This window comes from Macaca nemestrina, chromosome 7 (assembly GCF_043159975.1).
Source record: "Macaca nemestrina isolate mMacNem1 chromosome 7, mMacNem.hap1, whole genome shotgun sequence".
Classification (NCBI taxonomy): domain Eukaryota; kingdom Metazoa; phylum Chordata; class Mammalia; order Primates; family Cercopithecidae; genus Macaca; species Macaca nemestrina.
In genome coordinates, this window is record NC_092131.1 from 23,296,372 (window position 1) to 23,368,460 (window position 72,089).

The following is a 72,089-nucleotide window of genomic DNA, read 5'->3' on the forward strand; positions in this document are numbered from 1 at the left end:
ATATTCTATTTTCAACTTGTTGTGGTGCTTTATAGACTTTAGACTTGAAGAACAAGTAAAAAGATTTTTAAGCGTTGATAACTCACTGTAATTTTGCAGAATTCATCAGAAGACTTCTTAAAGTTAGAATAAAGATTAGGTTTTGCTTTTTTAATTGTGTTTAATAATAATGATGATGATGATGATAATATCTTCTATTTATTGGGTATCTACTATTTGTGTTGTTCTATATAATTTATTTAGATTTGAAGAATTTGAGTGTAGTAAGTGGAAACAAATGGGAATAAAGAATTGTATAGACAATAAGTTTTTTGTAAAAAATAAAAATCTTTTAATAAAATAATTTAACAAGCATTAGGCCAAGTCTACAAATCCTCAATTTCCACCCAAAACAACTTCAGTAGAAAGAGAAGGAGGAAGAAGAGCAAAGAAGGGCAAGCAAACATTAGAACTGTACTAGCTTTGATCTCTTTGTGAGTAGTCAGAGTAGGAAGGCAAGACATCCTCAGAATGTTAGGTGGGGACCTACAGCACAAGCTGGAGATACGAGTAGGGACTTCTTGCAGCAGGAGAGAGAGTTGGAAGGGGGCAGATAATTGTTTGGTTAATGTTAGAGTCATGTCTTCAAAAGGATAAACACAAGGACGCCGTGGTGGTGGTGCCACCAGGAGTTGAGAAAACAATCAGATAAAACACAGTGTCTAAGACAGATGAAATTTGAGAGTGTTCTACAGGTAGTACTATTGGTAGGAGGTCTGTAGTCAGCAATCTGAGAAATATTCAAGTATTGGAGAATAAACCGGACACAAAGAAATGATATAAGTGGACCCCAATGTAAATAGAATTGGGAGACATGCAAAAATGAGCAGATGGTACTTCCTGAAATACAGAGGTCCTCCTTTTCTGTGCAACTGTTTTCACAGTTCTGTTGTGAACTGAGGAAGAGAAATGCTATATTAATAACTTATTGTGTGTCCCTGTTATAAGGCAGGCTGGTGACCTGGGAACACATTTTACATTAGAATTTGACGATCATTTATTGATTGGGTGCTGTTGATTGATTAGCTGATTTATTTTTGCATTTCATTCTTTCAACAGCTGTTTATTGAGAAACCATTATGTAGCAAACACTGAATTAGACCCTGGAGATAGAGATAAATAAGACAGATAGGGTCTTTTCGCTCTCATGAAACCTATATATTAGTGAGATGCAATAAAAAAATACACAAACAAATGTGCAGATTATTGCATAAGGAATTATAATTGGCTATAGTAGGGACTGAGTAACTTACGGTTCAAATTTAAATGACAATAATAAGTTACCAAATTTACCTGAGGAAATGACACTTCATTCAGAGACTTCAACATCTGTAAAGGCTTATAGGTAAAAGTGAGTTTGACTAATTAAAATCTAAAATAAATCCACAATACTGGAGCATAATCAACACAACAGAAAGTGGTAGGGAATGAAATCTGAGATATAGGCTTCATGAGATGAAATAAGAATTTGGGGTTTTATTTGAAATGCAGTAGTAAGGCACATATTTTTAGGTAGAAAGTCTACTGGATTCCTTTAAAAAAAAAAAAAATATATATATATATATATACACACGCACACACACACATATATATTTTTTAATGTAAGAGCCACACTCTCTGTGTTGCTCAGGTTTGAGTTTAGTGGCATGATTATAGCTCACTGTAACCTTAAACTCCTGGGTTAAAGCAATCTTCTCACCTCAGCCTCCTGAGTAACTGGGTCTACAGGTGCATGCTATCATTCCTGGCTCTAGTTTACGGTTTTAAAAGAACACTCTAGAAAATAAATAAAGAAAAATTTATAGATAGTAGAGATAAGAGTGGGATCAAGGAAATTGGTTAAGAGACCATTATAGTTCTTAAGAATGTGAAAATAAGTAATAGCAGTGATGATGGAGAGAAGTGAATGAATATGAGATGTGATTCTGAGACAGGAACAGGAGGATTTGTTGAGGTCTGTTGCATATGCAGGGAGAGGAAAGAAAGAGTTTTGGCTTGTACATTTGGTTAATAACAGAGTAACCTAGAGAGGAGCAAAACTGTGGTTTACAGAGAATACAACTGCAGATAATGTATCAAGAGTAATGTTTTCATTTAAGTTTGAGGCACTGTTTGAAAATACAAGTAGAGAAGTCAAATAGGCAGTTGGATATTCAAATTTGAACTCTCAGGAAAAGCTTAAGTTCATATATATATATATGCAATAAAAAATCATCATACCAGAAGTAGTCTTTAAAATACTTATTACGATAAAATCGCCAAGCAACTAGCATAACAGCTTGCACATAGTAGGGGTTCAGAAAGCATTTCCTAACATGTATTGCTATATGGAAGGTATAATGCTAATGGCAGGACATACAGCAAACAATACGAAATAGATTGAGCCAAGCGTGGTGGTGCACACCTGTAGTTCTAGCTACTTGGGAGGCTGTGGCAGGAGGATCACTTGAACTGAGGATTTTCAGGCTGCTGTGAGCCGTGATTGCACCACTACACTCCATCCTGGGCAACACAATAAGACTCTGTCTCAGATAAATGAATGAATAAATAAATAAATTGATTAAATTGAGACATGGTGAGTTCATTTTCTATGGCCACTGTAACACAGTACCACAAATTATGGGACTTTCAACAACAGAAATTTATTCTTTCCTAGTTCTGGAGACCAGAAGTCTGAAGTTAGTATCACTGGGCTGAAATGTTCTCTCTGGACACTTTGAAAAGAATCCTTTCTTTCCTCTTTCAGTTTCTGGTGGCTGCTGCATTCCATGGCTTGTAGCTTCATCACTCCAATCTTCAAAGGTGACAGTATTTTCAAATCTTTGCTCTATCCATACATCACCTTTTTCTCTGTGTCTGTATCAAATCTCCCTCTGCCTCCCTTTTATAACAATACATGTGATTGCATTTAGAGCTCACCTGGATAATACTCTAATCTCAAGATCTATAATCAAATCTTCAATGACCTATTTCCTTTCCCAGTTAGCTTAGGAGATGGCTATGTTTTGGGGACCATTTTTCAGTGTACCACAGATGGTATTGAGTTTGACAATCTTATAAACCTTAAAATAAGGAAATGTAATTACCATTAAAATAGAGTACTATGTAAAGTATCATAGAAGCATGAAAGCAAAACAAATCGATCTGGAAATGACCAAGAAGAAATAGTTCTGTGCTCTGGGTCTTAAAGGAAGGCTAAGAGTTTCCAAGTTTAAGAGTGGGAAAATTGAGCTCCAGGCATAGAGAAATGAGTAAAGACGGACAAGGAGCGGTGAGTGTTTTGTATAAGCAAAAGAAAAATAAATGAGTGAATACTTTAACCCCAACTCTGAAGCAAGGGATTTTTATTGAATCCCTATTACTGTTCAGTCTTTGGAGAACACAAATTAATTTATGATATGGTATTTGTAAAAGTCAAAACATAGGTCATCCCTGGGGAAACAAGATGGACATACCTGGAACAAATAGAGTACAATATAATCAATATGTAATTATGTGCTAACTTTTATAATATTTACTAAACCTTCAGGAATAGAACAGAATAACCAGGAAACAGATTTATATTACGGAGAGGTAAATATGTATCTTAAACATGGGTGGAACTTGAGTATATTAGAGAAGGTAGAAAGTGCAGGTAGTTTAAGTAGGAGAAAGAACACGAGTTAATACGGAAATGAAAACTGTGAGAGAAAATGAGGCCAGCAGCGTAATTGGAGTTCCTTGGAGGGTAGCATGAAATTAGGTTGGATAAACTAAGATGCAGTCCTGCTATTGAAGGGTTTAAGAACATGGAGAAAGTGCTTCCTTCAATAGTATAGATCTTCTTGACACTTGTATTTTCCTTGTGCATTTTAGACTGTGTATTTATTGTCGTGCATAAAGGAACGATGACTGAAACGAAACAAGTTTTGCCAGCCTGTCAAATGAATTCTCTGAGAGCACAGTGCATGCCTTATACTTTTTAGTTTTTCCCCAATCTGGAGGCAGGAAGTACTGTAGAAAGCCATTATTGAAAAAGAGAGAGACTGACATAAAGATTTAAAGGAAGACAGAAGTTTCGCTGTTGACTAGTCTCTAGCATTGCACAGAATGAGCACAGTGTGTGAAAAGCTAGTAGGAGAGTAATTTAAATAATTGATCCATATTATAGCCTGATCGTCTTGTCTGTGGTGATCTTTATTGACTAGCAATGACCTGAGAGAGACAGACTGAGCAGACTCTAGCATAGTGAGGCTGATTTTTACCCAACACACACACACACACATTTACACACACACATGCTCACATATGCTCTTCTCCTGGCCTCTGTCATCTGGAGCATAAGCGTAATATTTTCAGCCTGTCTGCCCTAGTATATTTGATGAGATAATATTTACAAATTGCTTCGAGAAACATGAAAGTTGTTCTACTAATAAAAAAAAATATTTTCTTGACCTGACATTTGATTGGAAATGCTTGAAAATTGTCTATGTACACTTGGGGGGGTTATTGTAAGCAAATGGTACAATTTCAGTACTCAGGAAAGAAGAAGTAGAGCTGGCCTTACGTATCCCTCTGCATATTCTCTTTGTTGATTTTACAGATATTTCAGCATTGATTTCAAAACAAGCAATGTGCAAGGATATGCCTTTTAATTTTGTTCTGCTTTCAATTATGGGTGGAAATAGCCTATGACCCCTGTGCATGCATTCATTTATTTATGAAAGCGTACACAATTTTTTCTGCTTGATTTTGTTATAAATACATTTACCCCGAGGGTACACTGTGCTTCAGATACTGTATTAGACTCTGGGAATACAAAGCAACAGTCTCTTCTCTTGACATCACAATATGATATGAAAATGGATGCAGAATCCCAAATATCTGTGTAGTAAAAACACGATGCAGCAAAATAGATAATGAAAGTGATTTTGGGGGAATTTTGAATTGCTCCGTTCCACACAGGAAGTCAGGACAGGCCTCATCAAGGAAATATGAGTAGCTACAGAATGAAAAAGGAGACTCTTCCAGGAGAATGGAATAATAATAAGATTTCCAATCAAATAACGAAAACGACAAGAAGCTCAGATGCCTGAGAGAGTAAGGCATGTTTGAAAATCTTTGTCTTTGAAATGGTAGGGGAGTAGAGTACCAGTTGAAAAGGCCATAGGAAATGAAGGGACGTGTAGGAAATTGAACTTCGTGAAAGTGACTTTCTGGGGAATCGTCAACACACTTTAAGGAGGGGAGAGTCAGACAGTCAGATTTATATTTAAAAGTAACTTTGCTGAACAAGATGAATAAGCATCAGTGAAACAGGATTTTTGATAAATATGAGTTAATTATAATAAAATATTTCTAGAAGGCATATTCTATGGTATGGCAATTAGAATTCGTAAGTGCTTGTCCTTGTTCTGATACTGACTACTTCTGCACCCAACTATCGCAGCTAATGGATAGAATTGGGTTTGGGACTTCTTTTCTGTTTTTGATTCTGGATGTCCGGTTACTCCAGGTCTCGATATGTTACATTTAGTGTGGCGGTTCTATTACTCTTAATATGGTAACTCAGGAACCAGCAGGCTTGGGTGGGCAGGTCAGGAATCAGTGGAGCCTGAGAATAGTACTTACAGGGAGAGAAACCAAGGGAAAGTAATTACTATAATGTAACGTGTCCAGAGAGGGAGCTTGACCTTTCAAGATCCCATGAGTAGCAGCCGACGCTCCAGTTGTTGTCTGAACTAGTAACAAGATACATGTCCCCTACCGGGCTAAATACCCTTTTGGAGAGAACCCCCACCGAGGAAGAAAAGTGAGGGATTTATGTCTGCTGAATTAATGCAGACACATAGTTGTTTGGAAGTCCAAGATTGGATGTCAAAGAAGAGAAAAAGAACGTATAATCCTAAGAAAAACTAACATATATTCAGAAGTATAAGATTGGTTAACACTTAAGTTGTTAAAACTGAAATGTTCTGAGTAAGGAGAAATGACAAATGTCTTCCTGAACACAGTTCTGGACACATTTTAGTAACACATTTTCTTTAACACCCCCGTCCAGGTCAATTTTCTTGTAATCATAAGGCCTCTTTCAAGATCTTCAGGGCACTCTTGTCAATCTTCAAATAGACTTTCATTTGTGAGTTTCAAGTCTGTTTCACCTATCATGAGAACAAAGGTCAATGTTAGTTTCCATTTTTTATTATGTCCACTGGGAATCCTGGAAGTAGTAGACACTCAATAAATGAATGAAATTACCACTTACAGAAGACCTATTGTATTGCATACCAGTGATTGTCAAATTTTAACAGTCATACAAATTGCCTGAGGACCTTGCTAAAAGGTAAGTTTTGATTCAGTGGTTCGGCGGTGGGCTGGTGTAAGATTCTACAATTCTCTAACAAGCTCCTGAGTGATGTCGATGTTGCTGGATCACAGACCACACTTTGAGAAGGAAGGGGTTGACATTCATGAGACAACATTGGAAAGCTGGGAAGCTTAGTAACTTGTCCAGTTCACCCAACAGGTGAGGAGGAAACCCTGGACTCTAACCCTGACCCTGAGACTCAGGTTTGCCCTGAGTTCTCAAGTGTGCTATTTGCTTTTGTTAACTACAGTCATTCTCAAATTTGACCACACAGTTCCCCTGTCATCTTTTCCAAATTGTGCCTGCTCTTCTTGACTCCTGAAAATACTGCAAAAGGAACATGCATTTTCTGCCCCTGACTCAGGAGAAATGCAGGGTATCACGAACAGAGATGGTTGATGCCTTTTTAGAGACAGTACATTATGGAATGGCTTTAATATTTCTAGACTTTAAATAAATGAAATAGCTCCAGCAGTCATAAATTCAAATTGGAATTTTCTGAGCACAACGTAGATCCTTGTACTGTGATGAAAGGATTCCTTTACCCATCTTAGCAAAAGATACCTCGGCAACTTCCTTTACCCATCTTAGCAAAAGATACCTCAGCAACTTCCTTTACCCATCTTAGCAAAAGATAGCTCAGCAATAGCACCCGGAAGTAAGATCAAACAGGAATGGTGAGACCAGAGATAAGAGCTTAGAAATGAGGGCAAATTGCTCAGGGCTGATATTTTCTAATATGATGATTTTAATGGATGCTAATTGTATTTTGGTCTCTGAAATATCAGTAATAAACACTGGAAGAAAATATAACAATTTAACCTCATCAGAAATCTCTCTTGCCTTCTTGAAGCAGTTTGTGTGAGTGTACATATGTGTGTGTGTGCGTGTGTGTGTGTGACTCATACTAGAACATGGCTGTGATAATGTACCATATGTCTTTTGGTTTCTACCGGTGGGTTTTACAAGAAAGAATAGGCAGGGTTTCATTTTTCTCAGCTGTAAAGATGCAAAAACTTTAAATTAAAAATAACCTTTCAGCTGATTCCTTGCATAATTGCTATCTTGGTTTGCTAATACTGTGGCTGAATTGTAACTTGCTGAAGCCTTGGGGATTTGCATGCTGGTTTATCCTCTGAATTTGCATTGACATGGTTTTCAGTCAAGTGCGTAACTAAATCCTGTGGCCATGAGCAAAGCTGGCAGTATTTGCATTGAAAATCAGTAGGAGATTAGACGAAGAATGGCTCTGTGCAGCCTCCCTAAATAGATTCAATGATGAAAATTTTGGGTCTCTCAAAATGCCATTCACTTCCATTAAGTGACTGGGACTGCTGAGCCTCTACTCCTATCAAAAGACCAAAACAAGAGACAGCAAGGGGAAAACAGACAGACAGCTACCACAATAAAACACATATATTTGAAATGACCATTTGCTAGCATTTAAAAAAAATGTATATTTAGGGGGAAGTTTGAAGGCGTTCTTGCTGAAAATAAATTTTCTGATGCAAAAACAATAGCATTATTTTGTTTTCTTGTTAGGAGTAAAATGTGCAAAGGCCAGGAAGACCTTAGCATCTTTCACAATGTCCTCAAACTGGCTTAGGAAATATTTTTAAAGCAACCAGTGAGATATTGTATAAAGTAAAAGTAAGTGGACTTCTTTACAGGCTGATACACTTTTTCTTTCTATGCATTGCTTCTATATTGTGGTTTGCATCTAATGTGCTTGTGTTCAGTGCTAAAGGAGGACAAAAAAAACGACCTTAAACTAAAAGAGTTGTTAAACTCTAACTGTGATTGTAACAACTGCTTTTACTTGGCACCACAGACTCTCCCTATTTGAGAGCTCCTCCAATTGAAAGCTGAAAACCTTTGAGAGTGTATTTAGATTCATCCATTGAAGGAAACTAAGTCCCTAAGAAGTTGAGAGACATTTCCAAGGCTACACATTAGCCACTGGCTAGCATTTGTAAATCAACTTGCTGCCAACAAGAACATGGAAAACACGATTTTTTAAATGAAAGGATTATATAAAAATGATGCCATGACATTGATGAGGATTCCCATTTTCTTGTGTTTACTTTCCTCATGATTGTTAATAGTATTGTGAGAACTGGATTAGGAGTGCAGGGTTCCAGAAAATTACTCTATTGTTTTGAGGTAGCCTGAGTTCAGGTGCAGTTAGAGAGCAAACACAAACAGGCAGTTCTTGCTCTCATTAAGGAAACACATTTAAATTGGTTTGTGGACCAGGTGTGAAAGCATGTTCTTGTTACCCACGCATGATGCCTACTGTTGGTGTTCTAGGTCATAAAGCTGCAAGAATGGCTAAGCCCACAGAGTCAAAGCAATTGTGGGCAATTCCTTGAGATTCCAGACATGATTGAATGGGAAAGCCACAACCCTTAAGGTCTATATAAATTTGTAATATAAATAGCTTAGAGAGCTGGGGATATCTCAATAACTGTAGACAAGTCATGTTTCCGTAAAGAAAGAAAGGGCCTTTGCAAAATGGTACATCACTACAATAATGCTTATTGTGATGATAAAGCTTATTCTGTTACAGAGTAATAGTACAAAAATACACAAAATTATAAAGAATAAAACAACAATATAAAATACCATGAAGTAGCACCTCAGGAAGCTACAGAAAAGGAATAAAAGGATGCCTCAAGACTTCAGAAGGCTGAGAAATATTTAGAACATTCTTTTGCGGTCAAGTTCAAACTGCTATAATAGAGTTAAATTGCCTATTCATGTTTCCTCCTTCAATTATCTGGTTCCTCTTTGGTTTTCCAGACAATCTGAAGAAGAAGAAGGATTAAAAAAAAAAAAAAAAAAAAAAAAAAAAAAAAAAACACACACACATCACCACTTTTTCAAAAGAAGAAAGCACATTCTCCTTTTTCTAATGATTGACTTACCTCATCATTTCACATTTTTGTTTTCACCAGCAGCCATGGATTTTCACTGGAAGACTAAGTTGATAGTATAAACCTGTGGTTCTCATAGGTATCCCCAGACCGCAGTTACCAGCATCACATGGAAACTTCTTAAAAAGTCATATCAGAAACTCCGGGGACAGAACCCAGCAGTCTGCTTTACAAAGCCCTTCAGGTACATTCTAAAGTTTGAGAGCTACGGTTCTAAACTAAGGCTCCTAAATTTTTTATAATCATGGGAGTTCTGTTTTGTTTTTTTTTTAAACAAGCTATATCATATTCATTAAAGTCCATGACAGTTGATATTAAAAAACTGAAGCTAGGAGGTGTTTCTTTATGAAGAAGAGAAGCATCCTGTGTAAACAGTTTAAAATAATTATTTCTTTATAAATTATATAACTACTAGGCTAGGCTAATAGTTATTCTTCATAAATATTTAAAAATGTTTGGTCTGATTTTTGTAGAATTGGATATTTTTCATAACATGCTTTTATTACATACATAATATATTCAATAAAATTAATTTAATAAAATGAAAATTGTTTTAGAAGCTAGTCCCTCAAATTTCAATTTATTTACAATATACCAGCCCTTCCTCACCCTCTTTATAAGTTTTGGTTGTCTGGAAGCAATGTGCCCTGTTGTTAACTATTTAGCGAATATCACCAAGTGCTGAGCACTCTAAAGTTCCAGTATGAAAGTATTCAACAAAATTAATGTTTTCACTTAATTTTACCAGTGTTTCTCTGCATGTTTCATTCTTTCCTGAGCAGATATATACATACATACATCGATGATATATACATATTTACCTAGGTTTTTAATATACAAAATGCTCAACACATATGAAAATATTTTTAACTTAATTTTGATATAACCATCCTTCAAACAAAAAAATACAGCAGATGCAGTAAACATCTCCAAGCAAGTATCTATAAAATAAAATCTTTTTCAAATATCATCCATAAGTTTTGAAGTGAATAGGTTGCAGAAATGACTTCTCTCTTTTTTGGTTTCGATTTTCAGCTGCCTCAGTGAGATCTTCCACGAGAGCTGGTACTGGAGGCATTGTGAGAAAGGAAGCAGTCATTAGGATTTTGGTACCTTACACATCCAGTACATCAGGTATTTTCAGTAAATTACCTTTTGTTATAAAATTCCTCTTGCTGTTTAGCAACTTAAAGTGGTTTGGTACTGCATTGTTTCAGCTTCCTCTATGTTTAATCAACACAACTATCTATTAATGTCATAACTGTGTAGTCAGGAGCGCATGTTGGATGTAGGAAAAACTCTATATCCATTCAACTGGGACTGCAGGCAAAAAGGCAATGAAAGTTTTATCCTTGGAAAACATAAATATATATTTTGCTATGTGTGTGTATGTATGTGTCATATACATGATACATATATGTCATATGTAGCATGTATATATGATTTTTTACAATTAAATTGCTTTACTTTTCAAGAGCTTCTAAAAGCCTTTTCTATTAAAAGCTAAAGCAGATGGGTTTTATTAAACTACCCAGACTCTACTTTCTCTAATCATCTGCCTCGCCCAATCTGAGGGGAAAAGGGCAGACATATGAGGAATCTACTTCTCTCTAACCCTCTCTGCAAGGCATCTGCTAAGACCTCATTCATCACTGTGAAAGCTGTGAATGGATAGCTACGCAATACCCCAAGGTCTCATTGGGAGTGGTGCTGTAACGCCTAACCTCTCCTCTGGTAAAGCAAAAGCAACGTGTCCTTTTGTCAAACTGTCAGCAAACACTTCTCTCTTGATACAGTTTGCTCAACCTAACCTTCTGCAATGTCAACTGGCCGCAAATGTTTCATTTTCAAGAAAACCCCCAATGGTTGCCTTGATGTGGTTCTCACTAATGAGTACTTTTGCCTCTGTGGTAGCTACGAGCATGTAGGATTTGTTTGCCTCCAGAGAGGTCCACACTTTTTAGGAAACAAAATGACTTTCAAATTTGGTTGTCAAATTATACTGTTAGGCCATGTAGGGTACATGGCTGCTTAATAAAGTCAGCCGCAAATATCTCCTTTATGAATCTTTCTAAGAATGATAGACGATTATTCAATCATTCACCGTATCCTAGAACTGCTACTCTCTTGGCAGTCTTGAGGAGTAATGGATGATTGTAATATAAGCAGCCAGACACTAGTCCCTCCCTCCCGCTTCACTCCTCAAGTGGCATGCAATGCTAATCTAGTGTTAACTATATGGCCCACGCTTACTTTCAATCACGAGCACCATAACTGTTCAATCAAATGAAATTAAAGCTGGAATCATCATCCACTTGTTAATTACAGTGTGAAATATCTCAATCACTTTGTTTTTAGAGGTGGCATGAGAATTGTGAAAAACAGACAAGGGCGTTTTTTATGCAGTGTGTGAAGTGGTCCATTAAGCCATGGAAACTTCTTCCAAGCAACTGTATTCATCCTGACTCCCCTCATAATTCCAGCTCTTAGTTGTTCAAAGAAGAAGATACTTGAAAAATTGCCATGCATAGAGACACATGAAATCTGCAAATACTCAACCTTTACTTAGTTTTCATGGAGTCTTAAATCACAGAATAGCTTTATATTTTTAAATATTCTTATTTATATTTAATATTTTATTACTGTTAGAGACCGGGTCTTTTTCACACAGGCTGGAGTACAGTAGCAGGATTATAGTTCTCTGTAACCTTGAACCCCTGGGGTCAAGTGATTCTGTGTCTCAGTCTCCTGAGTAGTTAGGACTACAGGTGCCCAACACCATGCCCAGCTGTTATTTTTATATTTTCAGTATAGCCATCTCTGCATCTCCTGAAGTTGTTCCGTAAGTACTAAGTACTGTAGAAGGCACTTATATTTTTAGAGAAGGTATTTCATTTCCCTAATGTCAGTGTGAGTTTTGATTACCTCAATGGTGGTTTTCTGTTCATAAACACTTTAATTATTTAATATAAAATTTGTTAAAATTGAACATCCTAAATCCAATCATTTTTTAAAAGTTTTATTATTAAGTCTTGCAAATGTTAATAACTTTTAAGAGTCCTTGATAAGTGTTTGTTTTATTTATAAACATATGTAAATATAAATGTCAGCATTTTAAACTGGCTTACTAGAATGTTTTCCTTCTTTTTTCTTATTAAATATTTACATTATCTAATTGAAAGTAGATTATCTCAAGTACTTAAGCGAATTTTATGAATTTATATGATATGAATAATTTGATGTTCTCTTAAGTCATGTTTGTATATATGCACACATTATTAGACTTCAACATAAAACTGATATCAGATTGTTCATTATTAAAAACAGAATTATAAGATTTATCCTGAAATCACCAAATATATACAGAATATTCTAAAATCCAAATATAAATATCCCAGATTAAATTATTTTAAACATTTTCCTACTTAATTTTAATATTTTTAATGTTAAGAAATATAACTCAATAAAAAATAATTATACTGTCCTAAAAACCTTGATGTTATCTACTCTGGTAGCTATGATTGGATAATAACCAGAGACATAAATTGGGATTTGGGTGATACATGCTGAACTCATTTAGAGTCTTCAATGGGGACTTTGTTACTTAAATAAAGTGGTTATTTTACAAGTGTCTGTGTCACATTATTACTTGCTGCTGACAACTCATAGAAGTCTGCAGACATCATCAAGATGCCCTGTCACTTAACAAGATCTTGTATTATTTTGTCTTTTTATACATTTATGTGAATTCTCATGTAGTCATACCAAGTGCTTTGAATGAACCACACAATTTTTTAAGATAATAAAATCAAATGTTTCAATTCTCTTTTTTTCTTATAGTTCAAAGGTCTATGTCAAGTATCTAGGAGTTGATCAAGACAAGTATCTATGTCAAGTGTCTTAGAGTTGAGCAGACTTGAAATGTGATCATCATTTACATCTCTTTGCAAACCAACTTTCACGTGTGTTGTGCCTATTTCGAGAACTAACCAAGCGTTCTCCCTCTGGTTTACTGTTTATAGTGAATATTCTTTGGCAAGAAATCCATAAAGCATGATGTCACCTGCCAGTTGTCTATAATCTCCCACCCTTTTATCTCTGTCATGATTATTCAATGCATATGTACTGATTCTGTTCAATGGCTTTGATTGCTGGCCATCCACACACAATAAAATGACTGTCCTATATGGAATTAATGAAAGACTGCTATGCTTTAATCCCTAAATCAAATCCTGTCAGATCTGTGAGCTCTTTCTTCATTATTTCACTGAGATGGGACCCCAGATGTTATGTCTCTAGAATTTATAGGGATGGTTCCTAAGCCATGCTGGTCAGAACTCTAGGTCTTTCTACCTTCCGGCTAATAAAAAGAAACAGGGACGTCATTGGAAGCCTAAATCTTGCCCACCTGCTTCAACTGGCATGACAACCCTTTATTTATTTATTTTGCTTTGTTTAGATGAAACTTATTTCTATACACCACAGCTTTCAAAAAAATTTAAATCTAAAATAAAATGAATCAAAACAAACCCTTCCTCCCCCCTGCCACATTATCAGTGTCAAGAAAGTGATATTTTCCAAAAGTCCTTTTTTATTCCCCAATGCTACTTTGTCCATAATCTAGTGAATGGATAAATAACATGCTGTTATGTGGCTTAATATTACACTTGGTGTAAGAAAAAGCAAACCTTTTTTTTAAAGAAATACTGTGGGATAACAGAAAGATAATCAGGCTAAAAGTTAGTAAAGTTAGCTCCCTCCTGTAACTAGTTTGCTGTGCTAGTTCTAGATATAGGGATGAGATAACCCTATTGTTGATGAGGTTCTAATTCAATTGGGGAATAATTACTGTAATGTCAAAGTCGAGCACTGCCTCAGGAAGGCAGGAATATTATGGTTAAGAACTTAGGCTTTAAAGCTAGACTGCTCAAGTTAAAATCCTGGCTGTGATTTCCATGTTTGACCTTGGACAAATTACGTAATTTTCCTAAGCCTCAGCATTCCTATATGTAAAATGGAAATAAAAAATTGGACCTGTCTTGTGGTTTTGTTGTTGAATGAATTAATTCATGTATAACCTGCAGAATCACTAAAGAATTAAATAAGGAAATGCTCTAAACAACATAAAGCACTAGGCAGTAAAGACGTAACTCAAGTTTTCTTAATGTTTATAATTTTCTGCACCAAGAAATTACAGAGAAGGAAAACGCAGTGCAACTTTTTCAGCTACTGAGCATTTCAGAATTCTCAGAAGAGTATCATCATTATCATATTTTTATATGGTTTGGCATTAAAACATAAAGTCAAAATATGATTATTGTTATCAATATTGACAAAACGGCTGTAGCAGTATCTACCTGACTACTTACTCAGAAGTAATGTATACCTGGGCCATTCAGTAAAAATTGATGTTACGATATACATTCTATATTCCTGTATTTTTTTTTTCTCCTTGAGGCAAGTGTCCCAAGAATAGGCTTCCAGGGTAAAAAATTAATCCTGGTTTGCCTGGAATTTTCTGTTTTAGCACGAACAGTTCTGTATCCATGTATGCATGAGGTCTGAGCAAACCAGAAAAGTTGACTGGTTCCTTTCAGGTCTCTTTCTCTATCCCCAAAATGTTTAGCATAGTTTCTTACATGTAAACAACGTTCAATTAACATCTATTGAATTAAAATAAATTTAATTGAACCCCATCAAAATCCACCGATCAGTTCACTATTCACCAGGTGTTTTCCTTGACTGCATAGCCAAGGAAAATATCCTGTGCTTATGTGATTGAAAAATTACCAAGTAAATTGATATAGGTTTAGGAAAGTCAAAGAAGATTAAAAGAGAAAGTAAGTCCTATAGCGCAATAAAAGTAAACTGTCCAGAAAATTTTAATGTACAGTAATTAAATTTCTTATTCATCTATTGGAACGCATGGGAGAGGCTGATATTAACTAGCCAAAGTAGTAATACATTAAATTAACTATCTCCAATTATCATTAACTTTTATTTTAATAAGGCAGTAATTGTATGTTTAATAAATACTAACAGCTTATTAACAGGTAGTGACAGGCCATATGGTAAGGATTTATAAAATATCTTTCTTATTTAAGGATTTAAAATATTTTAATAAATGATACTTGTTGAAAATCATACATGATTAAGGGAAGACATTAAATTTTTCTGCCTTAAGAAAAGCATGGGTAAAGACCCCTACTAATTATTAGTGCTAATGCATACTAAAGGAGTCTTCTTGGTTATTCATCTTTTGAAATCCCGTCAATGACCGCTTGGTCTTGGCAATCCCTTGAGAGCTAATGTAAGCTTGAGACATTCACACTTTGCACTCCCAGCTTTCGTGATAGCGCATCAAAGGGGCAGAGGTTCATAAGTCATACTTTTTGCTCCAGTCCCTGTTAGAAATATCAACAGAACATACTTTCTGAAGAGTTTTCAGTACTTCTAATCACTGTTGGAAACAGGAAGGGCAAAGGTAAAAACACAAAATGTAAAAAAAAGTAAAGGAAACAACATTGAACTTCAAAAAAAAAAAAAGAAGAAAAATGCTTGTTTTGCATTTGGCTAAGGTTAGGATTTTTTTTTTTTTTCCTCCTGCTTACTAATTTGACCAGTCCATGATCCTTGTGAGGACACAAAGTCAAACAGACTTGTCCTTGTGCACTTCTGTACTCTGGTTGACTTTTCTAGGCTCAGAGCTCCCACTGACTTCAAAGACGGGAATGGCTGTAGAAGAGATCCACAGGGTGCTGAGGGAAAAAGGCTAAGCACAAAGCATGCAGTTAAATCATCTGAAATGTTGCATTGTTTCTTCATCATCATCAGATAGACTCAATTAAGTTCTATCTTTAGTATTATATAGCAGACACATTTTTTCCTTTAGATAAAATGGAAATATCTCTATGTTCTTGAACATCTCAACCTCTACTAAAAAAATAGTTCTGAATATTTTGTTTATATTAATGACAAACCAGAAAGACATTAGAGATGTGGCTTCCTTTTTGCTTTATGGGTCCAAATAATACAGAAGATGCCTGGGTAGTATTCATAACTTTGAGGGAAACTAATTAAGTCTAATGAGAAACCTGTAAAACATTCACAATCATTGGACCAAAGATCTGATTGGGTGAAAAAGAGGAGGCGGCCACGAAAATGGGTAAAGTCAGGATCAGATTTGGTGAAGCAACAAGAGACTGCTGTTGTGTAATAGTTTTATCCCATTATAATTCTTGCATGTGTAAATTTTATGCAATAGTTATCCCATCTCTCCTACCCTCCCATCGCCAAATACTTTATTCTTGACCTACATTTGGAGGTGGAAAAGACTAAACATATGCATTTTTTCTTAAGATGCTTCATTCAAAGTGAATTATGCAAAATGTCTATTTTATATAACAACATTTTTACATTAAAAAGAATGGTCATCTTCACTTGCCATTTTCGGCTCTCACATCTTTTTCAACTTTTTGTTTGTTTGTTTCTCTACTGGCTGCATGTTGACCATTTTAAAACCCTACTGTCAAACACCATTTCACAGTATAATTTCTAATATTTCCACTAACGTTTCTACATCTCCTTGTGGAATTCTTTACTTGAACATTTATGTTATCCTTCCTTCCAAAAATCTAATAATGAGCCTTGCAACTGTGTGACTAATTTCTTCCAGAACTTGTCACTACCCAGCACTCACACTAAATATTATACTGTTAGTATCCGAGAAGCTCTACATTTACCATCTAGTAACTGATACTTATCTTCCTCACCAGAGTAGACTTAGTTGTCGTAGTATGATCTCTGATGATGGCAACACAGCTCCCTTAAGAAGCCCTTATTCTTGATACAATATATTAATATATAATGACTGAGAGACTGTAACAGAGAGTAGAGTAAGCAGTCAGTCTATAACAATGACTTTCGTCCTGCACCTGCTCCTGTATTCTGATTACAAAACCCGGGGTCCTATAAAATACAGTATGTTGTATGCTCTACTCAAACATAGCTAGTGGGAACCACTGCAGGTTAAATCTGGTCACACTCATTCTTTTCCTCTTGTTTATGTCTGCTTTCACCTAAAACAGCACAACTGAGTACTTCCAACAGAGACTACATCTTGATCCACAGACATTAAAATATTTACTATACGGCTTAAGAAAAAGTTACCAACATCTTCTCTAGCTAAAAAAACAAATGATAATTTCTAAGACTAAGTTTCTGTCCCAGTTTCCTATTTCCTGTCCTTTCCTTTTCCTGTAAAATATGGTGGCGAACCCAGAAGAAATCTCAAGGTTTCCTTTAACTTTCTCTTTAATTTAGAGCAGGGTTTCTGAATTTAGGGTTCATGACTGAGATTTTCTTGAGAGGTCATCTTTCTTTTTGACTCTTGTATGTGTGTCTATTTTCTGGAGCAGGGCATAGTGAGTGGTTAAAAATATCGTTTAGATTCAGATGGTTCTGGTATTTGAATCCAAGCTTTGGTACTTTGGCTGTGTGAGATGTGATGCAGGTTACTAATACTTTCTAAATTTCAATTTTTGCATCTGAAAAGAAATGAAGTTGTTGACATCAACTTAAAAAGACTGTGAGGATAAAAATAAATATGATATTGTATATAAAGTTCATAATGCCATATCAAGTGCCTGCTAGCAGCTCCATGTGGTTGGTTGAGAAATCTGTTAAATACTTAATAACAGAATAAGCTTACATGCCACTCTTGTCCCTGAATCAAACTCAAGCTAAGAAAATGTAGCCATTGTAATGATACCAAATAAAGTCTTACTAACTCATTTAAGAATGAAATGAACACCATCCGTGTTTCACATACAGTAGAATAATGAGGTACAGTAGAATGAGTTGAATAAAATGTAGCTTCAAAGAATATGTATTAACTCAAATGTCTGGCTTATTTCTAAGAGTAGCCACAAGTAAATCCTGAGAACTTCTGTAATCATAAAAACCAGTACTGGAGCATTAACATTTTAAAAACATTTTACTTGTATATGGCTATTACGATTTCGCTTTGACAGAAAGTGGATAAAGCGGAATAGTCTGTTAGTTCAACGATGATTCAAAGAAAATAAATCAATCAAGTAAATGTTCTAAAAATCTGCCGAATTCTCTTACGCATTATAAAGCATATATATGTATATATATATAAAGATTGCAAACACATGAATTTAATTGATTTTTTTTTTTTTGCCCAGAGAATAAAACTGAAATGATAAGTTTAGTTTTAGAAAACGTATCTGCTTATTTTACATCTTTTCCAATCTGAAGTGGTACCAGCAGTGTTGAGAATGACAGTACATATGTTATGACTGTTTGAATTTCAGAAAGCCTTTGGTTAAAGTCTGCATAATTGGTTCCTGCTTAAGACAGAGCTCGAAAGAATCCAGGAGGAGACATGGGAGTAGATAAAGAATGAGTGGAAGAAACAAAAAACAGACACTCCTGGTAAGAGAAACCATGTCCATTCTAGGGGGAAGTATTAAGAGGGTCCCACATGGAGCAGGGCTTAGATCTTGACTGCCTTTTATCTGAATAACTGATTCAGACAGGGGGATCAGATTTAAGTGGTTACATTTGCAGATGCTGATTGGAAGACAGTGAATGCGGAGACAGTTGCCAGAGAAATTCGGAAGGCACGGATGTACTTTATTATAGCACAGGAGACCAGCACATGGCATTTAATACTCATAAACACATTACACTCAGAATTTATTTACATAAAAATGCAAAGGGAAAGGGACATGAGGTAGATTCTTAAAATATAGACACATATGACACAGCATAAAATAAATATCTATAGAAGCCTGGATTTGAGGTTTTTCACACTTAACACTTCAGAGTCTTAAATACAAGAATCAATTACGTTAAGCTATTTATGTTAACATGATACTACTTTGAGGATAATCTATATTGCATGGGGAATTAAGATAGATTTAAGAATCTCTTACATCTTGGATGTAAGTTCAAAGTGCTATAAACAAAGCAGCAATGCAATTCAGTGACTATCCAGGCACAAGTCAATTTGAAAACCAAAATAAGAGAGAAAGGGCGCAGTGAGCACGGTGACATAATCACAAGTCTGTAAATATAAATATTGTGGCATAATATGGGCCTGAAAATTTTGAAAAGATGACTGACAACTGAATGAATGAATGTTGAGCTGGTGCTAGAATGTTCTTTGTCTTCACTTTGTCAATTCAGAAGTAAGCTAACAAAAATTACCCATTCTTCCAAACTAGTCGCATATACAAGTGTCATCATTCTAATTTCAGTTTAAAGAAAGCAAGTTCATCGTTTCCATTACCAGCTTTCAAAATCAATGGGAAAATGCAAGTGACAGCAAGTAAATGATTTTCTTCAAATACACAATCATAGTATGTGAACAATCAGATGATTCACAATGATTATAAAAGGAAAACGCACATATTGTAGCACACAATGCTATTTATGCTCTTGTTTAAGTGATTGTTCAAAATACTCCAGAGTGATGACAAAAATCTTGCTTGTCACTGAGATCTATCATCTAAGAGTAAAAACAGAATGAGGAAAGTCATTAGGCAAACATGTTCAAATCAAAACCTAGAGACAGTGACTTGAATTTTTAAACTGGTCAACTGACGCTCATAAAAAATAACCAGAAACGATAAGAGAACAGAAAACTTGAGATCAGATTAAAGGTCTGGAATTATTTTCATGAACATTGATTCACTTCAGGAATGATCCTATATATTCCCGCTTAGAGTTAAAGATATTTTCTGCTTAATTTAGAGCAAACAAAATTACAGACAACAATCAAATTCCCTACATTCTCAACTTGGAGAAATAAGACCAGACCTAGATAGCAAATAGGTTTTATCTTTTCTGCTGGTTCTCAGGAATGTGTTAGAAACATTTCAAGGTTATTTCTAGGGTCCTTAGTAAAATAATGCCTTGGGTAATTATCATTGTTTCTTGCAGGGAATGTTGGTAGGCTCGTTGTTATCTTGGAGTTAAGCGTACAACTTTTAAATGTGCAAATTCTCCTTTTATTACTACTTGTTAAAGAATAATTGGAGTGTTATTTCTCTGTAGGACCCAACTCTTCCTAGTTTAATGTATTTTCAGAAATACCACTTTTCACTGGAAAACAAGAGTTCTATGAATTTTTCATGTTAAAAAGTGATATTTATCTTTTGTCTTTTTCTCTTATTTCAAAGGTCTCTGATATTAACTATAACATATATGTGATGGGAGATATAAAAATAAAAACATACAGTAATAGTAGTTAACACTTACTGATGAATCAGTTACTCAGGTACTATGGAAATGTCTTATGTCCTTTAACTTATTTATATACAACAAGTCTTGGAAGATGGCATTTATGAGGAAATAGAATCTCAGGGAAGTTAAGTCACTTGTCCAATATATATCTGGTCTAGGACTTTAACCCAACTGGTCATGATTTTCAGAGTCCACATGAAGAAAGATTATAAAAATCAAGTATACGTGAATTTAAAAATATTTGCTAAGTGCTTATTGTGTGATAGGCATTATTCTGAGTGTTGGAAAAAATGTAGTGAACATAAGAATATAATGTGCAAGATATTTTTCAACTTAAAATAATAGAGTGTGTGTGCAAGTCTGAGCAGATAGACTACAGTGGATGGTCAAAATCATTTACCAAGGAAAATGAGAATGACTATCAGATGATTTCTTTTGTTATATATAATTTTCTGAAATGAAGCCAAAGTATACCAAAGCGTAATGTATTGTGAATGAGCACCCTGACACTTATATTTTTTATGAGGCTTCAGCAAATTAAACAGATAGATCATATAGAATAAGTACTATGCTACCAGATATGTGTTTGACATACAATGTCCTAGAGAAGGTTGCTTTATCTCCAACTTGAAGTTTAAGAAATCTAAAGGATGGGGATGCTATACTTGTTAGAGCAGATTATAGAGGCTCTGAGGTCAGATTTGATTTTCTCTAGCTTTAAATGATGCCTCCATTACATCATGAAGAAACTAAAGTACAAATACTTGGATCAACACCACATCCCATAAATCTGATAGATTCTCGAATAGACTGAAATGGATTAGAGATCTCACAACCCTAGTGTTTAAAGTTGCTTACATGAGTGCTCCTGTCTCCCAAACTCTGAAAGGAAGATTCTACAACATAAAGTCTAAATAAGGGAAAAATCCAGATGTTAAGAATTATTTCATACACCTTTCAGTAAAAGAGGGATAAGCCCTTAATAAGACAACTTTGCATTTATTTCAGCTTTTAAAAGTTTATTTAGCTTAATACAGCTCCATATGAAATCCCTGCATCCGTATACAATCTATAAATGGTAGGACAGGATATTTTATCCTATATTGTCTTGAAAGTCCTGCTAGCTTCTATTTATTCTTCTTTCACATGGCTATTTTGCATTTAGAATTCTTCTTCTCATGTGGCTATAGGTCCGATCTATTAAAATAGCACTTGATGTATTATGGTGAGATCTAAGAGTGTTTGCATGTCTACCCTGTCCTTGCTTCCTTCCTTGGAATTTCTCTTGTGGTTTTTATATTGATAAAATTTGTAAAAAACTTTCACAGAGACCATCAATTTGCAAAAAGATCCATGTATTTGCTTTAGACATCAATACATACAACCTTTGTAGATTTTTTTTTAATGAAAAATAATTGAGTCATTTATATTGACTGAGTCTATAGCAGAAATTACCCTAATAGTGTTCTCTTTTTCTAGCTCTTCTCCTTTGTAAGCTCCAATTGCCTTAATTTGGCATCAGACCTTTCCAATTTGCCCAATAAAATTTACACATTGCTGACAAATGCAAGCAGGGATTGTTTTTTGTTTGTTTGTTTGTTTGTTTGGCTTCCAATTTAGTTCAATAAATTTTAGCCTTGTTCTGCTCTCCACACAGACCATGCAAGTAAATAAATCACACACCTAGATTATTTAATGGAATCCTAATAACAATGCTATGGGCAATCTGCTCAAGCCCCACAACCAATGAGTGGCAGAGCAAATTTCAAGCCAAGATCTCTCTGATTTCAAAAATTCCTACCCTGACTATACCACCTCTCAAATTCTACCAGCTGATAAAATTTCATCCACGCACAGCTCGCTTTTTCTACTCAGCTAAGTACAAACATGGGAATAGAGGGAGGTTTGTAAAGACATGAATATTAAAAAAGCATAGTTTATATTCTCACTGATATACAAATAATACATCAGTATTGTTTACAAATGACTGTAAGGTAGGACATAGAGAGCAGTGAATGACAAGTAATATATTTCTAGCAAGCGTAGTTACTCAAGTCCCACAGTCTGAATCATGTAGACACTTAGGATTGACATGTTACAGGAAAATACAGTTGATCCTTGAACAACGCAGGAGTTAGAGGTAGTAACCCCTATCAGTTGAAAATACTTGTATAACTTTTGACCCTCCCAAAAACTTACTACTGATAGCCTGCTCTTCACCGGAAGCCTTACCAGTAACATAAACAGTTGAAAAACCGTGTTTTGTATGTTATATATTATATACTGTATTCTTACAGTAAAGTAAGCTAGATCAAAGAAAATGTTATTAAAAATATAATCAGAGTTATACCTGATGTAAATGGCGAGTTGATGGGTGCTGACGAGTTGATGGGTGCAGCACACCAACATGGCACAAGTATACATATGTAACAAACCTGCACGTTATGCACATGTACCCTAGAACTTAAAGTATAATAATAATAAATAAATTTAAAAAAAAAAGAAAAAAAATATATAATCAGAAATAAAAAATATGTTTCCTAGTCATTAAGTGGAAGTGGATCATCATTAATGTCTTCATTTTCATGGTATTCATATTGAGCAGGCTAAGGAGGAGGAAGAAGAAGAAAGATTGGTCTTGTTGCTTTAGGTGAGCAGAGGTAGAAGAAAATCTGTGTAAATGTGGACCCATGCAGTTCAACTCTATGTTATTGAAGGGTAAGCTTACTAGAATGTCAGCTGTGAAAAATTCTTAGTTTCTAATGTAACTACGCTTGCTAGTCAAATAGTTTCTAATAGGGTTTACTCTGTATCTACGTGTTAGGATTATAGAACTTGAGAATTGAAATCCATAATAGATTTACTCTGTTCCAGTTACTTCATTGTAATGTTGGAGGTCCTGTGACTAGAAGAGACCCAAAGCTGATAAATCGTAAATTATCCTTACCAGCAACCACAAGACAGGCTTGTTCACTCCTAATAAAGTGTGCTTTTTATTGACCAGACTCTCCTACTCCATCCCTGACACACACACACACACAAAGGCACAAACATCCACATCCCATCACACTTTTCTTTATACTCACATATCATGAAAACACTTCCTGACATGACAGGTTTAAAGATTTAAATAAGCAATATTTTCTATATGGTTTAGAAAGATCAAGGAAATTTTATGAGATCAGAGCAGAGAAGAAACCACAGCAAAGAGCTAAAAGCTCTGCCAGAGAAAAAGAAACATACTCCTGTGAGTGTTTCACTAGAACTCCCTCTGCCTTTTTTAGATTTTTCTTTTGGCCCAACTACCATAAAAAGATGGGTCTATGAACATCTCTGTTAGTCTAGAGGTTTGCATATTAGGAATTCAACTGTGGATTTCTAGCATCTACTCCAAGCAATGTAGTGACCTTGTTCTCATTTTGGATATTGTTAATCAATTGGAAAGAGAGGATGGCACTCAGCTAGTGTGGGTGGGAACAATATGGTTGTAAAAAAAAGGAATAAGGAGCTGCCATAGTCTACTTGATGTTACTATAAACAAATACCTGAGGTTGGGTAATTTACACAGAAGTTTATTTGACTCATGGATCTGCAGACTGTGCAAGCAGCATGACATTGACATCTGCATCTGCTAAGGGCTTCAGGTTGCCTCTACTCATGGCAGAAGGTAAAGAGGGGTCAGCATGTTCAGAGATACATGGCTAGAGAGGAAGTAGGGACAGAGGTTGTGCCAGGCTGTTTTCAAGCACCAGTTTTCATGGGAACATAGCAGAGCAAAAATCCAGTCACCATTAATGGATGATATTAATCTATTCATGAGAAATTCTCCCCCACGAACGAAACTCTTCCTGTTTGATCCCATGTCCAAGACTGAGGTCGAATTCCAACATGAGGCTTGGAGAGGACGAAGAAGCCATAGCAGGAACATTTGGTAAACACCAGAAATCAGAAAATGCATTTGTATCAACTCACTGACAAAATCTCCTTCCCTTCTCCATATCCTAGGTCGATGTTTGTGTCTGGCACTCCGTGGTGTCACATAGCAGATGCCCTCTTCTGTTTTAATTCAAAATAAATGCAATCTTTGGTTCGTAGATTTCTAATTTTTACACATAAAAATAGGACAATGATAAATGAATGATAGCAATAGAAGCAAAGATGCTTTCATTCCTTTGGAAGTTAATCAAAAGAGAAAGATATTTCTGATATTGTTTATTGCTCTGTATGATGTGATACGTATGCCAAGATCTCTGCCCATTATAATTAAATTATTGTTTTCTTGTAAAAAGAATTAATATCATGCTCAATCTGGGATCTATTTAATACTTAGTAGCTATGCAAAGTCTGGTTAAGGCAATAGGATAACTTCATCCTTAAGAAGTCAAAAATGTGAACATACAGTTCAGAGAGGCTCTCATGCCAGGCTGACTTCAAAGAGGTCAGAATAAAAAATTTTATCTTAATCGGATGTCTTTTTCTTAAAATATGCATATGTAAATAGGCTGTTACTGAGAAGGATTTAGGATTAAGAAATATTTCCTACATGATATGTTGGTATTCATTGCTTTAATAATTTATTTAACAGATATTTCATATGTATACCAAGCATGGAGATAATAAATAATTTCATAAGAAATAAGACATTCTGCTACCTGCTCTTAGGGCAATGACAATCAAAACAAAAGCCATATTAATAAACAAATAGTCCATTGTGATATTGCATTAGGAATGTGCACAAAATGACACAGAAGGACAGAAATCATTTTTATCAAAATATCAAAAGCTCTCTTGTTTTCTTTCTTCCCACTACACAAGATGTATATGTGAAAATATATCTATCTACATATTTTATATCTCAAATAAACTGTATAAAGAGGATAAATATAGTGGTTACATTATCATATATACTTCAGCAAGTCATTTTCGTATCTTTTCAGATTTTGCTTCTTTCTCCAAATAATTATTTTATTTTTTCTTTCTCTTCTTTTCCATTCAGTATCCTTTTTCAGCAGAGCTAGAGTGTTAAGTCTGCTTTTCCTTTAGGAGGGAGGTAAGCAAAATTTAAAATGTTTTGCATACTCATGATATTCTGTATTTTTACTTTATAATGGTTTTGAAATAGTGAAGTACTAATGAATTTGTATTTTTCTTATGTATTTTTCTTAGATTTTAGTTACTCACCATTTTTTACTTTCTAGAGAAATAGTTATATTCCAGAAAAGCAAACATACTTTTCAAAAATGTCGGCAGATATGAGAAGATTACAGGATTTTAGGAGATTGTCATATCCTGAATTTATACATCAGTATCTTCAGAAGGAAGTGAGACTTGTTAGAATGAAGATATTCTGTCACTACTGAAATCTGAGTTTGTTAACCTTTGTTTTAGAAACTATTGGGTTAAAGCAGAAATACATGTACATATGTACATATATATGTACACACATATACATATATGTACATATGAAAAGTAATATATGTACATATGCATACATGCCATATATTCATTTCAGTGTATATAAAATTTTCAGCAACAAAGTCTGAAACAAAATGAGATTTAGAGAAGATATTACTTGCCCTACAGATCTGGAAATTTCTACATAAGAAATTTAATTTCAAAATTTACCTACCTACCTATCTAATCTACCTACGTATCTACCTATCTAGTCTACCTATCGGCCTATCTACCTACCTATCTACCTATCTGCCTATCTACCTACCCATCTAACTACCTATGTACCTAACTACCTATCTACCTATCTAGTCTGCCTACCTATCTACCTATCTACCTACCTACCTATTTTCCTACCTATCTATCTACGTATTTGCCTATCTACCTACCTATCTACCTATCTAATCTACCTGCCTCTCCACCTGTCTATCTACCTATCTACCTACTTATCCACCTGTCTATATACCTACCTACCTATCTATCTACATACCTGTCTACCTACTTATTTACCTATCTGCCTACCCATTTATTTACCTACCTATCTGTCTACCCATCTACCTACATACCTGCCTATCTACTTATCTAATCCACCTACCTACCTACCGACCTATCATCCTATCTATCTCCCTACCTATCTACCTACCTATCTGCCTACCTACCTACCAACTTACCTACCTATCTACCTATCTACTTATGTAATCTACCTACCTATCTATCTACCTAGTTCTCTACCCACATACTTATCTACCTATCTATCTACTTATGTAATCTACCTATCTGCCTACCTATCTATCTACCTATCTAATCTGCCTACCTACCTACATACATACCTATCTACCTATTTACCTACCTAATCTACTTACCTATCTAAACATCTATCTACCTGTCTACCTACCTACCTATTTATCTACCTAACTACCTACCTATTGACCAATCTATCTACCTATCTATCTACACATCTATCTACCTACCTATCTACATACCTATCTACCAACTTTACTTTGCCTCTATTATTCCTTGATCTCTAATTGTGATTTGAGGGTGTGTCTTCAAATCTTTACCTCTGGAATAGAAAAAAAAATTGCTCCTTTTTGTGTTTTGAATTAAGAATAGACTCTCTGATTGGATTTGATTGTCTTGTTTGCATTGAAAGTATCATCTTTACCTCAAAAGTTCTACAAAATTTGAAGATATGCCTTGCATATTATTTAGAAAATCAAAATTTTAATAAGGCCCCTAAGCAGAAGAGCAAGTATCAGACTGCAGCTCCCAATTGAGTTAGTTCTCCAAATGGTAGTGACTTCTCATGGCACTGAAAGTCAGAAAAGAAACTTTGTCTAGAATAAAAAGGGGCATCTGGGCTCGCCTGCATGTATATGGGCACGAGCGTGTGTGTGTGTGCATGTGTGTGCTTTTGTGTGTGTTTATTTGATGAAACCAATATTGATTATTATCTCTACCAGGCATATGGGTAAACACTTAGCAGAAAATAGTCAATGCCTTCTTATTGTAAGATAATATGAGCATGTTTATTTCAAACATTAGTTTACTTAGCTTCTCCTAAGTCATCCAGTTGGCATATAGAAGAGCCAGAATTTGAATCTATGCTTGTTTTTATCATTGTATCCATTTGATTTACAGTATTTGTTGTAAAACTACATTAATCACTCCATGAACCTAAAAAAAATCACCAAATGCATAGAAAACACATAATATTTTAAATATGGAAAAGAAAAAAGTACAGTTATTTTTCAAATACTTTATATATAAATATGTGCCAGTGCTTAGATTGGTGTTTAATTTGCTTTTCTATTATGCCGTGTTCTTTTTCCTTTGATTTTTGTCTCCTCAATTTTCCTACGGAGACAGTCGAACTTCTTCCCCTTGTAGGTTTTACATTTCCCTTCACTCTTTAACATGTTTACGTACATTTATTTCTCATCCATGTTCATTTAATTGAGATGAAAAAGAGGAGATTATTCAAACAGGTACCAGCAAATTAAGATAAAAACGGTTTACATTATTCACTCATTTGCGCACAAGTGTCTCCCTCTGGATTTAAATTAGCTAAGAAGGAACGCAAATGGAAATGTTTATCAGACATTGTCACTGAGAGCTGAAAAATTGAGGATGTACATTTCAGTAAAGAGACTTGGCTTATGTTTAGTTCATAGCAGAAATGCATTCCTTCCTACTGCATTAAGTACTGTGACATGGATTTTATACAGAATCTTTCTTTGTGTCACAGATCAGGAGTATGATAACTCCCTATAAATTTTTTTTAATCAAGAGTTTAAAAAACTCAGTTACATCGCACCTTAGAGATGATGCAATCATTTAAACATAATGAACATATGTACTACTCTCTGAATAATTAAAGAATATAGTATGGAAGTGGCCAGCCATAGAGACAACTCACTATTGTCCCTGCTGATATCACATTGTTACTGTATCTTCCTCACTCTATTCTCCAATCACTCTCTGTTCCTATTGCCAATTTACCTTTTAGAAGATGATGATATAGCTAGTTTCATCATCTCCCACAAGGAAACTATGAACTCATCGAGAATTGCAACAAAGTGCTGGTTGTTATTTTTTTTTTAACTTTTTCTATATATTTGTATGCCTGAGAATCAGTTGAGTATCGTATATGATAGAATGTTGATGCACGAGTTACCTGAATGAATGGGTGAATGGCAAACTGAGTAAATAAATCCAGGTGTCTTGTTTTGTATAATGTCACGGTCGTATGGAATATGGTGTGATATGTTGAGAACACCACTAAAATTTCAGGTTACATTCTGGAAATAAAGTGATTGTAACCGAAAAGTGCCCTTGCATTATGTATTGGGGTCTTGAGTTTGGTAAGTCAGACATATGGACACTGTGTTTAAAAAGTGTGATAAAAACTGAACAGAGCCATCTTAAAAAATTGAGATAAATTACAGATGCCTCTCAATTCCTATTCAATTAGACATATCCAATTCATCATTAGCAGTGTATCTTTTTCTTATTAGCTTTCTCTCTAACTTTTTAATAGCTGTGTGCTCCAAGTTTCTCTCCAGAGATAAGTATTCCAATTTTCAAAAATGTTTTAGTTCTGATGTGGTGTTAATAAACCTAACATTATGATACCAAAATTTAAAACTTTATGGAAAGTTTTAAAGAGCAAAACTGACTCCAAAAAACCTAAAACCACTATATATCTATATATACCACTATAATCTGACCATGAATTGTCATGAGTTGCCTAGAATGCAGATAAAAGTAACTTAAAACAACAGGTATGAATGACATAAAGAAAATGCATTTCCAGTTTAGCATTTATATATGCACAAAAGTGAGAAATTAGAACATATGACATAGAAATAGTAATCAACCACGTGGCTAAGGGTAATTTATAAAAATTAAGTAACAGAGAAGCTAATTTACGGACTTCACTGTAATTTCAGACTATTACAGTGACAAGAGATACTCAACTATGACTCATTTTGAAAAACATATGTAATTTAATGAGCCAATGAAAAATCTGCATGAGAATTCAGATAGATAAAAATTGTAATAATGTATGTAAGAGGGCCAGGCTGATTACAATCTTCTCTCTGCAGTAGTGGATGCCAGAGAACAATAGGAAAGGCCTATGGTGTTTAAATGGGGAAAATGACCCCTTGTGTAGTAAAAACAAATCCATTGTTATATACCTTTTTGAATGCAAAGATTCAACAGAAAAATCTCATGGAAACCTAAGGAAGCTGCACATTTCCAAATTGGATATATGTCCAGAACTAAGAAAATGGTATACTTATTTCTCCTGGATGTATATCAGCTTTTTTCTTCCGCTTCTGTACCAGGCAGTTTTTATTTCATAGTCATAGCTTTTGTTTTTCAAAAACACTGGAGAGGCTGTCAGTCAGTGCTGCTCTCTTTCAGGAAACTTTGTGTTAGCAGATTGAGTCTTTCTTGGAGGATAGCTTACAACAAATAATTGGGAAGAATTCAATCCTACATTTCTTACGTAGCAATATCTGGTAAATGTGGAATTTGCTGCAGTCTGCCCAAGGGAAAAGCCTGCCAACAATATATAATAAAAACAGGCCTGGTGTGGTGGCTCACACCTGTAATCCCATAGGTGGGGATTTGGGAGGTTGAGGTGGGCGGATCACCTGAGGTCAGGAGTTCAAGATCAGCTTGGACAATACGGTGAAACCTCATCTCTACTAAAAATACAAAAGTTAGCCTGGCATGGTGGATGTGCCTGTTGATCCAGCTACTTAGGAGGCTGAAGCAGGAGAATCGCTTGAACCCAGGGGGCAGAGGTTGCAGCGAGCCAAGATGGTGCCACTCCACTCCAGCCTGGGTGACAGAGTAAGACTCTGTCTCAAAAAATACAAATGTAAAATAAATAAAAAATAATACCACATAATACAATAAAATAAAGTTTCAGCAGATATTGCAAAGCCTGAGAAACACATGAAATTGTCCTTATTCTACACCTGTAAACCTATGCTGATGAATGGGCTAAAAACAGGGAGATAGAAGGAAAAATTAGGGTTAGTAATTTGCTTTCAATAATTATTTTCTTATTCTTATTTATAAAGTTGATCTGGGATTGGATTCTTTCAGTGTCAACTAAGATATTAACAACAAAGAGAACATATTACATAAATCAGCCTGTAGAAACAAATAAAGCAAAACTATAAATGACAATTCATAAAGTGAGATGATAGAAGAGCAAGCACCTGGTATGTCAAAAAAAGGTAAGGACTGGCATCCCTATTAACATACAGCTGCTTTCTTCATTGAAAACCAAAAGTCAACTATATGTGTCTAACAAAAAATATGCCTAACAAAATATCACAAAAAATACAAAGGAAGAAATGTAGGGGAGGGGATAGAACAGGATTGCTGAATGGATGCCTCCAGCAATTGTCCTTCCCTGCAGGAAAATCATATTGAACAACTATCTACACAAAAAAGTACTTTCATGAGAACCAGAACTCGGGGGAGTAATCCCAATACCTGATTGTTACATCATATTAAGGAAAGAGGCACTGAAGAGGATAGAAAAGACAGTCTTGAATTATTGATGCCCCCTCTTCCTTATTCCTGTGCAGTCACCATGTGGCATCAATAGAGAGACTATGTGCTTGAAGGAGGGACAGCTCAGTGATTGTGGGACTTTGCATTGGAATTCACTGCTACTCTGTCACAGAGGAAAGCAATGCAGGGCAGAGCTCAGCTAGTGCCCACAGAGGGAGCATTTAGACCACTATTAGCCAGCGGCAAATCCTCCATTCTAGTGGTTGGAACCTGAGTTCCAGCAGGCCCCAATACTGCAGGCTGAAGGTTCTCTGGGGTTCTAAAAACACTTGAAAGGCTATCTAGGCCACAAAGAGAGTGCAATTCCTGGTCAAATCCTGTTGCTATGCTGGGCTTAGAGCCAGTGGACTTGGGGGTACATGCAATCTAGTGAGACACTAGCCAAGGTAGCCAAGGGAATGCCGTATGGCTTGAAGGTTCAGGAGAGACTCTTTCCCTCTGCTTGTGGAGAAAAGAGTAAATAGAATTTCATCTTGCAACTTGTATACCAGCTCAGTCATAGCAAAATAGGGCACCCAGCAGAGTCCTGAGGTCCCCATTCTAGGCTCTAGCTCACAGACAAGCTTTCTAAACACACCATGGACCAGAAAGGAACCCACTGCCTTGAAGGGAAGGACCCAGACCTGGCACGATCCATCACCTTCTGGCTAAAGAGTCTTTCTGCCTGAAGGTCTAGTAGTAGCACAAAGGTAGCTAGGCAATATTCACCATGTACCTTGGGTGGGATCCAGAGACATGCCAGATTCAAGTGCAACCCAACACATGCTTAGCTATGCTGGCTATGGGGGAAGAACATTTATGCTTGAGAAAAGGAAAGGGAAGAGTAAAGGGGACTTTGTCTTGCTGCTTAGGTACCAGTTCAGCCACAGAGGGCAGAGCACCAAGCAGGCTCCTGGGGTACTCAGTTCTAGGCCTTTGCTCCTGATGGCATTTCTAGACCTATCCTAGGCCAGATTAGAGCCCACTGCCATGAAAGGAGAGAATCAACATTCACCATAAGCTGACTGAAGAGCTCTTGGGTCTTGAGTGAATAACAGTGATAGTCAGGCAGTACTTGCCGCAGGACTGGAACAGTGGTGGCAACAGGGACAGACTCCTCTGACAAAGCGAAGTGGAGAGACGGGTGGGAAGGACTTTGTCTTGCAGCTTGGTTACTAGCTCAGCCACAGCAGAATAGAGAACCAGATAGACTACTAAGGTTCCCATCTCCAGGCCCCAGATCTCAGATAGCATTTCCAGACCTCACCAACCTCAAGGGAAAGACACATGCCTGGCTAGAGTTGCCACCTGCTAACTGTAGACCTTTGCGACTTGGTAAAGATAGGGGGTAGCCAGGCAGTGGTCACTGTGGGCCTTGAGCAATTTGCAGAGCTGTGCTAGCTTCGGGTCTGATCCAGTGCTGTCCCAGTGGTGGCAGCCACAGGGGTGCTTGTGTCACTTTTCTCCCAGCTTGAGGCAGCTCAGAGAGAGAGAGAGAGAGAGAGAGAGAGAGAGAGAGAGATTGATTGATTCTATTTCTCTAGGGGAAAGTAAGGAAAGAGAACAAGAACCTCAATCTGGTAATCCAGGGAATTCTCCCAGATTTTACCCAAGAACACCAAGGCAGAACCTCCACAAATATGCACTAGGGTACCCCCTAAAGCAGATACAGCTGCAGTCACCAAAGACTTAAATCACAACACCGAAGTCCCTTCAAATACCTGGAAAACCTTCCCAAGAAGGACTGGTACAAACAAGCTGAGACTGCAAAGACTACAAGAAATACCTAAGTCGTCAATGCCCAGACACTGACACACATCCATAAACATCAAGACCATCCTGGAAAACATGACCTCAACCAAATGAACTAAATGATGTACCAGTGACCAATCCCAGAGAGACAGAGATATTTGAACTTTCAGAGTATTCAAAATTACTGTATTAAGGAAGCTCAACTAAATCCAATATACCACAGAAAAGGAGTTAAGAATCCTGTCAGGTAAATTTAACAAAGAAATTGAAATAATTAAAGAGCATCAGGAAAAAAATTATAGAGCTGAAAATGCAATTAACATACTGAAGAATGCAACAGAGTCTCTTAGCAGAACTTATCCACAGAAGAATGTATTGCTGAGTTTGGAGACAGGCTACAAAAATACATAGTCAGAGAAGATGAAAGAAAAAAAAGTAGAGAATGGGGTATGCCTACAAGATATGGAAAATGCCTCGAAAAGACAAATCTAACAGTTTTCTTAAAATAGAGAAAAAGAGATTGGGGTAGAAACTTTATTCAAAGGGATAATAACAGAGCTTCCCAGACCTGGAGAAAGACATCAATATTCATGTACAAGAAGGTAATAGAACACCAAGCAGATTTAATCCAATGAAGACTACGTCAGGGCATTTGATAATCAAACTCCCAAAAGTCAAGGACAAAAAAACCATAAAAAATAAAAAAGGATTCTAAAAGTAGCAAGGGAAAATAACAAAAACAAACTATGTTATGTTACAAAACATGTTTTGTTACAGAGTATGGCAGCTGACTTCTCAGTGGCAACTTTACAGGCAAGTAGAGAATGGCATAACATATTCAAAGTACTTCAAGAAGACAACGTTTATCCTAGACTAGTACATCCAAGCAAAATATCCTTTAAACATGAAGGGAAAATAAAAACTTTCCCAGATAAACAAAAGCTGAGCTACTTCAACACCACACCTGTCCTACAAGAAATGTTACAAGGAGTTCTTGAATCTGAAAGAAATGATATTAATGAGCAGTAAGAAATCATCTGATAGTACAAAACTTATTGGTAATAGTAAGTAAACAGAGGATTACAGAATATTATAACACTGTACTTATAGTGTGTAACCACTAACATTTTAAGTAAAAACCTAAAAGATGAACCTGTCAAAAATAATAACTGTAACATCTTTTCAAGAAATAGTATAATAATACATAAATAAAAACAACAAAAATTTAAAAACGGGAGAAATGAAGCTAAAGTGTAGAATTTTTATTAGTTTTCTTTTTCCTTGTTTGTTTTTGCAATCAGTAGTCATCAGTTAAAAATAATGGGTTATATTATTTGCAAGCCTCATGGTAACATTAAATGAAGAAAACATACAACAGATACACAAAAAATAAAATGCAAGAAATAAAATAATGCCATCTAAATCTTCACTAAAAGGAAGACAAGAAGGAAAGAAAGAAAGAAAGAAGAAACAAACAAACAAACAAAAAAACAGAAAACAAATAACAACATGGTGGGAGTAAGTTCTTTTCAATAATAGCATTGAATGTAAATGAACTAAACTCTCCAAACAAAAGACAAAGTGGACAAAAAATAAGACCTCATACTCTGTTGCTACCGGAAACACAAGTCATCTATAAAGATACAAATAGACTGAAAATAAAATAAAGGAAAAACATGTTTCATGCAAATGGAAACCAAAAAAGAGCAGGAGTAGCTTTACTTGTATCAGACAAAGTAGACTTCAAGACAAAAACTATATAAAAGATAAAGAAAGTCATTAAATAATGATAAAGCAGTCAGCTCAGCAAGATGATATAATACTCATAAATATATATGCACACCACACTGGTGTATCTGGATATATAATGCAAATATTATTAGAAAACAAGAGAGAGACCCCAATACAATATTAGCTGGAACCTTCAACACCTCACTTTCAGCATTGGCTAAATCATGCAGACAGAAAGTCAACAAAGAAACATCTAACTTAATCAGTACTATAGACCAAATGGACCTAATTGATATTTACAGAACATTTCATCCAGTGGTTGCAAATACACATTCTTCTCCTCAGCATATGGATCATTCCCTAGGACAGACCATATCATAGATGACAAAATCAGTCTTAAAAATTCTAAAGAATTGAAATCATATCAAGTATCTTCTCTGAACACAATGAAATAAAACTAGAAATCAATAAGAAGAGGAACTTTGAAAACTGTACAAATACATGGAAATTCAGCAATATGCTCCTGAATGACCACAGGGTCAATGAAGAAATTAAGAAAAAAAAATAAAAAAAATTTTGAAACATACAAAAATTGTAACCCAACATAGCAAAAAATGTGAGATACAGCAGAAGCAGTACTAAGAGGAAAGTTTATAGAAATAAGCACCTACAACAAAAAAGTAGAAAAACTTCAAATATTCAACCTAATAATGCGTCTTAAAAAACCAGAAAAGCAAGAGCAAACCAAACCCAAAATTAGTAGAAGAAAAGAAATAATAAAGATCAGAGAAGAAATAAATGAAATTAAAAAAAAAAAAGAGCAATAGAAAAGACCAACAAAGTGAAAAGCTGGTTTTTCAAAATAAGATAAATAAAATGTACAGATCATTAACAGGATGAAGAAAAAAAGAGAGAAGACCCAAGTAAATAAAATCTGAGATGGAAAAGCAGACATTACATCCAATATCATAGAAATTTAGCACATTGTTAGAAGCTAGTATGAGCAATTCTATGCAAATAAATTTCAAAACTTACAAGAAATGGATACATGTCTAGATACATATAACCTACCAAGATTGAACCATGAACAAATACAAAACCTTAACAGACCAATAACAAACAGTGAGATAAAAGCGGTAATAAAAATTCTACCAATAACGAAAAGCCTAGGATATGATGACTTCATTGCTGAATTTTCCCAACATTTAAAGAACTAATACTGATCCTACTCAAACTATTTCCAAAAATAGCGGTGGAAGGTATATTTCCATACTCATTCTATGAGAACAGTATTACTCTAAATATTACTACTAAAAATAGAACAAGGCACATTAAAAAAAAGACAACTACAGGCCAATATCCTTGAGGAACATGAATGCGAAAATCTTCAGTAAAATATCATGTGATGAAACAGCACAGTAAAAAGATCATTTGTCACGACCAGTGATATGACCAGGGATGGAAGAATAATTTAACATGTGCAAATCAATCAGTGCAATACAACATATCAACAGAATAAATGAAAAAAAAAAAAAGATAATTTTAACTGATCCTGAAAAAGCATTTGATAAAATTCAACATCTCTTCACAATAAAAAAAAAAAAAAACCCAAACTGTTTTTCAAATATGATCCTCAAGTATACTTTAAAAAATATATAATCCTTAAAAAACATTTTTCTTATATTTTTCCAAATAAAAGATCATATTATCTATAAGCAGATCATATCATATATCATATAGTATCATATTATATCATATATCATGTCAACTTGTGGATGATATAATCTTATATTTGGAAAAATATAAAGACTCCACCAAAACACTATTAGAACTGATAAACAAATTCATTAAGGTTGCAGTATACAAAATCAACATATGACAATCAGTAGCATTATGTATGCCAAATGTGAACAACCAGAAAAAGAAATCAAGAAACTAACTTCATTTGTAATAGCCACAAATAAAATAAAATACCTGGGAATAGGTTTAACCAAAGAAGTTAAAGATCTCTACAATTATCTATAAAATATTAATGCAAGAAACCGAAGAGGACATCAAAAGATGGAAAGATATTTCATGTTCATGGGTTGGAAGAATAAATATTGTTAGCATATTCGTGATATCCAAAGCAATGTACAGATTCAATGCAATCTTTATCAAAATACCAATAATACTCTTCACAGAAATAGAAAAAAAAAATTCTAAAATTTATATGGAACCACAAAAGACTCAGAATAGCAAAAGTTATCCTAAGCAAAATGTATAAAACTGGAAGAATCATATTACCCGGGTTCAAATTATACTACTGAGCTATAGTAACCCAAGCAGCCTGGCACTGACATAAAAAGCAGACACTTAGATCAATGGAACAAAGCAGAGAACCCAGAAATAAACTGATACACCTACATTGAACTCATTTTTCACAAAAAATGGCAAGAAAATATATTTTGGAAATGATAGTCTCTTTAATACAGAGTCCTGGGAAAATTGGATATTCACAAGCAGAAGAATGAAACTAGACCCTTATCTCTTACCATACACAAAAATCAAATCAAAATGGATTAAAGACCTAAATATAAGACTTCAAACTATAAAATTACTAAAAGAAAACGTTGGGGAAATTCTCAGGGACAATGGACTGGGCAAAGATTTCTTGGCTAATACCCCAAAAGTACAGTCAACCAGAACGAAAAAGGAGAAATTGGGTCACATCCAGTTAAAAAGCTTCTGTGTAGCAAAGAAAACAATCAATAAAGTGAAGAGACAATCTTCAGGATGGGCAAAAATATGAGCAAATTACCCATCTGACAAGGGATTAATAGTCAGAATATATAAGGAATGTAAACAACTCAATAGGGAAAACATTAAATGATCTGGTTAAAAAATGGACAAGAGATCTGAACAGACATTTCTCAAAAGAAGACACACAAATGGCAAAGACGTATATAAAAAGCACTCAATATCATTGATCATCAGAGAAATGCAAATCAAAACTACAATGAGATGGCATCTTACCCCAGTTAAAATGGCTTGTATCCAAAAGACAGACAATAAGGAATGCTGGTGAGGTTGTGGACGAAGGGTCTTTCCTACACTGTTGGTGGGAATGTTATTTAGTGCAGCTACTAGAGAGAACAGTTTGGAGGTTTCTTTAAAAACTAAAAATAGAGCTACCATATGATCCAGCAATCCAACTGCTAGGTATATATCCAAAAGAAAGGAAATCAGTATATCAAAGAGATATCTGCACTTCCATGTTTATTGCAGCACTATTCACAGTAGCCAAGATTTTGAATCAATCTACGTATCCATCAACAGAAAATGAACAAAGAAAATGTGATACAGATACACAATGGAGTACTATTCAGCCACAAAAAAAGAATACAATCCTGTCATTTGCAACAACACAGATGGAACTGGAAGTAATTATGTTAAGTGTAATAACACAGGCACAAAAAGGCAAACTTCACATGTTCTTATTTATGGGAGCTAAAACGTTAAAACAAACTCATGAAGTTAGTCAAATAAATGACGGTCAGCAGCGGCTGGGAGGGGTAATGGGGTGTGGGGAGTGGGAATGGTTAAAGAGCTAAAAAATATAGTTAAACAGAATGAATAAGATATAGTATTTGGTAGCACAGCAGGATGACTAGAGTCAACAATAATTTATTGTATGTTTTAAAATACCTTCGAGTAAAATTGGATTATTTATAACACAAAGAAAGGATAAATGCATGAAGTGATGGATATCCCATTTACCTTGATGTGATTATTATCCATTGTATGCCTGTTTAAAAATATCTCATGTGCTCCATAAATATATTTGTCTACTTTGTACCCACAACAATTTAAAATATAATAATAAAATAAAATACAATAAAAAAATGGTCAAAGTCATATTAGGTAAAAGCAAACAAGGTAAGAATGTTCGTGGTAAGAATAATAATTCTGTACAAAGCAGAAATCAAGGCAGAAATCATTAAACACACAAACAAAGAGAACTTGTTTTCTGTTTCATAACGCATAATCCACCATGAATATGTAACTGTCAAAAGCTTTATGAATCAAATGTCATAGCATCAACATGTTATGACTTAGTTTTAAAGTCAAAAATGAAATAAAATGAAGCGAGAAAAAACAGAAGTAGAACACATCAAACACATCTTTTTTTTTTTTTTTTTTTTGAGACAGAGTCTCACTCTGTCGCCCAGGCTGAAGTGCAGTGGCCGGATCTCAGCTCACTGCAAGCTCCGCCTCCCGGGTTTACGCCATTCTCCTGCCTTAGCCTCCCGAGTAGCTGGGACTACAGGCGTCCACCACCTCACCCGGCTAGTTTTTTGTATTTTTTAGTAGAGACGGGGTAACCAACATGATGTTAGTATAAAACTGTAGACAGAAATCTGTTTTTTAAACACACATAAAATATGGATGTATTTTTTAAAAATACATAGAGAAGTACTATTTATATAATAATAAAAGAAACATGGAATTAACCCCAGTGCCCATCAATGATGGACTGGATAAAGAAAATGTGTTGCACGTACACCATAAAATATTATGCAGACACAAAAAAGAATGAAATCAGGTCCTTTGCAAAAACATGGATGCAGCTGAAAGCCATTATCCTAAGTGAACTAAAAGAATCAGAAAACCAAAGACCAAATTAATTTCGAGACAGGGTCTCACTCTGTCACCCAGACTGCAGTTCAGTGGCATGATAACAGCTTACCGTAGCCTTGAACTCCTGGGCTTAGGTGATCCTTCCACCTCAGCCTCCTGTATAGCTGGGACTACAGGCATGATCCATCACACTTGGCTAATTTATTGTATTTTTTGTAGAAATGGGGATCTCCTTATGCTGCTCAGGCTGATCTCGAACCCCTGGGCTCAAGTGATGCTCTTGCTTGGGCCTCCCGAAGTACTAGGTTTATAGGTGTGAGCCACTGCACCTGGCTATTTTTTATTTTTTGGAGCTTTCTTGAGAACTGTTTTATGGCTCAGCATAGGATCAATATTAGTAAAGTTTTAGGGATAATTGAAATAATATATAATCTATTGATTTAGGGCATAGTAGTTTTAGGTAAAATATGTCAATCAGATTATTTGTATCTTCATTATTCTTACTATTTTCTTTTTGTTTTGTCAACTCATACAATACATTTATTGAAGTTATGTTATTAGGTGCATGCACATAAATTGATTGATGTCTTAATCACTATGAAAAATTTTTTCTTAGCAATTATCTTGCATTAAATTCTACATTCTTTGATACTATTCTTTGAATAGTATAGTTACTTAACTTCCTTTTGGTTGTTATTTGCTTGGTAGTACATACGTTTTTTTTTTTTCCTTTTCCTTTTGACATTTCTGTATAATTATATGTAAAGTATGTCAGTATATGCTATAGTTCAGATGTTCATTTTTCTACATCCAGTGTAACAATCTTTGTTTTCTTTTTTATTGCAATATTTATTCTATCTATATGTATGATGATTATTCTATATCTATGTATTTCATATTCAAAAAGTAATTGATTTAAAACATAAAACCTCTTCAAAAATTATAAATCTGGGGTGCTCTTTAGGTAATATTGTTAATTTTCGGGAAAATGAGTAATATGACAAAGATTTTTATTTTATAAATAACTGCAGGATTAAATACATTTTTTATTTACCATTTCTCTGCAAAAAGTAAATTATATTTTATATCATAATTAAAATAACAGGAGATTTGGAGTCTTCTTCCAATGGTGCCAGCATACTCATCCACATTTGTAAAGCAAGAAGTAAAGAATGGTATGCATTTTCTTGTTTGAATGCTTCAAATGTACTATTGAATTCTGGCTATGTAATTCTTCCTTGGTGTATTGTGCTCGCTCACAGCAAGTTTGGTGTTATGGAATATCATTTGATTCTTCAACCTCTTTAACTTCACGTAAAAAAATATTCTTTCAACTGTCTCTCTTATGTGGCAATAGAAGGAAATTAGAAGGTAGAAATTAGATAAGCAATGGATACAATGTTGAAAGAGTGCTACTGAAAGAAGAGCATATACTATTGTCAAAAAAAAGAAGGAATAAAGTAGTGTCAATAAATGTGAGCCCCTTTCAAGACTCTCAAAAGTCCTATTTGACTGAATTAATCTATTCAGCCACTTAATTTTGGAAATATATTGTTGCACTTTTTAATACAAATTTACAGGTGATATTAATGTAATGTTCTTTTCTAGCTTGTGATGGAGTTAATAACAAAAATTGTTGTACCTAACAATCATCTACAATAATAGATGAATTGGTATAGATAATTAACATATATACCTATTTAATCTTCACAACAATCTCATTGAATTTGTTTAATTATACCTATTTTATATAGAGAGAGAAAGTTTATAGAGGTTAAATAAAGTGTCAAAGGACCAGAATTGAGAAATGGGGAAGCCATCATTGGAAATAATTGGTTTGTTTGTTTTTCTTCAAAAAATATTTCCCCTTTTCTCAATTCCTGATAGCTACTACACAGGTCATAGGTGATAATCAATGTTCTATTCAGACTCTGAGAAATACAGGAAACACAGAGGTTTTTTTTTGTTTTGTTTTGTTTTTTGTTATTGAGATAGAGTCTTGCTTGATTGCACAGGCTGGAGTGCAGTGGTGCAATCTCAGCTCACTGCAACCTCTGCCTCCTGAGTTCAAGTGATTCTCCCACTTCAGCCTCCTGTATAGCTGGGGCTACAGAGGCACACCACCACACCTGGCTAATTTTTGTAATTTTTTTGTAGAGACAGGGTTTCATCATGTTGCCTAGGCTGGTCTCAAACTCTTGGCCTCAAGTGATCCACCTGCCTTGGCCTTCCAAAGTGCTGGGATTACAGTCATGAGCCACCGCACCCAGCCACAAGACAGCATTGTTAGGGATGAACGTGGGAGTAAGGGAAAGTAGAGTAGGATAAATAAGTGGTCCTCGGAAGTAGTAAAAAAATGCAACACTAGGATAAACAAAGAATAATATAAAAAGAAAACTTCTACTTTATTCTCAATTCTGCTTGTGGGTAAATATAGCTAAGACTCAAAGATGGAAGCAGGAGGAATCTCTTCTCATGAAAGGAAGTTGTTAAAAGTCCATTGAAAGCACAAGTGTGTTTATTATGAAAAATAGTTGGCATTTCAAATGAGATGAAAATTAGGTATTAATTTCTTTGTTTTTCATCAACTATTTGTTGAGCACTTACTACATGCAGGGGCTCAGCTCAATAAATGGTAGAGATGCAATGGTTACTACTACGGTCAAGGAGCTTGGTTTCTCAAACTTAGATACTAGCTGTGGATGCCAGCATGAAAATGGCCAAGTCAATCAATGGAACAATTGTTTTGATGGAAAATTTAAAGGTATCCAAAATCTGGCAGCCAGTGAACACCTTATGGGCAAAGTATTGATGCACAGGGTATCTAAGAGATAAATAAGAATAAGCTTGACACAGGACAAGAGAGGATAATTGAAGAAAACAGGTCAGAGGAGAGTATTCTGGGAGAAGGATAAGGACTTCACTACAGCCCAAAAGAAAGAGAAAACATGGAGTGTATTCACAGATCTAGATGTTCTTCCCAATGATCAAGAGGATCAATGTTCAACCAAAAGCAGAAAATTCAGAAAGAGTGTTTCTCCAAGTGCAAGTCAAATTTGAGTTATTTCATTTTCCCTCTGAATTTCTTCACTATTTTTATATCATCTACCCCTCCACTCCCCATTCCCCAAATTTTTTGATTTAAAAAAAAGAATACTCTGTTTCAAATCTGCTTTATTTATAATTTGAGAAGTTTTAAAATTTTAGGCCAAATTTAGATTTTGCTAAATGGAGTAGGAAATTGTTTATAATAAAAGCATAAAAGACATTTTATGATTATGTGTAAGCCAAAGCCGGTTTGTTTTAGGGAGTAGAATAAAAAACCAGTGAAAAATACTAGCAAAACTAACCCTTTTTTTAAATTGTTCATGAAGAATCAGCTAGAAACAACTAAAGTAACCACTATGAACAGAATATAAGCCATTACCTGGTTTATTTATCATCTACACAACAATATTGTGAGGCAAAACTCTATGAATGCTAGTATACCTTTTCAATATAATTGCCCTAATATCAACCACTTAGTTTCATAATTCCTTTTCACTTATGTTGAAGCTGATTAGACCATACGTGGTTTTAGCCCAGATTTTGGTAACATTACTAGTTTATATAAACCTTATATGAATCACACTTAAAAGTACCAAATAAAAAGTGAAGTTACAAGCAGTTTGGTTTGGTTTGGTTTTCTTTGTGCATAGTTGTGTGCATGTGTGTAAATAACCATTTTATTGTTTTGAGACTTTAAAGTGTTCACTTACATTTCATAAAAATATCAAAACTTAGGAAAGTTCTCCTAAATATTTTATTTTAATCAAGAAAGCTTAAGTATGTCAGAAAGTAGATGTTTGAGGAAAAATTACAAATTCATTGGGGTTTAGTTTTAAATTAGGTAAGTGTAACTTGTCATATTGAGCTGTTAATTGTATATTAACTTATTTGTTTGCAAACTTCTACATTTTACCCTTTTTACTCAAGTGGAATTACTTGCTATAAAATTACTGAATAAACATTTAAGATGTCAACTTTGTTAGTTTCTCCTAATTGACATGAAGTGCCATATCTTGGTAATGCTTGAAACACCCGCAGCCCAGAGCTTAATGATTCTAGTATAGCAGAAACTCTAGGAATATGTGAATGGTTTTGTTGATCCACCCAGGAATTAATCCTCTTCTATTTTTCACAAAGGAAGTAGATTCAGTAGGATAGGAAAGGCCTATGAAAAGTCACAACAAAGGAAAGGAACTGAGGCTAGAAAATATCACATCACAGCTCCAACACCTCTCTCTATGTATATACTGTATCCCTTATGTGACTTGGAGAAATGTCTAGAAGGCTGTAATAGCTCAGATGAATCTTAGACTGGTAAGATGTAGCTAGGAGAAGAAAATGGAGATGCAACCCAGGAAGAGAAAGACAAGTAAAGTGATGTAGATGTGGGTTTCTACATAGACCAAATACGTAAGAGGAAGGAGTAATGCAAATTATGGGTGGTGAGGCTGTCTAGGATATTAGTTGCAACGTTAAGGAGAAGCAGTCTTCTCTCTACATTCCTCTCTCACACTCCTGTTAGACCTAGCCTCTTCTCCGCTCACTAGAGATTGTGTTGGTTTTACATTCAAAACATTTCTCAGATTTATTTCTTGCTCTCAAGTCTGAGACCATTGCTTTTGGTCAAAGCATATTAGATTATGTTAGATCACACAATCATATATCCTCATAGTACCTTCCTCTTCCTTGAGCCATATCCATCATTTCTTATTAGAATCCCTGGTCAGCTTCACCAAGTCCTCCAACAGCCCAGCCTAGGTCTGTCTTGTCCACTGAAATATCCCTTTTGGCAAGCACTGTTCCTCACACAGAGTGAATGATGAATAAAAATTGATGGAGTGAATGAAATCCTTACCTAAACCTTTGCAATAGTCTCCCATCTGCTCTCTTTGACTTCAATTCATCTCCTGTTTCTTCCATCCACCATTCTGCAACAATGGCACATAGGAGAAAGACACTTGCCTTATAAATAAATATCATATATTCATACAGTAATTTGAACATTTATTCACAAACATTAAGAAAGATTTCTGAGTAGACTCCCACAAAGATGCCTGAAATGGGTGCCAAATTTTTTGGCTCTTTCAAAGAGTTATATTTCTAATTTCTATATTTCTCTGTGTAAGGAAATTTTGAAGCACAGCCCCCAAATTTTGAACTAAATTTGTCCCTAAGTGTATTTTATTTTGTTTTTATATGACTTGTGGTGATTTGAATTAAGGAAATGACACTAGATATTGATTTCCCTCTTAAATGTACTTAATTTTCGAAGATTTCTAGAGATTTTTTTTTTCTTTTCTTTAGCTTGAAGGAAAAAGCACACATACACATTCCTTGTGTCTCTGAAAAGACAAATGTCAACAAATAGATTCCCTAATGAAAACAAAATGATCTGTTTCTCCTCTCACATATTTATCCAGGGGTAATTCATTGGAAAGATATGACTCGGGATACTGCACCAAGTGCATTTTGAATTCTAATCCTGACCATGTCACTGACTTAAATATGGCTCTCATTTCTCATGTGCCTTAATCTCTATGGCTACACAATGAGTAATGTTGCAAGGTCCTGATAAGGATTTCATTGAGACAAAGAAGCACCAAAGACCAAACATTCATCATGGTGTGCTGTGTGCAATGGCTGTGGTAGGTGGATGGATGAGAAGTAAATGAGCCATCACCTCCCCATTTTCATCTAAAAGGGGCTCATTGCTTAGTTGACCAAATGGACATATACAGATTCTTCCTTTATTCAAGGAACATTTGTAGAGTATGTCCTATGTGCCAGACACTGTCCTAGCCACTGGGGATGTGGCACTGAGACAAAACAGAAACAAGTAATCTCTGCTGTCAATGGAGCTTCAATTCTAATGAGGGGGAAAAAAGGATGGAAATACAATAGAGTATGAAAATTTTAGGCAGGTGGTTAGAGAAGGCCTCACTTAGATGTTTTGTTGTTGTTGTTAATGATTTATTTATTTCTTTTTCTGAGACAGAGTGTCACGGAGTCTCACTCTGTTGCTCAGGCTAGAGTTCAGTGGCTCAATCATAGCTCATTGCAGCCTCAATATCCCAGTCTAAAGCAATCCTCCCACCTCAGCCTCCCAAACAGCTGGGACTACAGGCATGCACCACCATGCCCAGCAAATTTTTAAAACTTTGCAGAAATGTGGTTTCACCATGTTGTACAGGCTGGTCTTGAACTCCTGGGCTCCAGCAATCTGTCCACGTTGGCCTCCCAAAGTACTGGGATTACAGGCATGAATCACTGCGCCCAGTTTAGATGTCTTTTAAATAAATACTTGAAGGAAGCAAGGGAGCCAATGACACAGCTCCTTGAGGCGAAGAAAGTTTGAGGCAAAGAAAGTTTAAGGCAAAACTGACAGCACATGCAAGGGCCTTGAGAGTACAAGCATTTCTTGTCAGGAACAGCATGGAAGCAAGTGTGCATAGAGTCTAGGACTAAAACAGTGGTGTATAAAAAGCATTTTACAAAGAGAGATCATGGTTGTGACAGGGAAGATTTTCCATAACACTTAAATGAGTGTCTTTATTTTCTAAATGCCCTGGCCTGACAAGCCTGTAATTACAAAATATGCCCCCATTTTGTATTTATACCAAAGTGACAGAGTACCTGTCACCCTTTTCCCTGTCAGAATATCCAGATGATTATCAGATATTCAACTCTTTTAGGTTGTAAGGTCATTTTTGATGTCCCAGGAAATAGGTCTCACACATCCCCTGATACTATTCTGTTAGCTACGGTCACACTGAAACATTTGTCCTGCCTTAGCTTGCTTTTCTATTCCTTGTCCCAGTCTCCATCTGGAATGCCACTGCGTGAATATTTACTGCTGAATCTGATGATGGGGAACATAAATGCACATGTGGAGAGCAAGCTTAGGTGACATGCCAGGTGAGGATAATGGGCTATCTATTCTCTCCGGCACGCAGGATCAAAGCTGTGCACTTACCAGTGGTGTTAGGCTGTTCTTACACTGCTATAACGAAACACTTGAGACTAGGTAACTTGTAAGAAAAGAGATCTAATTGGTTCATAGTTGTGCAGGCTGTATAAGAAACACCGTAAGATAGGTGCAGTGGCTCACGCCTGTATTCCCAACATTTTGGGAGGCCGAGGTGGATGAATCGCTTGAGCTCAGGAGTTCAAGACCAGCCTGGGGAACATGGTAAAATCCTGTTGTCTCTACAAAAATACAAAAATTAGCCAATTGTGGTGGCACACACCTATGGCCCCAGCTGTGTGGGAAGCTGAGATGCAAGGATTGCTTGAGCCATGGAAGCGGAAATTGCTGTGAGCCGAGATCGCACCATTGTACTCCTCCAGCCTGGGTGACAGAGGGAAACTGTCTTTCAAGAAAAAAAGAAGCATAGCAGCATCTACTTCTGGGGAGGGCCCAGAAAACTTCCAATCATAGCAGAAGGCAAAGGGGGAGCAGGCACACTGCATGGTTAGAATGGGAGCAAAAGAGTGTAGGGGGAGGTCCTACACAATTTTAAATGACTGGACCTTATGAAAAGTCAGAGCAAGAGCTCACTTATCACCAAGCGGATGGACAAGCCATTCATGAGGGACCTGCCCCCACAACCCAAACACCTCCCACCAGGCCCTATCTCCAACACTGAGAATTATTTTTCAAAAGGGGATTTGGGCGAGTGCACAAATCCAGACTATATTCTTATTTCACCTTGTCCCCCTCCCCAAATCTCATGTCCTCACATTGCAAAATAAAATCACATCTTTCCAACATTTCTCCAAAGTCTTAAATCATTTCAGCATTAACCCAAAGTCTCATCTTAGACAAAGAACATCTCTTTCACCAAAAACCTGTAAAATCAAAAGCAAATTATTTACTTCCAAGATAAAGTGGGAGTTCAGGCATTGGGTAAACATTTCTGTTTCAAAAGGGAGAAATTGGCCATAATAAAGGGACTATGGGTCCCATACAAGTTTGAAATGCAGCAGGGCAGTCCTTAAATCTTAGAGCTCCAAAACAATCTCTTTTGACTTCATGTCCCACATCCTGGGCACTCTGGTGTGAAGGGTGGGCTCCAAGGCCTTAGGTAGCCCCACCCCTGTGGCTTTGTAGAGTGCAGCCCCCACAGCTACTCTCACGGGTTGGAGCCGAGTGCCTGCAGCTTTTCGTGCTGATGGTGCAAGCTGCCTGTGGACCTACCATTCTCAGGTCTGGAGGATGGTGGCCCCCTTCTCACAGCTCTACTAGGAAGTGCCTCAGTGGGGACTCTATGTGGAACCTCCAATCCCACAATTGCCCTCCATCCTACCTCTGTTCTCTGTGAGGGCTCTGCTTCTACAACAGGCTTCCTCCTGGACACCTAAGCTTTTGCACATACCCTCTGAATGGAGGTGGAGGACAAGCCTCCTTAACTCCTGCACTTTGTGCACCCGTGGGCTTAATACGACTTGGAAAATGCCAAGGCTTACAGCTTCCATCCTCCAAAGTGGTAGTTCACGCTGTACCTGGACCCCTTTAAATCCGTGCTGGAGGTGGAGCAACTATGATGTGGGAACCAGTGTCCCAAGGCTGCACAGGAGAATGGGGTCCTGGGCTTGGCTCAAGAAGCCATTCTTTTCCTCTAGGCTTCTGGGTCTGTGATGGGAGGTCCTGCCTCTGAGATCTCCGAAATGCCTTCTGGGTCTTTTTTTCCATTGTCTTGGATATTAGCACTTGGTCCTCTTTTAGTCATGCCAGTATCTCTAGCCAGTGGTTGCTCCACAGCCAGCTTGAATTCCTTTCCCTAAAAAGCTTTTCCTTTCTCTGCCACATGGTCAGGTTGAAAAGTTTCCAAAGTGTTACTCTGCTTCCTGGTTAAACATAATTTCCAACTTTAAGTCACTTCTTTGTTCTACGTATGACCATAGGCTGTTAATAGCAGCCACACCACTCTTGAACACTTTGCTGCTTAGAAATTTCTTATTTTAGATACCCTAATTCATCACAGTGAAGTTCAAACTTCCACAGAGCTCTAGGGCATAAACAGAACACAGTGAAGCTCTTTGCTAAGGCGCAACATGTGTGATCTTTGCTTTAGTTCACAATAACTTCCTCATTTCCATCCAAGACCTCATCATCCTGGACTTCACTGTCCATATTACTATCAGCATTTTGGGCACAACCATTTAACAGTCTCAAAGAAGTTCCAAAATTTCCCTAATCTTTCTATCTTCTTCTGAGCCCTCCAAACTTTTCCAACCTCTGTCTGTTACTCAGTTCCAAAGCAGCTTCCAAATTTTGTGTGTGTGTGAACCAGAGCAACTCCATCTTGAACAGGAGCTGGGTAAATGAGCTTGAAATCGACTGGGCTGCATTTCTAGATGGTTAAGGCATTCTAAGTCACAGGGTGAGAAAGGAGGTCAGCACAAAAAAACTGGCCATAAAGACCTTGCTTACAAAACAGGTTGAGGTAAAGAAGTCAGCTAAACCCCACAAAAACCAAGATGGCCACGAGAGTGACGTCCGGTGGTCCTCAATGCTGCACTCCCACCAGCGCCATGACAGTTTACAAATGCCATGGCAACATCACAAAGTTACCCTATATGGTCTAGAAAGCGGAGTCCTGAATAATCCACCCCTTGTTTAGCATATCATCAAGAAGTAACCATAAAAATGAGCAACCAGAAGCGCTCGGGGGCTGCTCTGTCTATAGAGTAGTCATTATTTTATTTTATTTTATTTTTTTTACTTTCTTAATAAACTTGCATTCACTTTACTCTGCAGACTCGCCCTGAATTCTTTCTTGTGTGAGATCCAAGAACTCTCTCTGGATCGGGACAACTTTCCTGTAACACCTGAGACTGGGTAATTTGTAAGAAAACAGATTTAATTGGCTCATGATTTTGCAGGCTGTGCAGGAAGCACAGCAGCATCTGCTTCTGGGGAGGCTTCAGGAACTCTCCAATCATGGCGGAATGCAGATGGGGAGCAGTCACATCACAAGGCAAGAATGGGAGCAAGGAAAGAGGGGAGGTGCCACACACTTTTAAACAACTAGATCTTGTGTGAATGCAGAGCAAGGCTCACTTATCACCAAGGAGATGGCCCAAGCCATTCATGAGGGATCCATCTTCATAATCCAAACACCTCCCACCAGGCCCTCCTCCAACATCAGGGATCACATTTCAACATGAGATTTGGGTGGGGGAAAATATCCAAACTTTATCACCAATGCCTTACAAATTTTCTCAGGAGTCATTCAAGCAAATATGATCCTAACCTCCCTTTTTCTCCATAGGAGTTCAAAACTAAGACCTGGCAGTAAGGTGGGTAATTGTCTCTTCCTGGCTTTGCTTTATTCAACCCACCTTCACCAGTTGTAAAACATACGCTCCCAGGTGTATTATAAGTATTGTCATATATGACATCATGGGCAGGTGGATGGAGAAAGAGTGGGATTTTTATTGTTCTAATGCTATCAGTCAATCCCCAAATCTCTGCAAAACCAAAGTAGTTAGAAGATAACTAGACTGTCTTCCAAACAGAGAAAACAGTATGTGTAAAAACATTTTGGTATGAAGATATAGACATTATTTAAGAAATGGTGTTTGGGCTGTGACCAAAACATAAGGGATGTAGAATGAATCACTAGAGAGAAAGCCATAAAGGGAGTCTCGAATCATATTATAGAGACATTTAAGAGATTTGGATTCTTCTTGTAGGTAATAAATGGTTGTAACAAGAAAGAGATATGAACACATTTTGTTTTTTAGAAAAGTGCTGCTGCTGCACAATGTCCTTAGGTGGAAGGAACAGGGGAGACATTGAAGTCAAAGGGAGCAGATGGAAGGTTATTGCAAAGGTTTAGGTAAGATTTTCCTTCATTCAATCAATATTTATTCATCACTCACTCTGCGTGCGTAGCTGTGCTTGCCAACAGGGATAACATAGTGAGCAAGACAGATGCGGTGAGAGCCCTTAAAAGGCTGGATGAAACTGACCAGTGATCCCAATAAGATGGGATAAATATTTTCAAGGAGGAGTAAGATGCTAGGAGAGCCTATGGCGGCATGATATAACATAGTCTGAGAATAGCTTGACCAAAGGCATTGATCTCAGAATTGAAATAAATAAATTCAAGTGATGTTTAGAATGTCGATTCAACACAACTTCTAGAAAGGGGAGAGAAATTATAGCAATGAGTCACCCAATTCTGCTGCATCTGCTGTATCTCTTTTCATTTAATTACAAATTGCTCTCATTCTCAAATTTTTAGATATTTTAGAGCACAAAGAGATGTCTGCTAAAATTAGAAATCTCTGTCCCAGGGGTTTAGGTACAACATGTGTTCAAACTTCTTTTCTAACACATTTCTCAGTAATATCAGGTTCTACACAGTCAGGCTTAAGACTTGGGATGAATATACATAAGCAATAAATGTATTTTAAGCACTTATGGTTCTAAGAATTGGCTCACAGGGAACCAAATAGATACGCATCTTTGTTCTCATGGAAATTTTTCTAGGAGGGAGGGAAAAACTATGACAATAAGAATTAACTTGTGCATTTTTTGCCATTTTAAATATTATGAGGAAAACAGAGAAAGATAATGGGAAATCTGGGATGTGAAGGATTGGATTTTAAATACAGTGGTTGTCTTATTGAGAATTTGGAATTAAAGCAAACTCATAAAGAACGTAGAGGAGGGTTTCACCGGAGTATATGAGGGAGAGCTGTCAGATGGATGGGAGGCTCATGGACTCGGCCTCCTGGGTTCAGAGAATAAGGAGAAAGCCAGCAAACTGAAGCTGTAAGACTGAAGGCAGAGCAGGGTGTGGAGGGACACTGATCATGTAGGATCTTATAGGCCTAGTGCAGATTTTGGATTTAACTTTGATACTGGGAGCCATTTGAGAATTTTTAGAAGAGGAGTGACATGATGAGATTCAGTGTGAATAGCATCGCTATGGCTCCTGGGTTGAATATAATCTGCAGGGGCAAGAGTGAAAAAAGGCCAATGAATTAGGAGAAACTTTAATTACGTAAAGGCATTGTTTTCTTAGACTTCACATGCAGGGATTCAGAAGTTTTAGCATTGTGGACTTTTCAAGCAACTTGTCATTTGTTATTAACATCAAACCTATGAAGCCTGGAATAAACACTATAATGATATAAAGAAGCAGATACTTCGTAAACAGCTAAGCATCTAGGAAAACATGCCACAGTACAAAAAGAACTAGATATCATTAAAACCATATGAATGTGATGAAAAGTTATTTTCAAGTTGCTCAGATGCTTCTACATCTATTTCCTACTCTAGTATTTTATACAATGATAAGAAGAAATATAACAATAACTTAGAGACAACTGATCGGAATTTTTTTCAGCCAGTGTTTGCTACTTCATCATTTAGGTACTATCTAAACCAAATTTTTAATTTTGCAGAAAATTAAGATTTTTTTTCACTTTGAAGGTTCTGTGATTCTGGAATACGTGGCAAATTCTAGAGAAAAATTACAAAGCATGATATTCTGTACTCATTAAATTTGTTCCATAGCAATACAAATATTTGATTTTATTATTAAAATTTGTTCAGCATTTTGGGAATAGAAGCTGCGTTTGCTTTTCAAAGAGAAATAATATAAAACATATTTTACAGGTATAACACACAGTGGGTGATTAACAAATATCTGTTCTCTTTACTTTCCATTATTATAGAACTTTGACAGTTAGTTGTCATATCAAAATCTGCAAGGCTTTCTTACTATTCCAGGCCTCTATTTTCTTATGTCAGCTGTAATTTTTCTTTTCCAAAATATTTTGTGAATTCCTAAGTGTATTGTTTAGAATTAGGTCTGGCTACAGATTATAAGACATCTCCAAAGAACAGTGCCTTAACAAAATAGAAATTTACTTTTCTTTCATGTTGATGAAATCAACACTGTTGTGTTGTCAATGAAATAAGAAGCTCACACTTCTTTATTCTTGTTGCTTTGTCATGTGTAGCTTCCATCTCCATTTTAACCTCATTGTACAAAATGCCCACCAGAGCTCCAGTCATTTCATCTGATACAAAGCCATCAGGAAGTATGATGGAATAAAGAATCAGAGGCAAATCAATTTTCTCATTAAAAAGGTCCCCACATGACACTTTCATTTATAACCATTTGACTAGAGCTTAGATTACTACATTTAACTGTAAAAGAGGCAAAGAAATGATCTAGTTTCTTTGCAGCTACATACCTAGTCATAAATCGGAAGTTGTACTAATCTGTAAAAGGAAAGAATGGATATTGGGGCACAACCCAATGATCTGTGCCAAAATAAGTAATCCATGTTTTAATTGTATCTTTCTTTGCTTTTGCCTTTGATTGTAGCAACTGATCATCTGACAAATTTATCAGCCAATGAGTAACTAGAAAGGGCCCTTAAATATCTACCTGGAATTTACAGGGAAGCTTATTGAGGCTCTGTGTAGGCTCCTTGTGGACCCTTTGCTGGAAGGTGAAAGCAGAGTGGTTCTTGCAGGAAAAGGCAACACGTGACAGAACCAAACGTACCAGGCCAAGCCCAGGCTGGAATGCAGAAGGGAACCTCTGACTGGGCATGTCAATTGTTGAATCACAAGGGAAATCTTGAAAAACAGTTATATCTAGTGACACTATGACCTTTCCATTGATCATAGTGGCAGGAATCTCCCCCAAGTTATCCATAACTAAAACATTGTGGAGCAAAATTAGATAAGTCACTTTGCCAGTATCCCACCACGCAGAGTGCTTCTAACTAAATCAGAATGTTGTTTCTATCAGATTTTCTTTATCTAGATGGCAAAGTGTGACAGAGTGACAATTTTCAAATTCTTTTTTTTTCCTTTTTTTATTTGAGATGAAGTCTTGCTCTGTTGCCCAGGCTAGAGTACAGTGGCATAATCTCGGCTCACTGCAACCTCCACTTCCCAGGTTCAAGTGATTCTCCTGCCTCAGCCTCCTAACTAGCTGAGATTACCAATGCCCAACACCACGCCTGGCTAATTTTTGTGTTTTTAGTAGAGATGTGGTTTCACCATGTTGGTGAGGCTGGTCTTGAACTCCTGATCTCAAGCCATCCACCCTCTTTGGCCTCCCAAAGTGCTGGGATTACAAACATGAGCCACTGCACCCAGCCTTTTTTTAAAAAATCTTATTTTCATAATAAATAAATATTTTAGGGGGAAAGGGAGGTGTTAGTTGCCTTATTTGTATGCAATTTGATGACAAGAAGAGATATTTTGAAAAATTGAAAACAAGTTTAGGGATACTTTGTTTTACGCATTTCCAGAACACAGAAGCCTTGGTCATAGTAATGAGTCTGGGGTGTCATTTTGGGCTGGGTGAATGATAAAGGAAAATAATCTGCCTGGCCTCTGAACTAATGCTTACACAGATTCAGATAGAAGCTTCCAGAGCCGTAGGTTGATCAATGATTAAATGCAGAGGAGATGGTTAAAAATCAGATTCAAAGATATGCAGCCATTCTCAAACGTTCGTTCAAGTAAAAAACAATCTGGAGTGTTTTATAAAGTGTGGAGTCCTGTGTGCCCCACTACCTAACCACCTGAATAGTTGAAATTGGCATCTGTAACCAATATGCATGGGAAAAACTATTAAATGGAAGCCCTTCTCTAAGGAGAAGTTTGTATAAGAAAAGTGAAGATATGATTCTAGGGAACTATTTAAGCCACAGTGTGTGTGTGTGTGTGTGTGTGTGTGTGTGTGTGTGTGTGTGTTCTTAGAAGGAATTCATGATATTTCCCATTCTTTCTCTATCAATATCTGGTACAGAATGAGGCAGAAACTCCAAAAATTTAATAATTAGTATGCTCCTGGTATTATTCTATTAATTTATTGACTCCTTATATATACATTAAAAGTTATGTGCTAATATTATCCATAAACTAAAAATCATGAAAAACAGAAAAAAACAAAATAAGATACCAATAAGTCAGGTCACCAACCTGAAGTCACAGATTTCACATATGGTAAATGGCAGAGCTGTGAAAAGTAGCAGCTTATCTCCAGAGCCTTCCCTCACTTGGCTAGGCTGCCTGTCCCCACAGTGTTCACTGACACTAGAATTCTTGGATGCAGATGCTGAGAGTGTTAGATGTCACTGAAATTAGTTAATTTACTAATTAATCATTTTTGACCATGTACTGATGTTAAACACTTTGCAGACACAAAGGTGAATGACAAACTCCTTGGTGGGGAAAAGATAAGTATATCAATCATTAAAGCCACTCAGCGATCAATGCTATGGGACAGAATGGGGTGGGGCATGATGGTGACATGGAGAAGGAACACCTACCTCAGATCCGGGAGAACTGGGAGGGATTCAGAATGTTTACCCCCCCCCCCCCCCCCCCGAGAAGATGAAGATGGCAGTTCATAAAGAATGAGCATGAGCTAGCCAGGCAGGGGATGGAGAAACCATGGAGCAGCATGTGGAAACATGTGAGAAGAATAGAAGAGCACAGAGTATTTCTGGTGCTGAGAAGAGTTAGGCGAGGCTATGGGGCTGGGAGCTTTGAACAGTGGTGGGGAGAGAGAGAGGATCCAGAATAGAAGGAAAGATGCAGAGACCATGAAGGTCCTTGCTTTTCACGTTGAGGAATCTGGACTTTGTCTTCGATGCTATGGAGACATTTTAAGTGCAGATTCAATTGCAGAAAGTTCAACCTGACAGCACTGAGAAGAGTGGAATGAGAACCAGGCCTGGGGGATATTCGCTGGGAACAGCTTAGGGGTAAACAGGTCTCAGCACAAACCGAGTGAAGGATGATGAGGATGTGAGTGGTAGTGAGGATAGGCTTTGTAGGGAAAGAGACTACACAGCGTTTCCTGAAACATTTCATTAAAATGGTCCTTTGATCATATGAATTTAAAAATGGTGACTCCTGCGTCAAAGCTTGAAATTAAGAAATATGTTTAATTTGCTTAAAGCAGTATTCTCCAAATTACCAAAGACTACCTTTCCCCCTCTTGTCTCCTCCTTCTCCCCTTCCCTCTCCCTCACCTCTCCCTCCTCTCTCTCTTCTACTCCCACTTTTCCTTCCTCATCTTCTTCTCCTTTTTCTCTCCTTCTCCTTATTTTTTTGTTTTAAATTTTTCTTGAGACAGAGTCTCGCTGTATCACCCAGGCTGGAGTGCAGTGGTGTGGTTACAGCTTACTGCAACCTCGAACTCATGGGCTCAAGTGATTCTCCTGCCTCAGTCTCCTGAGTAGCTGGGACGACAGGTGTGTGCACCATGCCTGGTAATTTTTAATTTTTTTTTTTTTTTGTAGAGATGGAGTCTTACTACGTTACCCAGGCTGGTTTCAAACACCTGGGCTCAAGCAATTCTCCCTCCTCAGCTTCCTGAGTAGCTGGAACTACAGGCACATGCCACCATGCCTGGCTAATTTTTTTAATGTTTGCAGACACAAGGTCTCATTATGTGGCTCAGGCTGGTCTCGAACACCTGGTCTCAAGCAATCCTTCTGCCTCCACTTCCCAAAGTGCTGGGATCACAGGCATGAACCACCATGCTGGCCGTTTAAAATGTTAAATAACACCTATTAGCAAAATTCATATTCCTTGGAATACAATGAGGTAAAAACCTAGAAATGAGGGTTATTTAGGAGTTAAAATCTTCAGGACCTGATGACTCTCTAATATTGAGGATGCTGTGATGAACAAGAGTGATGATTTTAACAGAAAAATAAGAATGCAAAAGGTAAATTTGGTTGTGATGCCACAAGTAGGACTCAATTTTTAACATGCTGAATTTAAGATGCATGAACAACATATAACTGGATATACCCAAGTCCGTTTGGGTGTTCAAAATATTTCATTTCAATTTTGAGAGCTATTTTGATGAAATCTATTTAACTCTATCTACCTTACAAACATACATATGCATACATGTATTTATTTGAGGCACATTCTACATGTTGGAATTAGAAATTATTTAGCAGGTGTATGTAAAGGGCCAGCTTCCCCAAGAATTGCTTTCTCTTGTTACTGTCTGTCTGTGTACACACACACACACACACACACACACACACACACACACACAATTTTAATGAAAGTAATTGTCTTTAAAAATTTAAACTTCAATTAAGGAAAACATCTTGTATCTTCAATAAGTTAAATTTGGTAAAATTCATGTAATAAACTTTAGGGAAATATTTTGCACAGGTAAAAAATAAAGAAAAAAATACTGTTTATTACCATTCCTATCACTCAGAAGGAGCCAGTAATCTGTCAGGGTGATGTCAACCATGAGAAATTCCAATTCTGAATAGCAATCTTTTGAGAAAGATAAAAGTAATGGAAATATTGGCTCAAAATTGAAATGCCCCTAAAATGCTGAAACATTAATGAGATGGATATCATAGAAAATAGTGTTTCACCCGAGTAATCCCAAGAGAACAGGTCAAATTGTGTATCCAGACCAAAGGTAACTTTACAGCTTTTCTTGAAACAATAATTATACATATTTGTTTAGGAACTCACCTAACTCAGTAATATAACTCAGACCAGAATCATATGTATTTTAAAGTATGGAAGATAAGGAAAAATAAGAAAAAGCGAGTAGGCACTGAGAATAAATTTACTTGGTAATCCAGAATAGAGAAACCCTTAAAGATTTCAGGCTTGGAAATGGAAGTTTTAAATATTTGATGCTCTTTAAAGCCCTCTTCCTTGGAATCCTCCGGGATCATTCCAGCTTCTTTCATAGCTAGAGTTGACTAGCTATGAAAGAAAATATTTGAAGACCAATTAGCACAGAAATGAGGCCTCCTCACGGATATATTTGAAAGAATTGAAAACACAAATATTAAACAGGAGTTCTTTGGAGAGAAAGTGGGCAATTGTTATGAAACACTAATTTTGATAAAGTTCTGAAATATTTGTCTGTGTTTTCTATCAACAGAGAACCTATACATTATTATAAAACCCAAAACATTAGGATAAGTGCTATTTTATTGGTTATTAAAGTCATATTAGGTGTTTTATGACATTTTCTATATCTAAGTATAATTGAGTTTGTAAAATAGTAACTTGTATTGGCAGCACTAATAAAAATGCATATTTTGGGGGTAAATTCATAGACCTAATCACAGACAAAGTGAAATACCAGAGGGCACCCTATGTCCACAGACTTAAACATGATTTCTAATCACAGATTTGTCACTCACCAAACAGTCAAATGAATCATCATTTGTCAGCCAAATTATGAAATGTCCCTGAGATGTTTTTCTCATCTGCAAAGTAGAACATGTGGCCCAGACAGAGATTTTCCAGTCTTTGCAGAAGGAATATCTAAGAAAGTTTAGAAAAATGCACATTTCCAGAAAACTCCCTTCACTAATTCAGGTGAGCTTGGAAATCTTTTTTTTTTTTTTTTTTAAATCATGGCTTAATGAATAACCCAATTTTAAAAATACTAGAACAGTTGTCAAATTTCTCCTTTCCACATTTTATAGTGTTATCAGAAAGAGGTTTGCATTCAGACTCCAAGGGAGAGTTCTTAGACCTCACACAAGAAACTATTTGGGGCAAGTCCATAGAGTAAAATGAAAGCAAGTTTATTAGGAAAGTAAAGGAATAGAAGAGTGGCTACTCCATAGGCAGAGCAGCAGCATAGGCTTCTCAACTGCTTATATTTACAGTTATTTGTTGATTATATGTTAAACAAGGAGTGGATTATTCATGAGTTTTCTAGGAAAGAGGTGGGCAATTCCCTGAACTGAGGGTCCTTCTCCTTTTTAGATCATATAGGGTAACTTTCTGACATTGCCATGGCATTTGTAAACTGTCATGGCACTGGTGGAAGTATCTTTCAGCATACTAATGCATTATAATTAGCACATAATGAGCAGTAGGATGACCAGAGGTCACTTTCATCACCATCTTGGTTTCCTGGGTTTTGGCCAGCTTTTTCACTGCAATCTGCTTTATTAGCAAGGTCTTTGTGATCTGTATCTTGTGCCGACCTCGTATCTCATCCTGTGACTGAGAATGCCTAACCTCCTTGGAATGCAGCCCAGTAGGTCTCAGCCTCATTTTACCCAGCCCTTATTCAAGATGGAGTCACTCTGGTTCAAACACCTTTGACAATAGTGATGGTTTAAAATACAGTATAGCATTTAAAAGAGTGGAAGTGGTGAACAAGGAATTATTTTCTAGCGTACTCCTTAATACTTTCTACAGAATAGGTTGAAATTGTTTTAGAATTTATCTTCAAATGTTTACTGCTAGTTGCAGGGGTTAAAACATAACTGATTTGGAGGTGAAAAGTCCTGCTCATCACTTGTTCTGGAAGCACAATGCCACCAACAAGGAGTGCACACAAATGTCTTGCATCCAATCACCTTTGATCCTGACAGTCAGTGTTGTACCATGTGCGGTTGTAAACGTATAAATTATTAGAGCCTTGAGTGAGAATAGTTTGGCAATATGGTAAATGATTTGAAATGCACACACTCATTGAGTACATAATTCCACTTGGAATTTAAACTAAGAAACTAATCAGGCCAGAACACAATGAGCAGATATAATGAGTTGGACTAATTTATTATAGCAAAAAATAGTTGGAATTAAACAAAATGTACAACACAAGATTTAAATCAGTGTTTTCTAAATAACCTGGGAGCTTGTTCAAAATAAAGATTCCTAAGACACATTGCTGGAGATGACTATATAGTAAATCCAGAATAGGACTCATTATTATATATTTTTAAACAATCCCCTAGGTGAGTTTCGTGATCTGATAAATTTTGGAATCATTACATTTATTGAATGATATTAAGAAATAAAATGCTGTATAACAATTACAATCATGATGTTTATTTTTGTATTGTCATGAAAAGCTAACAAGATATATAATAACTTTTTAACAAGTGGTTAAATTATCCAAGTATCCTGAGCACCTGTTTTTGTTAAATAAGGTATATTTTTATTAGAAAGGTCCGGAAGGTGTTAGTATTGTTATCTCTCTTGGGGATGAGGAAGGCATTTTTTTATTGTTTTTGTTTTGTTTTTCCTATTTACCTCTCTCAGTTGAACTTTTCAAGCAAATAACTTTCATTGCTGATGTCACTTTAAAATAAAAAGGAAGAAAAGAACAAAAGAATGGGGGTGTTGGGCTGTAGTGCTGGGCTGGCTGTTGAGTTTGGAGGACAGAGGTTAATTTTGAGTCTCATTATATGCAGGGTAATGAGATAGTGAGCAGAGGTGCTGGACACTTCACCTCCTTCCCGGGAGTTTGCTGCAGGCAGCTGCTGCTCTGATTCTTCCGTTTACATTTGTGTGTTCTCCTGTAAAGTCAGCTCTGGGTTTATCTGAAAATGCTTTTCCAGAAGCAGTTGGAAAAAGGAGTTCAGCTCTATCAAAATAATAAGGTTCAGCTTGGTTTTGCCAAATTAGTACATTTTAATAAGAATTTTAATTTTAAGTGAATTTAATTTCTGTATGGCAGTATCTAAAAATATATTCACCTAGCCCTTTGCCATTTAAGCCTGTTTGCATTTGCTTAGACCAGAGCAGAGACATAGACTAGCCAAGCCTCACTTAGCCCTACACAAAATGACCCTAATTACACAGATTCAAAAGAATTGGGATTATAGTCAATTTCAACTGAACATTTCTTTCCTCAAGAAAGAATAGAAAGAAGCTTATTTGCATTAAAAAGAAAGACTTTGGTGGATTTTATTTTCTACAGCCCATTTTTTTTTTAAACATACAGAATTATAGCCAAGAAAATGTAAAGATGAGTGAGACTCTTCTTAAATGCATCTCTTATAAAACAAAATATTTTGGCAAGTTGCTTTTAGGGTGCAGAGATTAACTACATACTCTTTTGTGAAATGCTTTGAAGATAAAAAGCATTTTCTAAAAACTTAGCATTATTATTCGAATTATTTTTTAAGCATTCATTAAAAAAAAGCACTGTACATATTAACCAGTTTAATAGCAAGCGTCTATTTCTTTCATTTTAATACAAAAATGCAGGTGACTCAGTCTTGAAGCATGTCCTTGCTCTCCATATGGAATTCAGTTGTAGCTTAGTATTTTATATAACTTTTGGGCATTAGGTCAGTGCTTGAGAATAAACCTGAGTACAGCTTCTATGGTAAATTTACAGTGTGTGACTCCACAACTGTGTTGAAATAGCTCAACTCATATTCTCTGAAAGCTTAACACTTTTTAACCTCATGGTTCAGTTGTGATTGGAGTCAATATGCACAGGAAAAGTTTATCTCTTAACATTAATTTTTAGAAGACTAAAATAATTAAGGGTCAAGGGGCATTAGTTTTAATGGAAAAAAATAGAGTCGATATGAATCTAATCAGCTTTTCCTCTCTTGTAGTCAGACTAGCACACAACTTTCTTCAAGCTCATTTCTTCTCCTCTCTGCAACTGATGTTGTTCCAAGAAAATGATTTTCAGGGATAAAACAACTAGAAAAATGTACATTGTTGTATCAACTACAATTAATATGGCAAATATAATGATTGGTCCTAAAATCACTAAATGAATACTATGACCATTGCAGAGATTAATTATGGCTATGAATCAGTGTGGGAAGAGGGTGTTGGTGAAATTAATTCATACCAGGATATTTCCGCAAAATACTGGAGTAGCATCAACTACAGTAATCCCAACAGCAAAGAGCTGGGCTACGCTTTTAAAGAATTCACGACTTCACTTTTTAGGTAACATTAGAAAGAATACATTATTTTGCTCAAAGTGGACACCTAAAGAAAGTGCATTTCAACAAACTGTGGAAGATCAAAACAACTTAATGATGTTCTAGTGACCTGGCCTATAAAATTGGGATACACTGAAACATTATGTTTGCTCCACCAGAGCTCGCATGTCAAGAATCTTATGGGTTACCTCTGCTAGGATGAATTTCTGTGCATATGCCATGTGACTAGGAATAGTTTCACGATATTAATAAAAAAATCAGTGTAAGTGGCAGTCAAATAGAAAAACAAAGGGAAAATGAAGGATCTAATATTTTTAAAGTAAGAAAGGATGGCCGGGGTGAGATGCCAGGAGAAACAAACCATTGCCTAGGTAGGGCAGTAGTACACATGGAAGTTCTATGTACTTTTCTTTTCCAATATTTATTTAGTGCACATTTACTGGTGCCGGCCTTATGCTAGGACAGCACCAGAAATTGAAAGATCAAATCCTCTGCTTATAGTTAAGCTCATAAGAGGGACACACACACACACACACACGTGTGTGTACACATGTCTAAATATACTAATATATGACAAGTTTTAGAATTGAGACAAAATCCCATTGCTTGGAGCGTGCTAAAATAAGAGTTACTAAACTCTTCAGGGGGTTGAGGAAGACTTTAAGGGTTTTAACATTTTAGGTGACTTTTACAATCTGCATAAAAGCTATTTTAAAAATTTCATTTGATGCCTTTTTTATGCATACAGAAAACAGCACAGATTACTTGATGAATTTATAGAAAATGTACCCAACTGTGTTAAATACCACCATGGTCAGGATAGTAAACATTACCAGCACTCCAGGAGCCTCAAGAGTTCCCGTATATAAATGTTCCCTTTCTCCCAAAAGATAACTCCTATTCTGACTTCAACATTTGTCAGGTGGAGAAAAGAGATCGGTGGAGAGTAAAAGAATCTAGGCAGAGAAAATGCCTCGTTCCCATATCAGTAGATAAGAAATGGAGATAACACATACTGGAAATAGTGGGCATGTAATGCGTGTGGGGTGGGGGTAGGATAATCCATGGGCCTAAGAACAGTTTGAAAAATAGTAATGTTGTGCTTATTTTATTTTATTTTATTTTATTTTATTTTATTTTATTTATTTTTTAGAGAGGGAGTCTCACTCTGTCGCCAAGGCCAGAGTGCAGTGGCACGATCTCAGCTCACTGCAACCTCTGCCTCCCGGGTCCAAGCATTTCTCCTGCCTCAGACTCCCAAGCAGCTGGGACTACAGGCTAATTTCTTTTTTGTTTTAGTAGAGACAGGGTTTCAACATGTTGCCCAGGCTGGTCTCAAACTCCTGAGCTCAGGTAATCCACCCGCCTTGGCCTCCCAAAGTGCTAGGATTATAGACATGAGCCACCTCGCCTGGCCAGTATTTTATTTTATTTATAGTTTATCATACAGTGAAATAGACTAATTTTTTTGGTGAAAAGTTCTGTGATATTTAGTAAATGTAACCACCATCCCAATTAGTACTTAAAGCAGTTTCATTGCTTTCCCATACTTGCCTTACACTGTCGCTTTAGAGTCATGACTTCCCCTGGCCTAAAACTCTTATGAATCAATGGTGAGTCCTTCACTACTATATTTTGACCTTCTCAAGAATGGTATGTAAGAGGAGTGTTACAGTATGCAGCCATTTGAGCACAATACATTTGAGATTCATCCAAATTATTGGGGATATCAGCAGTTCATTCCCTTTATTGTTGAGTGATATTTCACTTAACGGATGTACCACAATTTCTTCATCCATTCACTTAGTGGAGAACATTTGGGCTGTTTCCAGTTTTTGGTGAATACGAATGGTGCTGATATAAACATTCCTATACAGATTTCCATGGGAACGTAAGTTTTATTTCTCTAGGGTAAATAATCAGGAGCGAGATTGCTAGATGATGAAGTGAGTACTTATTTCACTTGATGAGAAACAAATAGTTTTGTGAAGTCATTTGGTCAGATCTACTTCATGTATTTTGAATCTCTGTTGCTAGGTACATATATGTTTATTATATATTAATTGTAACATCTTTTTGTGAAATGACTCTTTTATCATTAGGCAAGAATCCCTCTGACACTAGTAACACTCCTTCCTCTGAATTCAACTTTGTCTGATATTAATACAGGGGTGGGTGTGAGCTTTCATTCAGGTTTGCCTGGTACGTTATTTTCTATACCTTCACCTTTATTCTAATTATGTAATTACATTAGAGGTGAGTTTCTTGTATGCAGCATATCATGGAGGCATTTTCATCCATTTTAATACTCTGTCTTTTTAGTTAGCGTGTTTAGATATTTAATGTGATTTTTGCTATGTTTAATTTGAAGCCTACCATTTTATTATTTGTTTTCCACTTGCACTCTAATTGTTCATTCTCATGCCTTTGGGGAGTTATGTAAACGTTTTTTGTCTCCCATTTAGATTTTCTAGTGCATTTTTTCCTGCATCATTTTTAATAGTTATTTTCATGGCTGCTGTAGAGACCATAATATGTAAATTTTTAACTTTTCACATTCTACCTAGAATCAATATTTTACCATTTCTAGCGGGAACGTGAAACCTTACTACAGTTTGGGTCCTTTTAACCCCTCCCCTTTATGTTACATATTATATCTCTGTACATTTAAAAACTCCATGAGGAAATATTTTAACTTTTGCTTTCTTCAACTGTCAAACATATCTTAAGGAACTCAAGAGAAGAAAAATAGTCTGCTAGATTTACCTAGATAATTACCATTTCTACTGTTCTGCCTTCATTTCTGCGTAACATTAAACTAAATGAAAAATGGAAAAACAAGTTTTTATCTTTATTTCTGTCCTTTAAGAAGTAGCTACTATTAAAGACAGTAGATATTGTCATAGTGATTACATTTATTGAATGATATTAAGAAATAAAATGCTGTATACAAGTTACTATTTTACAAACTCAATTATACTTAGATATAGAAAATGTCATAAAACACCTAATATGACTTTAATAACCAATTGTACTGGTTATTAAAGTGTTTAACCATTAAGTGTTTCACACAGTTTACCTCTTGATTATTTACTCTTTTATTTTTTCTGCAATTGTTCCCTAGATAGAAATTTTGTTTTTGTAGTGAGATTTCAGTTATTTGAAAATGAGAGCCAAAATTTTGTTTCCTCTTTATCACAAAACAATGTAGGTACTTGCTAAAGGCATATTCATTAGAAAAGAATTAATAAATACATGAGCAGGACATATCTTGGCAGAGAGAGGAGTGAGGATCTGCCTTTAATTGAACCCAGCATGGGCCGAATGAACAAAATACCCACATTAAGCCAGGCAGCAAAGTACTGGCGGCAGGGAGAGATAACAAAGATTAAGTGTGAACCAAGTTCAAATACATGTAGAACATTCTTTTAGTCATAGAGTTTTTCTTTGGCTATTAAAGGATAATTAGTCATTGCTTAGAAGATCCAAGGAACTTCTATAGATACTAAACAGACAACACGCTGGCCACTTATGTTTTACTTTGTATAGTATATCAGGGCAAATCCTTCTCTCTTTAGTTACTCTCAGACATTGTAGTGGTACCATTAGCAGGGTCATCTTGGAACAGCAAAGAAAAAGGATGTTGTGTGCCCAAATAGAAACTAAAGTTCTATGATTCTGTTTTTAAAAAATTGATGCTTCTTTAAATGATATAAAAGGAAAAATTTTCATTCAGTCTTCTGTGTTCCCTACTATTTTCCCTAGTATTATGAGTTACCTGTTTTAACATTTATTACGTTGTATTGATATGATCTTTTATTTTCTACCTCAGATCTTTTCTTTTCTTTTCTTTTCTTTTCTTTTCTTTTCTTTTCTTTTCTTTTCTTTTCTTTTCTTTTTGACACAGAGTCTCGCTCTGTTGCCCAGACTGGAGTGCAGTGGTGCAATGTAGACTCACTTCAACCTCTGCCTCCCCCAGGTTCAAGCGATTCTCCTGCCTCAGCCTCCCAAGTAGCTGGGATTATAGGTGCATGCCACCACACCTGGCTAATTTTTTGTATGTTTAGTAGAGACAGGGTTTCACCATGTTAGCCAGGATGGTCTCGATCTGACCTCATGATCTGCCCACCTCGGCCGCCCAAAATTACAGGAATTACAGGTGTGAGCCACTGTGCCCAGCCTCAGACATTCTTTAGAGTTAAGAACATCTCGTTTATCTTTTTAATCTCATCATATAACTTAATGCCTGGTATTAACAAATGAATGAATATATTTATGGAACAAATATTGATTCAACACAAAAATGCCAAGGCCCTGTGTTGGGCATTGTGATTTCAATAGTTAACTAGTTATACAATGAGATTTGGTTGAACCAAAATTTATTTCAGAATTTATCTATACATAAAGAATAAAAAAATAACATATAAAATGCAAGTAAACAAAAATAATTATACAAATCAGAGTACTTTTCAAACAACTATGAAATATCAAGCACTAATTAAGTACAGAAGAAAACATTAATTATATCAAAACAGTTGTATCTTCATCATTAATATTAAAAAAGAAGTAACATTAAACTAAACGAAAAATGGAAAAACAAGTTTTTATCTTTATTTCTGTCCTTTAAGAAGTAGCTACTATTAAAGACAGTAGATATTGTTTTTCAAAACGTGGACGCTGGAGTTAGACTGTGTAGGTTTCATTTCTGCCTCCCGTGTGTAATTTGTGTGACATTGAATAGTACCATACATTCTGCATACCTTAGCTGTTCCATCTGCAGAATGGTGGTGATGGGTGATGGTAATAGTACCTAGCTCATAAAGTGCAGTGTCGTGGGGAAGGTTAAAATGGTAATACATGTAAAGTGTTTAAAATAATTCCTGGCACATAGTAGGTGCTCTCTAATAACTTATTATATACTAATTAATAATTTTTCATTTCTGAGTCAGTGGATGGAAGTGGAAGTGGTAAAAAAATGAAAAGACTTTTCTTTATTTTGATGTTATTTATCTTTAGAAAGATTCAATAGACATAATTAAAGCTTCAATGAAGGACCACATAGATATGAGATTTTAAAAATAATTTTATGATGAGGTAACAGGGATTGGATGTGTGGTTCAGAATTATCGCTATGCATGGTGTATATTTGAATTAATTTCATATATACAGAGAGGCAATGGCGTCTCCCAATAATGGAATCGGACTCGTGTAAATGATTGGGTTTCATATATCTTTAGGCACATGCTAGGTCTGAAGATTAATTGATGGGGGAAATTTCAGGACAAAATTATAGGGTCCTCTGAAGAGAATTCTCTCTTAGAGAAGAACTCAACACAAGCTGGAATCAGCGACAGAGGTTGAAGATCAGAGTAGGATAACGGTATGAGCATTGTGTATTCATCTTTACTTGAATCAAACTCTATCTAGCCACAGAACACAGCACGCACACCCTAGAGGAAACATAATAGGAAAATGCAAAGCTAAGAGCTCTAAAACCTTGATATCTAAGCGCTTGCCATTTCAAAGCTTTGTATAAGGAGAAGGGAATTTTTTTCCTGTTTAAAGGGAGGTTCAAAGAGAGAGTATGAGCAGTGGCCACCAATGAACCATCGATTAAATGCAGCAAAGAGAGGTAAGTTAGGAAAATGTGCCCAACAGTAAAAACCAGTGAGAGATGTCAGAGGAGGCTTCAAGGCAGGGAGTCTTTAGCAGTGCAGGTGGCAGCTTGGATGGAGCCACTGGAGCATGACCCCAAGGTGACAAATGCCAGCCACGTGGAGGAAGGCCAAGGGCATGTGGATAAATAATTTAAAGTTGGTTCAGCGGAAGAAACAGGGTGAAGGAAGCATGTCCTGGAGCAACCTAGCAACAGAATAGTGACACCAAGGGATTATGAAACATCAGCACAGGGGTCAACTCAGGCAATTTTGTAATCACTTGCAGGAGAAGGGAATACACTTGTTCATGAATGCACTATAATTTCCCTCGGAGCATCTCCAGTTACCACAAAAAGAAAGGAATCTGGAAGAATGTGTGTGTGTGTATGCGTGGGTGGGTGGGTGCATGATCATATAGGGTACCGAGGTTCTACCTCCCGAACCAATAAAAGTTGGGCATAATATTAATATTATGTTATTTATGTCCACAGGCTAGAAAGTAAATGATGGAGGTATTTGGATCGTAGGTAGTAGATGACTAGAACAATCAATATAAGGCATAGAATGGATCATGTAATGCAAATTTACCACATCTATTGGTACATCAAATTTACCACATCTATGAATAATCCTCTAATTGGGGAGAAATCCTATGATACCTTCTGCCCCCACTACATAGGCTGACGGAAATGGTGGTGTTGGGAATACACACTCCTCTGCACCGCTGGCAACCAGAGAGTCGCGTTATCCAAGCACAGATATTTAGATGCTCTTCCCGGGCTTCAGACCTTGAGATGATGTAGAAGATACAGCTTTGGTTGGAGAATGTTTCTCTGTGTGGAGGATAAAGAGGAACGGCGATCTTCAGCCCCGGAAGCTGTCCCGGAGTGGTCAGGGATAACAGCACAAAAATCAAGGCTCAAGCAGAGGATTCCTTTTGGCAAGGGCTTTAGCATAGCCCACCATCTTTGGCCCCTGGAAAGCTTTGTTCTTCAATCTTTCTTTTGATTTGGGAGCAATTACCTATCCAAAAATAGCCTTTGACTTAATTTTGTCAAAGTTGTTTTATTTTGTTTACAATAAAGAATCCAAAGTGGAGATGTATAAACCTTATGAATCACTTATTTGAGCAATTATAACAGGAATAAGAGCCTATGTCTTATTTTTTGGGCCTTAATAACCATATTAAGGGAAAAATCTAGATATCTTCTTATTTTTTGAAAACAGCCCAACATGAAGCAGATAGTATAATGTAGACCAGGAGTCAGAAAATGTTTACTATATATGTGATGATTAGAGCAAAATAGTCAATATTTTAGGTTTTGCCAGTCATGTGGTCAATGTTGCAACTAGGGAACTCTGCCATTGTGGTGTGAAAACAGTGAGAGACCATATGTTAATGTATGAACATAATTGTGTTCCAATAAAGCATTATTTATGGAAATAGGTAGCAAGCAAAATATGACCTGAATTGGGCTGAACCCTGATCTAGTGGAATAAACATGGGCCTTAAAAATGGATAGACCTATAAGATCCTAAAATTTCCTCATTCATAAACAAGCACATAATACCTCATGAATTTCCCCTGAGGATTAAATTTAAAGAGAACACATATTTTTAATGCACTTTGCTTTGGTTTACACATGTTGTTTCATAAAAAGTGTATCATGCATTAGAAGCTCAATGTGTAGTTATAATAACTATAATATAATTATATGTAATATTAAAATACATAATTATATGAAAAATTATATTTAAAAATAATTATATAATTATATAAAGATACTTTAAATGCAATATAAAATATAAAAATATATATTTATATAAAATGTTTAAAAAATAATTACATAATTATACAATAATTATAATATACCCTAGAAGGAAAAGTTAACATTAATGTGTCCACAACACATGCACACACACACACTCACTCAAGCATTCACATTACTTCTCAAAGAATAATGCTCTTCACTAGAAACAACCTCCAGATAATACTCTTTATCCTGTCCTTAACTGAAAAAGGCTACTATATTTTTGTTGCTGCACCCATAAATAATCCTCATAGACTCAAAATACTACATTTTTTTCAGTGTGGTATTTCAGTAAAATACCACAGTATTTCAACTGTTGACTGTTCTAGCTATTCCAATACTGATTCTTTCACATATACATATTAATTGGAGATATGAAGGAAGATGTGAGCTCAATTTACCATAGATGTGAATAAGGAGGAAATGTTTAAAATATGTTCACAGAAAGGGCTGGGTAACAGCAACTAATTAAAAGACTGTGGAACCTTGGAAATTCAACAGGTTTTTGATTGGCTCCGTTAGTGCCTATTTTATGCAAACTACAGAACTGAAAAAATGCGGGGAATGGATCCGTGCTATTGAATTTATTGAAAAATTTTTACTGGCTAGTACCATCACTTGTAATAGCAAATTATCAATTACATGCTCAATCCACAGTCAGCAATGTCTTCTAATGGCTTTTAAAATAAAATTATAGTAGCTGTCTGTCAGCCTCCACCCCTGACCAGGGTACTAATGGCACAATGACTTAAAAGGTTATCCAATATTTATTTAGTATGCGTGATGTTTAATTTTATGTGTCAGTTTGGAGGATATTTTTGAATGAGATTAACATTTGAATTAGTGAACTTTAAGAAAGTAGATTGCCCTCCATAATATATGTGGGCTGATTAGTTAAAGGTCTGAAGAGAACAAAAAGGCCGGCTTCCCAGAACAAGAGAGGATTCTCCGGCAGACTGCCTTCAGACTTTGTCTACACTACTGGCCCTCCTGGGTCTTCAGCTTTCTGGCCCATATTGTAGATTTGGACTCCTCAGCTTCTATAATCACATGAATCAATTCTTTACAATAAATCTCTTTCAATGTATGTAGATATATGTATATATAAATACATATATTATATATGTGAATATATATCATCTGTACATATATTCATATATACATGAAATAGAACTAATCTTTCATTGGTTCTGCTTCCTATTTATCTGGAGAACCCTGACTAATAGAATACCTAACAAAGAAATTTCTTTCCACATAATCTACTTCATTTAATTTGCATGATAAACATGTACAACATAAAATAGTATTGTCATCCTAATTTTTTTTGTTTCTTTGTTTTGTATAGATGGATATACTGAAGCATTCATTGGATAAATATCTGGGGCATGCAGTTAATAAGATTTGGAGCTAGGATTTGAAGACAGACACTCTTATTCCAAACATATCTGTCTCACCAAGTAGATGTCATTGTTTTAGAAATCAGAAAGTTGAGGATGAGGAAAGATAAGTAATGCGCCCATCATCAAACAGTTAGCAACTAGAAAATCAATGCCTTTTTGATTTCAGATTTCATACTAACTACTGAAATAGATTGCTAATGACACACTTTTAAATGTAGAATCTGAATAAAGCAAATTTTATGTGATATTAACATATGTTATATTTAGTGCTATAACATTACATACATATAATTCAATTCTCATAGTAATATAAAAAGCAAAATATAAATAAAATATTTCTATTGTTAGGTTTCAACTAGTTGTTATTAGTCTAGGTAGGTAAACGTCAGAAGCTTTTGCATTCTATTGGGACATCAGTGTTGTGTCCCTTTATAATTGCAGGCCTGCTGAGAAATACTGTGACCTAGATTTCCATTAGGAAGGAAGCCAGCATCTATTAGCAAAATTTTCCAAATGTCTCAATTGTTACATACTTCTGACATTGAGGTGAAGGCAAATTGTTAAGAAAATGACTTTTCTTATAACTTTCTCATATACTTAATGGAAAGGTTTTCCTGCTTTTTGAGTTGATCTGATTTGTGCTTGGAAACTTTATTATGTGATTTAGTGAGGGGTGCTCAGAAATAAGAGAGTTCCAACAATCTTCACATCCAGGTTCTTAAAGCTGGGGTGCTTAGGCAAGATGATAAATGGTATCAGATTATAAAATCTCTATTTCAGTGTGGAGATGGGTGGGGTTCTGTGTTTAATTATATTCCTCTGTCTCTCCCCAAAAACAATATGCTGAAGTCCTAGCCCCTTGTACCTCAGAATATGGAGCTGATTTGGAAATAGATTCTTTATAGAGGTAATGAATTCAAAATGAGGATATGAGAGTGGGCCTTAATCCAATATGACTGGTGTCCTTATGCCAAGGGGAAATTTAGACATAGACACAGACATACACAGAAAGAAGATGATGTGAAGACATAGGGAGAATCCCACATGAAGATGGAGGTTTGAAACTATACATCTACAAGACAAGGATCACGAGAGATTGTCAGCAACCACCAGAAGCTAGAAGAGGAAGGGAGGATTCACCTACAGGTTTCAGAGGGAGCATGACCTTGCTGATGCCTTGAGTTTGGACTCCAAGACTCCATACTGTGAGACGATGCATTTCTGCTGTTTTATTTTTTATTTATTTTATTTTTTTTGAGACGGAGTCTCGCTCTGTCGCCCAGGCTGGGGTGCAGTGGCCGGATCTCAGCTCACTGCAAGCTCCGCCTCCCGGGTTTAGCCATTCTCCTGCCTCAGCCTCCCAAGTAGCTGGGACTACAGGCGCCCACCACTTCGCCCGGCTAGTTTTTTGTGTTTTTTAGTAGAGACGGGGTTTCACCGTGTTAGCCAGGATGGTCTCGATCTCCTGACCTCGTGATTCGCCCGTCTCGGCCTCCCAAAGTGCTAGGATTACAGGCTTGAGCCACCGCGCCCGGCCTTCTGCTGTTTTAAGTAACACAGGCTGTAGTACTTTGTTATGGCAGCTGTAGGGAACTATTACAGCAGGCAAATACATCCTTTTCAGAAAAGAAGTTCATACCATTAATTATATTCTTCAGGGATACTTGATCCAAAAAGGATGAGAAGTCATTGTCTTTATTTATTTATTTATTTATTTATTTATTTATTTATTTATATTTGAGACAGAGTCTCGCTCTGTTGGAGTGCAGTGGTAGGATCTCAGCTCACTGCAACCTCCGCCTCCCGGGGTCAAGCGATACTCCTACCTCAGCCTCCCGAGTAACTGGGATTACAGGCACATGCCATCATGCCCTGCTAATTTTTGTATTTTTAGTAGAGACGGGATTTCTCCATGTTGGCCAGGTTAGTCTTGAACTCCTGATCTCGTGATCTGCCCTCCTCTGCCTCCCACAGTGCTGGGATTACAGGTGTGAGCCACCGCGTCCGGCAGAGAAGTCACTGTCTTACAGCGATCTGGAGAAACACCTGGCCGTATACTTAAATCATAACATTCTCATTTTGCAAAATATTTCTGAGGTCTCACTCCAAGTATCTGAGTCTGTCTGAAAGGGCTTCGTTGTTGTCTGTTTTAACAAATTACAAATAATTAATCTTACAATAGGTACATTTCACAAGCGAAAGAAAGAAGCGGGCTTCTGAAGAGGCTTGCAAAT